At 42.9% G+C, this 54,463-nt stretch overlaps 2 protein-coding genes across 3 annotated transcripts; both read left to right on the forward strand.

The window, feature by feature from the left end:
* The first annotated feature begins 13,851 nt into the window (after positions 1–13,851).
* On the forward strand, positions 13,852–48,589 carry NSUN4 (NOP2/Sun RNA methyltransferase 4). 2 transcript variants are annotated; one of them, XM_064281909.1, is made up of 6 exons: positions 13,852–14,036; positions 18,269–18,618; positions 25,262–25,416; positions 28,659–28,819; positions 44,344–44,454; positions 45,081–45,280. In XM_064281909.1, the coding sequence occupies exons 1-6, from the start codon at positions 13,944–13,946 to the stop codon at positions 45,153–45,155; spliced, it is 945 nt and encodes a 314-aa protein (XP_064137979.1). In that variant the 5' UTR covers positions 13,852–13,943; the 3' UTR covers positions 45,156–45,280. The 2 variants fall into 2 exon arrangements, with proteins under 2 accessions (XP_064137979.1, XP_064137978.1); XM_064281908.1 differs by having other exon boundaries at positions 13,857–14,036; positions 44,344–44,468; positions 45,081–48,589.
* On the forward strand, positions 14,869–18,260 carry LOC104846377 (sperm head and tail associated protein-like). Its single transcript, XM_064281907.1, has one exon. The coding sequence runs from the start codon at positions 14,930–14,932 to the stop codon at positions 17,366–17,368; it is 2,439 nt and encodes an 812-aa protein (XP_064137977.1). The 5' UTR covers positions 14,869–14,929; the 3' UTR covers positions 17,369–18,260.
* Positions 48,590–54,463: the final 5,874 nt, after the last annotated feature.

Consider the following 54,463-nt stretch of genomic DNA (forward strand, 5'->3'; position numbering starts at 1 on the left):
CAAGACAGCTAGAAGCAGCAGGAAAGAAACAGTGGCAGCAGAACCAGGAGACCAGCATAAGATGGCATGGTGGGCTTCCTGGCCCAGGAAGCAAGGTGGTTACAATAGGCTTGCTGACTCACAGAGTGAAAGAGCTGAGTGCCTTTGGGCAGGAGGCTTCCTGGTGGAGTAGGGTGCCTCTGGGCACTTATCAGCAGAGCTGATGAGCTTTGTAACACTTGCCTGAGCAGGGCAGAGGCCAGCCTGATGAAGGGCCCAGGGGCTGAGGGAAAGGTCTGCCTGTGGGCACAGCTGAGAAGCTTTCTTGAGTCATTCCTGATCCTGAATTGTAACTTGTTACATCCCTAATAAACCCCATAGTCATGAGTATGGTCTGTGAGTTCTATGTGGCCATTGCAACGAATCATTGAACTCAGCAGAGAAGTAGAGAATGCTGTGAGAGGGACGGCTGGTGTCAGAATTGGTAAAAAGATTGAAGGTTGGAGGTATGTTTCACTTCCATCTTATAGGGATCAGCCTTGGGCTGATGTTGGTGATTCTTTCTCCTTCCCTGTCTTAGTTATCTAGTGCTGCCATAACAGAAATACCACAAATGGACGGCTTTAAAAAAGAGAAGTTTATTTTCTCACAGTAAAGTAGGCTAAAAGTCCAAATTCAGGGCATCAGCTCCAGGGGAAGGCTTTCCCCCTCTGTCGGCTCTGGAGGAAGATGTAGACTAGGAACTTCTCTGCACATGAACCTTGGATCTAAAGGACATGCTCTGCTCCAGGTGCTTTTTTCTTGGTGGCATGAGGTCCCCAACTCTCTGCTTGGTTCCCTTTACTTGTATCTCTTGAAAGATAAAAGGTGGTGAAGGCCACACCCCAGGGAAACTCCCTTTACTCTGGAACAGGGAGTTGACCTGAGTAAGGGTGGTGTTAAAATCCCACCCTCATCCTTTTAAAATAAAATTACAATCACAAAGTAGAGGACAACCACGCAATGCTGGAAATCATGGCCCAGCCAAATTGATACACACATTTTGGGGGGACATAATTCAATCCATGACATTCCCCTTGTGAAGTTAGACGAGGAGGTTGAAAGAAACTGCCATACCATTTTTACAATCCCATAGTGTTTCCTGTCCTTAAATTTCATATAAATAAAGTAATGTTTGTATTCCTTGGTGAGTGGCCTCTTTTGCTCATTATGTCATGGGATTTGTTGCTGTTGCATGTAGCAATTCATTTTCATCGCTATATAGCATTCCACTGTATGGTTATACCACAAAATATTTATTCATTCTACTACTGATGGATATTTGCACTGTTTCCAGTTTTTTGGCTAATTGAATATAGCTGCTATGAACTTTCTTGTGCATGTGTTTGTATGCACTTGTTTCTGTCAGATTTGAACATAGGAGTGGAATTGCTGGGTCACGGAATAGGCATATGTTTAAACTTTAGTAGATGTGGTAGGCTCAATAAAGGCTTTCGAAGACAGCCAGGGCCCTGGAAGCTGTGAATATTACCTAACATGGAAAAAAGGGTCTTTGCAGATGTGATTAAATTAAGCATCTTGAGATAAGAAAAGCAGCCTGGATTACCCAGGTGGGCCTTACTTAAATGTAACCTCAAGTAATCTTATAAAAAGGGGGAAGAAGAAGTTTTGACTACAAAGGGATGAGAAGGTGGTTATTTGAGTCAGAGATGTGATACCACCGATTCTGACGATGGAGAAAGGGTCCATAAGCCAAGGAATGTAAGGAGTGCAGCTCCAGAAGCTTCAAACAGCTTTTCCCCTAGAGCCTACAGAAAGAGAGCAGCCCTGATTTTAGAATTCTGACCTCCAGAACTGTAAGAGAGTAAATGTATACTTTAAGCCATCAAGTTTACAGCAGCCGTGTTGTTAGCTGCCATTGAGTCTGCCCCCAACTCAAGGTGACTCCATGTGTATAGGAAACTAATACAGTAGATAATGCTTAACAGTCTACACGGATAGTTTTTAGTGTAATATTTTGTTTCTAAATGACAAAATGAAAAAGCTTTCAGGTTATTTGTAAGCGTTCCCTGCAAATAATATGAGAATGAAATAATCTTTATTCCCAATGAATGAAAGTGAATATAACATAACGCTTTATCTTTTAAACAATAGTTTTTACTCAGATGAATACATCTAATGGATATGGTGATGATCTTGTGGTGAACCTGCAGTTATATTTGTCTTGAACCAGTGGTTCATTGTGGGTATACATTAAACAATACATTATTCAGGATGAAATCAATAAAAACTGTGTAATGGTCAAAACTGGGGCAGGGGGTGATAGAAAAATTGGGACTGGACTTGCCCTCTGTTATGGATTGAACTTGTCTCCCAAAATGTGTATCAATTTGGCAAGGCTATGGTTCCCAGGATTGTGTGATTGTCTACCACTTTGTCATCTGATATGATTTTCCTATGTATTGTAACTCTTACCTCTATGGTGTTTGTCAGTTTGGGAGCTTGCGTGTTGCTATGATGCTGGAAGCTGTGCCACCGGTATTCAGATACCAGCAGGGTCACCCATGGAGGACAGGTTTCAGCACAGTTTCCAGACTAAGACAGACTAGGAAGAAGCACCTGGCAGCCTACTTCTGAAACGAACTAGCCAGTGAAAACCTTACGAATAGCAGCGGAACATTGTCCGATATAGTGCCGGAAGATGAGCCCCTCAGGTTGGAAGGCACACTCAAAATACGACTTGGGAAGAGCTGCATCCTCAAATTAGAGTTGACCTTAATGATGTGGATGGAGTCAAGCTTCCAGACCTTCATCTGCTGATGTGGCATGACTGAAAATTAGAAGAAACAGTTGCAAACATCCATTAATAATTGGAACATGGCATGTACAAAATATGAATATAGGAAAATTGGAAATCATCAAAAATGAAATGCACTGCATAATATCCTAGGCATTAGTGAGGTGAAACAGACTGGTACTGGCCATTTTGAACTGGACAGTCATATGGTCTACTATGCCAGGAATGACAACTTGAAGATGAGTGGCGTTACATTCATCGTCAAAAAGGACATTTCGAGATCTATCCTGAAGTACAACACTGTCAGTGATAGGATAATATCCATATACCTGAAAGGAAGGCCAGTTAATCCAACTATTACTCAAATTTATGCACCAACCACTAAGACCAAAGATGAAGAAACTGAAGATTTTTATCAACTTCTGCAGTCTGAAATTGATGGAACATGCAATCAGGATGCATTGATAATTACTGGTGATTGGAATGCAAAAGTTGGAAACAAAGAAGAATCAGTAGTCAGAAAATATGGCCTTGGTGATGGAAACCATGCCAGAGATGGCATGATAGAATTCTGCAAGACCAACGACTTCTTCACCGCAAATACCTTTTTTCACCAACGTAAACGGCGACTATACATGTGGACCTTGCCAGATAGAATATATAGGAATCAAAACGACTACACCTGTGGAAAGAGGTGATGGAAAAGCTCAATATCATCAGTCAGAACAAGGCTAGGGGCCAGCTGTGAAACAGGCCATCAATTGCCCATATGTGAGTTCAAGTTAAACCCGAAGAAAATTACAACAAGCGTATGAGAGCCGAAGTACAAACTTGAGTAAATCCAAATTGAATTTAGAGACCATCTCAAGAGTAGATTTGACCTGTTGAACACTAATGACCGAAGACCAGATGAGTTGTGGGATGACATCAAAGACATCGTACATGGAGAAAGCAAGAGGTCATTAAAAAGACAGGAAAGAAAGGACCAAAATGGATGTCAGAAAAAACTCTGAAACTTGCTCCTGAATGTTGAGTAGCTAAAGCAAATGGAAGAAATGATGAAGTAAAAGAGCTGAACATAAGATTTCAAAGGACAGCTTGAGAACACAAAGTCTTATAATGACATATGTAAAGAAAACCAAAAGGGAAGAACATGCTCAGCATTTCTCAAGCTGAAAGAACTGTAGAAAAAATTCAGGCCTCGAGTTGCAATATTGACGGATTCTACATAGGAAGCATCAAAAACAGATGGAAGGATACACAGAGTGACTATACCAAGAATAATTGGCTGACGTTCAACCATTTCGAGAGGTAGTATACGATCAGGAACTGATGGTACTGAAGGAAGTGGTCTAAGCTGCACTGAAGGCATTAGCAAAAAATAAGGCTCCAGGAATTGACAGACTACCAGTTGAGATGTTTCAACAAACAGATGCAGTGCTAGAAGTGTTCACTCGTCTATGCCAAGAAATTTGGAAGACAGCTATCAGGACAACAGATTGGAAGAGATCTATATTTGTGCCCAATCCAACGAAAGGTGATTCAGACAATTGCAGAAATTGTCAAACAATATCATTAATGTTACATGCAAGTAAAATATTGCTGACGATCATTCAAAAGTGGCTGCAGCAGTATATTGACAGGGAACTGCCAGAAATTCAAGCTGGACTCAGAAGAGGACGTGGAACGAGGGTTATCATTGCTGGTGTCAGATGGATCCTGTCCGAAAACAGAGAATACCAGAAAAGTGTTTACCTGTGTTTTATTGACTATGCAAAGGATCATAACAAATTATAGGTAACTTTGTGAAGAATGGGAATTCCAGAACAATTAATTGTGCTCAAGAGGTAGTCATTCAAGGAGAACAAGGTGATACTGTGTGGTTTAAAGTCCGGAAAGGTGTGCATCAGAGTTATATATTTTCATTATACTTATTCAGTCTGTATGCTGAGCAAATAATTAAAAAGATGAACTATATGAAGAAGAACAGGACATCAGGATTGGTGGAAGACTCATTAACAACCTGCAATATACAGATGACACAACCTTGCTAGCTGAAAGTGAAGAGGACTTGAAGCACTTACTGATGAAGATCCAAGACTACAGCCTTCAGTATGGATTGGATTGCACCTCAACATAAAGAAAACAAAAATCCTCACAACTGGACCACTAAGGAACATCACGATAAATGGGGAAAAGATTGAAGTTGTCAAAGATTTCGTTTTACTTGGACCTACAATCAACAGCCATGGAAGCAGGAGTCAAGAAATTAAAAGATGCATTGCATTGGGTAAATCTGTTGCAAAAGACCTCTTTAAAGTGTTGAAGAGCAAAGATGTCACCTTGAAGTCTTATATGCGCCTGACCCAAGCCATGGTATTTTCAATCGCATCATATGCATGTGAAAGCTGGACAATGAATAAGGAAGACTGAAGAAGAACTGACGCCTTTGAATTGTGGTGTTGACGAAGAATATTGAATACACCATGGACTGCCGAAAGAACGAACAAATCTGTCTTGGAAGAAGTGTGGCCAGAATGCTCCTTAGAAGCGAGGCTGGCGAGACTGTGCCTTACATACTTTGGACATGTTGTCAGGAGGGATCAGTCCCTGGAGAAGGACATCATGCTTGGCAGAGTACAGGGTCAGGGGAAAAGAGGAAGACCCTCAACGAGGTGGATTGACACAGTGGGTGCAACAATGAGCTCAAGCATAACGATTGTAAGGATTGCTCAGGACTGGGTAGTGTTTCGTTCTGTTGTGCATAGGGTGGCTATGAGTCGGAACCGACTCGATGGCGCCTAACAACAACAACATCTTGTATCCTGATACTCTGTTGAACTCTTCTATTAGTTTCAGTAGTTTTCTTGAGGATTCTTTAGGGTTTTCTGTGTATAAGATCATGTCATCTGCAAATAGAGATACTTTTACTTCTTCCTTACCAATCTGGGTGCCTTTTATTTCTTTATTTAGCCTAATCGCTCTGGCTAGGACCTCCAGCACAATGTTGAATAAGAGTGGTGATAAAGGGCATCCTTGTGTGGTTCCCGATCTCAAAGGGAATGCCTTCAGACTCTCCATTTAGGATGATGTTGGCTGTTCACTTTGTATGTTGTTGTGATTCTGCTCTATTTTTAATTTTTTGCTTTCTTCTGGTGCCTGAGGATTTCTTTTGTTACTCTCTTTCTATTTGTTCAAGTTGTAGGGATAATTCTTTGATTTGGGCCCTTCCTTCTTTTTTTTTTTTATTATTATTATTAACTTTTATTGAGCTTCAAGTGAACGTTTAAAAATCAAGTCAGTCTGTCACATATAAGTTAATATACATCTTACTCCTTACTCTCACTTGCTCTCCCCCTAATGAGTCGGCCCTTCCAGTCTCTCCTTTCGTGAGAACTTTGCCAGCCTCCAACTCTCTATATCCTCCCATCCCCCCTCCAGCCAGGAGATGCCAACACAGTCTCAAGTGTCCACCTGATATAATTAGCTCACTCTTCATCAGCATCTCTCTCCCACCCACTGTCCAGTCCCTTTCATGTCTGATGAATTGTCTTCGGGGATGGTTCCCGTCCTGTGCCAACAGAAGGTTTGGGGACCATGACCGCCGGGATTCCTCTAGTCACAGTCAGACCATTAAGTATGGTCTTTTTATGAGAATTTGGGGTCTGCATCTCACTGATCTCCTGCTCCCTCAGGGGTTCTCTATTGTGCTCCCTGTGAGGGCAGTCATTGATTGTGGCCGGGCACCAACTAGTTCTTCTGGTCTCAGGATAATGTAGGTCTCTGGTTCATGTGGCCTTTTCTGTCTCTTGGGCTCTTAGTTGTCGTGTGACCTTGCTGTTCTTCATTTTCCTTTGCTCCAGGTGGGTTGAGACCAATTGATGCATCTTAGATGGCCGCTTGTTAGCATTTAAGACCCCAGATGCCACATTTCAAAGTGGGATGCAGAACGTTTTCATAATAGAATGATTTTGCCAATTGACTTAGAAGTCCCCTTGAACCATGGTTCCCAAACCCCCGCCCTTGCTCCACTGACCTTTGAAGTATTCAGTTTATCCTGGACCTTCCTTCTTTTTGGATGCATGCATTTATTGATATAAATTGACCTCTGAGCCCTCCTTTCGCTATGTCACAAAGGCTCTGAGAGGAAGTGCTTTCATTCTCATTGGATTCTAGGAGTTTCTTTATTCCATCCTCGATGTTTTCTATAACCCAGTGGTTTTTGAACAGGGTACTGTTCAGTTTCCAAGTGTTTGATTTCTTTTCCCTGCTTTTTCTGTTTGATTTCTACTTTTAGGCCTATGGTCAGAGAAGACACTTTGTAATATTTCGATGTTTTGGATTCTGTTAAGGCTTACTTTATGACCTAATACTTGGTCTATTCTAGAGAATGTTCCATGTGCACTAGAAAAGAAAGTATACTTGGTTGCTGTTGGGTGGAGTGTTCTGTATATGTCTATGAGGTCAAGTTCGTTGATTGTGGTATTTAGATCTTCCGTGTTTTCCTACTATAATTTTGGTGCTCTCTCTCACTTTTCAATGCTGTTAGAGTTTGTTTTATGTGTTTTCCAGCCCTGTCATTGGGTGCATAAACAATTAATATGGTTATATTCTCCTTGTATATTGTCCGTTTAATCCTTATATAGTGTCCTTCCTTATCCTTTGTGGTGGATTTAACATTAAAGTCTATTTTGTCAGAAATTAATATTGCCACTCCTGCTGTTTCTTGATTCTTGTTTGCTTGATATATTTTTTTCCATTCTTTGAATTTTAGTTTGTTTGTGCCTCGAAGTCTAAGGTGTGTCTCTTGTAGGCAGCATAGAGATGGATCATTTTTTTAATCCATTCTGCCTCTCTCTGTCTCTTTTTTGGTGCTTTAGTCCATTTACATTCAGCATAATTATGGATAGGTATGAGTTTGGTGCTGTCATTTTGATGTCTTTTTTTGTGTGTTGTTTACAGTTTCTTTTTCCCACTTAATTTTTTGTGCTGAGTAGATTATATATTGTCTTTTCCTCATATTTGTTGTCGATTTTGTTTCTGCTGAGTCCCTATTTTTTTCTTGTATTTTATTTTGATGAGTAGGATTGTTAGTCTCCTTTGTAGTTACCTTAATATTTACCACTATTTTTCTAAGTTTAAACCTTGCTTTTATTTCTTTATATCACCTTGTCTTCCTCTCCATACAAAAGATCTATGACTACATTTCTTAGTCCTTCTTTATTGTTTAAATATTGTCTTCTTTTACTTAGTGACATGGCTGTTTCCCTGCTTTGAGTGTTTTTTTATCTTGATTTATTTTTGTGATTTCCCTATCTGGGTTGATATCTGATTGCTCTGTCCAGTGTTTTAGTCTTGGGTTAATATCTGATATTATTTTATTTTCTAATCAGATAAATCCCTTTAGTATTTCTTGTAGTTTTGGTTTGGTTTTTACAAATTCCCTAAACTTCTGTTTATCTGGAAATGTCCTAATATCACCTTTGTATTTGAAAGACAGTTTTGCTGGATATGTGACTCTTGGGTGGCAATTTTTTTCCTTCAGTGCTTTATGTAAGTCATCCAATTGCCTTCTTGCCTGCATGGTTTCTGCCGAGTAGTCCAAGCTTACTTTTATTGACTTTGTAGATGACTTTTCATTTATCCCTAGCCCCTGTTGACTGCTCTGACAGGAATCACAACAGGGGGTTTCCAACAGAGTGGGAGAAAAATGTAGAACAAAATTCAAATTAACAAAAAAAGATCAGACTCACTGGTCTGACAAACACTGGAGGAACTCTTCAGAGTATGGCCCCAAGCACCCTGCTAACTCAGAACTGAAGCCACTCCTGAAGTCCACGTTCAGCCAAAGATTATACAGGCCTATAAAACAAACAATAACACAATGAAGAGCGTGCTTCTTAGTTCAATCCAGTATACGAGGCCAAGTGGGCAACACTTGCCCAGAAGCAAAGAGGAGAAGGCAGGAAGAGACAGGAAACCTGGAGAAATGGACACAGGGAAATGGGGTGTAAAAGGAAATGGGGAGAGTGCTCACACATTGCGGGGATTGCAACCAATGTCACAAAACAATTTGTGTATAAATTTTTGAATGAGAAACTAATTTGCACTGTAAACTTTCACCTAAAACACCATAAAATAAAATTAAGAAAATGAAAGTAGTTATTCAAACAGGCACATGTACAACATACTCATTACTGCATTATTCAGAATAGCCAAAAGGTGGAAACAACCCAAGTGCCCATCAAAATATGAATGGATAAACAAAATGTGGTATATATATACAACAGAGTATTATTCAACTACGGTATAAAGAGAAATGAAGTTCTGACACATGTCACCATAGAGATGAAACTTGAAACATTATGCTAAATGAAATAAGCCAGACACAAAAGAACAAATATTGTATGATCCCACTTATGTGAAATACCTAGAATAGGCGAATTCAATAAGACAAAAGAAGATTATTGGTTATGTGGGGCTGGGTGAAGCAGAATGGGAAGTTAAGGGAAAAAATAAACCATTAGGTAAAGTCATATGTTGGGATACTTAACAGATGCAAGAAGAAGTATAAGTAGAAATACTGACGTAACAATCATAAAGTAGAACTGCTGAATAAAAAAAAAAGATGCATATTATATTCCTTGAGTTCTGAATATTTATTTAGGTTTCATAAAATGTATATTTACTTGAATGTGTTAACATGGCAGAAAAACAACTGGCCAACCAAATTTAATAACCATAACAAGGTGAAATTTCTGTTTACTGTGTTATGGAGACCGTATTCTCTTGTGCACAAGGAAATGGGATAGGAGGAAGTAGGTTGTCCTAATGAGGAACATACACATGATTCAGGAGTAAAGAGATTTTATTCTGGCTCAATACAGCTGTCCTCTGGTGGAAAGAAAGAATGGTAAAGAGAGAAGGACAGAGAGACAGAGAGAGACATAAAAAGACAAGAGAGAAGAGAAAGTGAGAGACAAAAAGACAGAGAATGAGAGAGAAAGAAAGAAGGAAAGAAAGGGAGAAAAAGAAAGAAAGAAATTTTTAAACAAAGAGAATTCATCAGCAGATCTGGACTACAAATCTTTCCAATATTTAAAGACTTTTCTGATGAGATCAGTAGTGATATTAACAAATGTGATTTTTTTGATATTACATAAGGATGGTGAGTTCGAGATGCTGTAATACATCCAAATGCAGGTCTCAGGAGAGAGGTGTGGTCTGGAAAATAGAAATTTGTGATTATCAGCATATAGGTGGTGTTATGGATTGAATTGTGTCCTCCAAAAATGTGTGTCAATTTAGCTAGGCCATGATTCCCAGTATTGTGTGGTTGTTCACCATTTCGTAATCTGATATGATTATCCTATTTGTTCTAAATCCTAACCTCTATGATGTTATTGAGGCAGCACTCAATCTACAGGATTAGGTTGAGTCAATCTCTTTCGAGATATAAAAGAGAATGGAGCAGAGAGGAAAGGGGCCTCATTATCACCAAGCAAAAAGAGCCAGGAGCTGAGCGTGTCCTGTAGGCCTGAGGTCCCTGCACTGAGAAGCTTCTAGGCCAGAAGATGGATGACAAGGACCTGCCCCCAGAGCCAAAAGAAAGAGAAAGCCATCCCCTCAAGTTGGCACCCTGAACTCAGACTTCTAGCTTCCTAAACTGTGAGAGAATAAATTTGTTTGTTAAAGCCACCCACTTGTGGTAGTTCTGTTATAGCAGTACTAGATAACTAACATAGAAATTTGGGACCAGGAGAGTAGGGTGCTATTCTAACATACCTAAAATGTGGAAGTGGTTTCGAAACTGTGAATGGGCAGAGGCTGGAAGAGTTTTAAAGTGTCTAATAGTAAAAGCCTAAATTACCCGGAAGAGACTGTTGGTGGAATTATGGACATCAAAGACAATTCTTGTGAGGGTTCAGAAGGAAGTGAGGAGAGCTGTAACACCAGAGACAGTGTAGCTGGTGAGAAGCAGCAGCAGAGAATTGGCAGCAGCAGCACAAGACTGCACAGGAGACAGATGCATAGAGGAAGAGAGCTGAGTACCTTTGCACAGAAGACTTGCTGGCAGAGTGGGGTGCCTGTAGGCAATTACTGGTAGAGCTAAAGAGCTTTGGAACACTTGCTTGAGCAGGGCAGAAGCCGGGCTGGCCCAAGAGGGCCAGAGGGGCCAAGGAACCAGGAAGGAGAAGCTGAAGAAACAAGGAGCTAAGGAAACAGTGCTGCCTCAGTCTCAGTGGGTAGGACCACAGCCTCTGGGGTCTCAAAGCGTAGAACCACAACCTCTGAGGTTTCAAACAGTGGAACCATGGTCTGCTGGATCTCAAAGGGTGGGGCCACGGCCTCCTAGGTTTCAGAGTTCTTCACCAACTCAGTTCCAGAGTGTGGGGCTGCAGTTCAGCGGGATGGGGCCAGATCTGCTGCCCAAAGTTGAGAAGGCAGGGCTGCCATGCCCAAGGGGCAGAAGAACGAAGCTGGTCAGGGCTGAGGGGGTAGGGTTGCCACTCAGATGGGGCCACCAAATCTGAAAGAGCAGAACTGCCGTTCCAGCGGGCCTGAAAGGCAGAGCTGAAGCTCAGGGCCAAAAGGTCTCCATCCAGATTCTGGAGAGCGTGGCAAACACCCAGAGTCTGGAGGGCAGGGCTGTTGCCTAAATGGTTTCAGAGAACAGAGGGTTATTTTCAAGCCTTGAGAGCTAATGTAAATTGTACTGCCGGGTGTTTTGACTTGCTTAGTGCCTGTCATCCCTTCTTTCCCTCCAATTTCTGCCATTTGTAAAGGAAATGTCAATCTTGTGCCTGTTCCACCATCGTACTTAGGAAGCAACTTGTATTCTACATTTCACAGATGAAGAGGAATTTTGCAGAATATGAGATTTTGGACTACAAGTTGATTTAAAGGTTTTTGGGACGGCATGATGGGGTAAATGTGCTTTATATGTGGCAAGAACATGAATTTTGGGGAGCCAGAGGGTGGAATATTATAGTTTGAATTGTGTTCCCCAAATGTGTGTGTCAACTTGGCTAGGCCATGATTCCCAGTATTGTATGGTTGTTCACCATTTTGTGACCTGATGTGATTATTGTATGTGTTGTAAATCCTAACCTCTATGTCAGCTTCTAGATCAGAGGAAGACTGATGACAAGGGCCTTCCCTCAGAGCCAACAGAAAGCCTTCCCCTGCAGCTGGCACCCTGAACTCAGACTTCTAGCTTCCTAAACTGTGAAAGAATAAATTTGTTTGTTCAAGCCATCCACTTGTGGTAGTTATAGCAGCACTAGATAACTAAGAAAGATAGTAATTGAACTATAGGAGTAGAGGACAGAGGAGTGTGTAATCATTCATTCACTTGACAGTGAGTGCCTACTATGTGTCAGTCACTGTTCTGGATGCTGGGACTACAACAAAGAGTAAGACACAATCCATCTCCTCATAGAACTCACAGTATGAAGGCAGAGAAGACCCATAGAGAAAATTTGGAGGAACACCAACATTTAAGGGCAGACAAAGAAGAGCTTGTGGAGGAAATTGAGCATGAACACTGAGAAAGATAATTGGAAACTCATACTAAGGGGGTGGTCTATTTGTCAAATGCTATAAATGAAGTAAAAAAAAAAAAAAGACTAAAGAGTGGCCATTGGATTTGGTGATTAGTGACCTTGATGAGAGTAGTTGTGTAGAATGACCCATTCTTCCAGGTGCTCAGGCCAAATCTCGGGGTTATCATTGATTACTCTCTCATACTTTAGATTTCCAATCTGTCAACAAATTATCTTAACTCTACATCTCCAGCCTGACCCATCTAATTCAAACCACCATTATCTTTTGCTTTCACCTGGACCATTGTAACCTCCTAACAGGTCTCCCTGCATTCATTCTAGCTCCCAGTCTGTTCTCCACAAAGAGGCCAGAATAATACTTTTGAACATAAGTCAGATCATGCTTCTTTCCTCAGACCTCCTAATAGTTTCTCATTTCACTGAAAACTGAAAGTCCTTGACTTGGCCCGACAGGTCCTTCATGGTCTGCCCCCTCCTTTTTGTGGTCATTCTCCTTCCTACCTTTATTCCAGTTACACTATCTGCCTTGCTGTGCCTCAAAAATCAAAGCACAGTCCTGTCTCAGGGCCTTGATACTTGCTGTTTATTTTGCCATTGCTGCTCAATATCATCAGAGACTTTCCCTGACCCTGTGTAAAACAGTATCTGCTACATTACTAGTTAACAGCTGTCTTCTTACCATCTCCTCTCAACCTCAATCCTCCTCTTGTGTCACCCAGTTCAATAAATGGAATTCCTAATCCAGACAACTGGGAGTCATCAGGGACCTGCCCCTCAATTTAACCCTCAATCAGTCAAAAAATCCTGTAATTCTATCTCTTATTATGAATGGAATTCATCCTCTTCTCTCCATCACCACTTGCCACCATCTAATTCAGACCATCATCTTCTCTCATCTGACCTCCCTACCTCTACTTCTACTTACTCTATCATTGGCTGTCAGATGACAATTTTTTAAAACATATATCCATTCATGTCCCTGTTCTCCACTGACTGATTAATGGTGAGCCAAGTTTTGTGGGTCTTAAAGCTGATACAATTTAGGAGGCCTTCTTTAAGAAAAATAATACAAAATTAGGTACAGGGCCTTGAAAGGGACTCATGCAACCTACAGGTCCTGACGCTTAAGCTTCATTAGCTTTACTGTAAATCTGCCTTTGCCTACAAGGCTTTCCACAGTCTGGTCTCATTTTTCTCTACCTGAAGATTTTCCTCCGTACAACTTCCTGTACCTAGAAGACCCTTCCAGCCTCTTTTTGCCTAGCTAACTCAGTTCTCAAATGCTAGCTCTCAATTCTCCCTGGCCGCACCCCCGCCAGCTGGGTTAGAGGCCTCTGAGTCCTCCGCACAGCTCCAACATCCAGGAGGGGTCACTAGACCCTGCGCCTGCCTGCTCTTTTTCCAGCACCTTTTTCAAGGTATCCCGGTGGGGCGGGGTTTGCACCTGGGATATAGAGGTAGGCGGAGCCTCCGAGAGCATCATAATTAATTCCCTCCCCTTCCCCCATTCAAGTCCTACAGCGTGGCGCGCGCTACCTCTCCGGAACCTACGGGTCGGCCACTGCGGTGCCGGTCGGAATTACCCAGCGACGCACGCTAACATGGCTGCGCTGGTGCTGAGAGGTGTCCGGGAGCTGCTGAGGCGTGCGGACTTCGCTACAGCCCCGCGGAGACATCGACATAAGAAGAAATGGGTAAGGTCAGACCGGAGGCCGAGGGGCGTTCCCACGCATTTCGGCCCTACGGAAACTTCTCCAGCCTTTCCACTTAGTTATGTCTTACAGTCCTCTACTCGCGGACGCCTGGGGTCTCTTCCCCACCCCGCAATGAGCGTCTCTAGGCTCCTCCCTCTTAGATCTGTTACGTTGTGATCTCTGTCAGCGCTTTTTTCGTCACAAGTCTTCAGCTCTCCGATCAGTTCCGTAGCCTTTGGGCTCCGCCCCTCTAGGTTACGTCATCGCCCCGCCTTATTCTTTCAGTTACGTCACCGCCTCTTGTTCCCCAGCTCGAGGTTCCCTTCCCCTGGGCCCCCACTGCCGGTTCCACCTCCCTTCCTCTTCCCTTCCCTCCCTTTCTTTCCTACCCAGCCCTTCTCACTCCCTCCCCCATGAACTCTTCTCCTCCTTTCCTCCTCGAACTTCAAGCCCGGCCGCCCTCACCCCTGGCAAAATGTCCCAGCGACCCCCCTTTCCATCCTCCTGGGTCGCCGACACCCTCCGGGAAAAGATTCAGCCCCATCCTCACGCTCGAGCTGCCTCTGGAGCCCAGGAAAGGTTACAGTGACCACCCTGCCCATACTCCTGGGCTTTCCCCAAACCCAGGCAGAAGGTGCAGCGACTCCCCTCAGCCCCTGGGCTCTCCCCACTCCTCCAAGGACCCTTCCTCTGGACTCACCTGCCGCTCTGAAATTCCTTTCATAACCCGCCAGCCTCCCTCCCCGCCCCCACCGTGCTCCTCCCCACCCCCACCACCTCCCGTGCATCCGGAGAGATGTTCTTTTGAACCTAGCTCTCCCCTGCATTTTGGAAGGCCCTACTGCGTCACGGGTCCGCCGCCCCTGAGCCCTTATCTTGACCGATTTAGCCCAATGGGGTCGCCCCCTCAGCGTCTGCGGAGCCCTTATTGCAATTGGACCAGGCCCCAGATAACACCGCCTCCCTGTCCCCGAAGCGCCTACTTTGACCTGCACGCTTCCCTCTGTTACTGTGATGGATACTTGTCAACCCTGGGAACCAGCCCGGTGACCTCCCCTCACCTCACTCATAGGCCCCCAGAAGCTGGCCCATTGACCTCCCCTCCCCTTGCTCATAGGCCCCCAGAAACTGGCCCACTGACTTCCCATCCCGGCACTCATAGGCCCCCAGAAACGGGCCCATTGACCTCCCCTCCCCTCACTCACGGGACCCCAGAAACTGACCCCATGATTGCATCTCCACTCACTCATCGGCCCCCAGGAACTGGCCCCTTGACTTCCAGTCCTCTCACTCATGGGCGTCTGGAAACTGATGTCTTTATTTCACCTCCCCACACTCATGGGCCCCAGGGACCTTGCCCCACAGTTTCACCTCCTCTTCCTCATAGGCCTCAGGGAATTGGACTCATCATTTCACCTCCCCTTGCTCACCGGTCTGTGGAAACTAGACCTATGGTCTCCCCACCTCTTTCTCATAGGCATTTGGAAACTGGGCCCATGATTTTCTCTCACTGGTCTTCAGGGAGAAGTTACAATGACCCTCCTCTTTCTGCAGTACCTCCTCCACCCACTGTCAGCTTTTACCATGGCTGCCTTAAGCCTCCAGACTCTTGTGAACCCAAACCACAGCTTGACTTGCCTCTTGGGAAAAATTATTGTGGCTTCTCACCTCCTTTTCAGGCAGATGTCTCTCGCTCTCCCAACCCTCCCCAGAAGGGCTCTTATCACTGCTCACATCTTCCTCCAGAGGCCCATATTCCTGCCCCTGGGAGTCCTTACTGTGCCATCCGTATGCTTCCTGGGAGTACTAGTTCTCCCTGTCCACCCCAGTCTCAGACCCCCAGGAAGACTTGCTTTGAGTCCGTTCTTTCCTGGGAAGCTGGTGGGAGCTCTTACCTCTTCCTACCTCCCGGCACCACAATTTCTGGTCCCTCTTGTCCCCAGGAATCCCCTCTTTCCCTGTCCTCCCACTATCCTTATTCTGTCCTCCCCTTCCCGTCACCGCCAACCAACCAGTTTATATCTCCACTCCAGCCACTCCCTCGCAGAAGCTATAATGAACCCCCTCCCACTACCCCAATTTCCCCCCAGGTGAAGTCCCCCAAATCCTCAGAGTTAAAGCAGTCACGTGCTCCCCACAGGTGTCACTCTGTGGTCATCCCTTTCCAGTGTACCCCTCCTGGCGAACCTAGGCCTCCTAAGACCTGTACTTCTCCTCTACCTCTCTCTGACCCCTCCAGCCTTTCCAGTCCTTCTTGTAGAGAGCCATCCGTCACAACTCCATCAAATTCCTGTCCCAAAGAACTGCCCCTAGAGACTGCCTTACCCATTGTGGTTCCTAGAACCCTCAAAACTGTCATCCCCACTTCACTTCCCCTCCACTTTACTTGTGCTACTGCCTCACTCAATAGTTACGCTCAGAGCATCCCCCGTGGACCCCCCATAAAATCTCCCTGCGGCACCCATATGTGCTCTGTTGTTCCCTCCTCCCCCCATCCTTGCTCTCTGGGTTCCCTCAGTCACTCCACAGGCCCTTTTCAGTGTCATAACCAGCCAGTGGTATCCCACTGTGGCACTTACAGCACTCCCAGGGGCCCACCCCCACCCCCTCGCCAGTCTGTGGAGTCCCCTTGTGCTACCCACGTCTATTCTTTTATCCCTTTGAGGACACCCTTTGACCCCCAAAGTTTACCCATTGCCCCCCGTGCCCAAGGCCGCCCTGACATTCCCTGTGGTCTCCATATCTACTCTGTGGCCGCTCGAGACTCTCGCAAAGACCGCCCCCAGGTCCCCTACAGCTGCCCTTTGCCTTCATCCAAGAGTTCCAGCTGTAGCACTAATATCAGCTGCAGTTCGACTGTTGTTATTAGTGGAAGCCAGAGTAGTGACACCCAGAGCAAGAGTACCAACCGAAGCAGAAGCCGGAGTCAGAGTAAGAGTCCCCATCGTAGCAGAAGTCGAAGCCGGAGCAAGAGTCCCCACCAGAGCATAACTGAGGGCCAGATCGAGAGTTTCCACCTTAGCAGAAGTCTGGACCAGAGCAAGAGTCCCCATTATAGCAGAAATGAGGGCCAGAGCAAGGGTCTTCACCGTAGCAGAAGTCAGAGCCGGAGCAAGAGTCCCAACCAGAGCATAAATCTGGACCAGGGTGAGATTCCTCACCGTAACAGAAGTCGGAGCAGAAGCAAGAGTCCCAACGAGGGTGAAAGTCAGGGCCGGAGGAAGAGTCTCCCTGTTAACAGAAGCCAGAGCAAGAGTCCCCACCAGAGTGAAAGTCCCCACCATAGCAAAAGTCAAGGTCGGAGCAAGAGTCCCCGACAAAGAAAGAAATGAGGGCCAGAACAAGACTTCTGACCAGACCAAAAATACAGACCAGAGCAAAAGTCATATACAATGACAAGACTGCCAGCCATAACAAAACTGCTAGACATAGGTCCCAGCCACGGGCAACCAAGACCTAACTGTGGACTTCTTACCTGAAGTCTCCTCTCTTTTAATCTGTCTTTACACTCTTTAGGCCTGACCGATTTTCCTCTCTGCTACCCCACATAGCAATTTTCCTAGAAATCCTCATTTCAGCTCATACCTCAAGGTTCTATGAGCCCTCCTCATCCTACCTTCCTGGGGTCTGGGAGCTCTCCCAAAATGACCCTCAATTCTGTGGTTCTGAACATTATGGTTTCATTCACTGCATGGCTTTAGGTAAGTACCCTGATTTCTCCATTAAATGTGGAGGTTTGTGGGGTTTTTTTTTTTTTTAAATCCCACCAAGATATCTATTGTGATGTTCACATAAGGTAACAAATATGAAAAAGCTTTACAAAATAGGAGGACTGTTAAAAGTCCTTTGTTTTTAAGCCGGAAGCTTCTTCAGGGCTTCCATCATTTCTTTCAGCCTTCTGTAGCCTCTTCTTGAGAGTCCTCTCCTGAGCTCCCATTCTCTAAATTCTTCTTATTCCAAGGCCTCAAAGAATGCCTACTTTCTTAATGACCCCGAGATAATATTATGAGAGCTACAGCTTCCTTTCTTTCACAATCCTGAAATGGGAAGGCCAGTTCCCCACTACATTTCTCTCCCACACTTTTCTGGCAGGCAGAGGCAGTATGCAAAGGCGGGAGTGGGCACTAGCTGAATCTGTGTTTGCCCCAGGGCTCTGAGGTATTGGTAGGGTCAGGCAGTAGCGGGTAGAGGCAAGGGCGAGAAGACCAATAAGCTTGTTCTTTCCCCTTTAGGCTACCACAGAGCCCAAATTCCCTGCCACTCGACTGGCTCTGCAGAATTTTGACATGACCTATGGTGTGCAGTTTGGGGATCTTTGGCCATCAATCCGGGTCAGTCTCCTCTCAGAGCAGAAATACGGTGCACTGGTCAATAACTTTGGCACTTGGGATCATGTGATTGCTGAGCTGGAGCGCCTGAGTGCCAGGGACTTTGTAAATGAAGCCTTCTCCCACTGGAAACTGGAACCTGAAAAGGGCCAACCTGTAGCATCAGCCCCAGCTCCAGTCTCCTGGGCCTGCAGTCCGAACCTTCAGTGCTTCACTTTTGCCAAAGGGGATATCAGCTGCTTCCCTCGTGCCAGGTAGGATCTAGAGCCATGGATGGTGCTGTCCTGAGTGCCTACTGAAAGTAGACAGGAAGAGACCCAGACCCTTGGAAATAATGATCACAATATTGCTAATATTTACTGAGGGCTTATATGTGCTCTGTGTTTTCCTAAGTGCTGTACATACATTATCTCCTTTTGTTCTGTAAACAACCCTATTAAGCCAGGTAATACTGTTCCTCTTTTACATGTGAGGAAATGGAGGTGCACAGAACTTAAGGCACTTACTTGATTTGGTCCCTCAGATAGTAAGTGGTGAAGCTAGTATTTAGTCCCAGGTGGCCTGACCTGAAAACCTTCACTTTGAACCTGCTTTGCTCTTCTCCCTCCTTTAAAAAACTCACTGCACCCTCTCAAGTTAAAATATGTGTTATTCATGCCCGACTTCTCATTTTGCCCTCAGAGCTACCCCTCCAAGTGAGTAGGACAAGTAACCTCATGGTACTGAAAAGGAAGTGGGGCTGGCCTAGAGCACAAAGTTAGTACCAAAAACCAAAAACCAAACCTGTTGCTGTTGAGTTGATTTTGACTTACGGTGACACCCTGTGTTATAGAGTCAAACTGCTCCATAGGGTTTTCTTGGCTATAATCCTTTACGGAAGCAGATTGCCAGGCCTTTTTCTGCACCACTGCTGGGTGGGTTCGAATCACCAACCTTTAAGTTAGTAGTTGAGCACAAACTGTTTCTCCACCCAGGGATCTAGTTACTACTGGACTAGGATAAAGGAAAGAGAACCTCTGGAATTCTGGATCCAGTGCTTAGATGTGCATGAAGTTGATGAAAAAAGACTGTAGAATCAAATGCTAAATTGTGCTTTAGAAATTGAGAAAAGGAGAGCCCAGCGTTAGTCATAGGATGTGGGAATTACCTTTGAAGGATCGATTCATTCAATAAATATTTATTGTCTACAAAATGCCAGAGTTTAAGTGCCTGGGTCACTGGTGTATAAGCCCTCATGGAGTTTATAGTCCAGTGAGGAAGACAACTATTAAACTATTTATAATTGTGATAAGTGCTACAAAGAAGAAGTACAAGACTGTGAGGTCTTATGATTAGAAGATGTAACCCAGTCTTTTCTAAGGAAGTGAAATTTACACTAAGATCTGAAAACTAGGAATTAATAAAACTGGTAGCATGGGGTAGAGATGGGAAAGGAGGCTAACAATGAGGCCACAGAAAAAGGCAGGAGCCAGATTGTGAAGGTCTTATAGGCCATGTGGAATTTTGGACTTTTTCTCGAAGAGGAAGCCATGAAAGGTTTTAACCTGGGGAATGATAGGATCAGATTTGATTTTTTTTTCCTTTAATATATTTAAAAAAAAAACTTTATTGTGCTTAAAGTGAAAGTTTACAAATCAAGTCAGTCTCATAAAAAAATTTATATACACCTTACTATATACTCCTAGTTGCTCTCCCCCTAATGAGACAGCACACTCCTTCAATCCACCCTCTATTTTCATGTCCATTCAGCCAGCTTCGGACTCCCTCTGCCTTCTCATCTCCTGTCCAGACAGGAGCTGCCCACATAGTCTCATGTGTCTACTTGATCCAAGAAGCTCACTCCTCACCAGTATCATTTTCTATACCACAGTCCAGTCCAATCCATGCCTGAAGAGTTGGCTTTGGGAATGGTTCCTGTCTTGGGCTAACAGAAGGTCTGGGGACCATGACCTCCGGGGTCCTTCTAGTCTCAGTCAGACCATTAAGTCTGGTCTTTTTTATGAGAATTTGAGGTCTGCATCCCACTGCTCTCCTGCTCCCTTAGGGGTTCTCTGTTGTGTCCCCTATCAGGGCAATCATCGGTTGTAGCTGGGCACCATCTAGTTCTTCTGGCCTCAGGCTGATGTAGTCTCTGGTTTATGTGGCCCTTTCTATCTCTTGGGCTCATAATTACCTTGTGTCTTTGGTGTTCTTCATTCTCCTTTGAATTTTTAGAATATTGCTCTGGCTGCTGTATAGAAGACAGATTAGAGAGGAGCTAGGCTGAAAATGGGGAGATAAATTACGAGGCTTTGGCAGTAGTCCTAGCTGCTGGCTTGAGGGAAGGCTGTATGCTTAAGAGGAGTGAAAGATGAGGCTGGGAAGATATATGGGGGTTACTTGTGGGGACCTTGGATGCCAAGAACTTGCAGGTTGGGGTAAGGGATTTTTGTGGTGGCCCAGTGTTGCTTGCAGATGTCTGGAATTGCTGGGGCTGGATGTCTTCAGGCCTTGTGCATATTGCTATACATTGCCAGGATCTGTTCTAGAAAAACACCAAAAAGGGTTTCTGAGCAAGGGAAAGGCAGTAATGCACAGAGGCTATAAGCATGGGCTTTGGAGTCAGGCAAACCTAGTTTTGGATCTTGCCTTCATCACTTAATTAGACCTGTGACATTGTATAACTGAGCCTTGGTTTCCTTATCTGGAAAATAATAGTAGTAATAGTTAACACCATAGCTCACTATATGCTACCTACTGTTCTAAGCACTGGACTTATATTAATTCATTCAATCTTCACAATAGCCTTAACTGGTAGGCACTCTTATTTGGGAAGCTGAGGAACAGAGAAGTTGAATAATTTGCTGGAGGTCACACAGCTAATGAACAACTGAGCTGGGTTTGAGACCCAGGCAGTCTGCCTCTGGAATCCATGATTTCCTGCCTCATAGGGTTGTAAACTAACCAACCAGTTGCTGTTGAGTTGATTCCAACTCATGGCAACCCCATGTGTGCCAGAATAAAACTGTGCTCCATGGGGTTTTCAATGGCTGATTTTTCAGACGTAGATTGCCAGGCCTTTCTTCCAAGGCACCTCTGGCTGGACTCAAACCTCCAGCCTTTTCCGTAACTGAGTGCATTAACTGTTTGTATGACCCAGGGGCTTCCATAGGGTTGCAGCAAGGATTGAATGAAATGATGCACAGTAAACACCCAGTGTGTTAACCATTTGCACCACCCAGGGACTCCCATGGGATTGTCAGAAAACCCAAACCTGCTGCCATTGAGTTGATTCTGACTCATAGTGTTACCGCAATTTGGCGAGTTAGAGCTGCCTGCCACAAACAACCAATTTTTGAGACAGTGGTGAGGTGGGCAGCAAGAACTTTATTAGATATACCAGTATATGGAGACAGAGGGGAATGATCTCCTCCTGAAGTCGTCTGTCTCCCCAACTGCAGGTCAGCTCCGGTTTTTAAGGGGAAAGGGGCCATAAGCTTTAGGGACTTGTGGAATGTTCATTCTCTTTCTTTTGTTTGGTTTTGGTGGTCATATCTCACACATGTTGACCTTTTCCTGCCATTATCCCATTGGCTCAGGGGATGGCTGGCATTGTCCTTTGTCCAATTTGACAGGCTTAGATCAATATCACTTGTTTTCCACAGTCCTAGAGGAAACATTTGGGGAGCTAACATCAGGATCTTACTTGGAGGCAGGGATGGGCTAGGGGAGGGAAAGAAGAGAAAGAAGAAAAAAATTGGCTCAGGTACTGTTCAAGATACGGCTGAGCAGGCTGTTTCAGTAGCGACCCTATAGGACAGAGTAGAACTGCCCCGTAGGGTTTCCAAGGCTGTAATCTTTACAGAAGCAAACTGCCACATCTTTCTGGTGGGTTTGAACCACTGACCTTCTGGTTAGCAGCCTAGCACTTAACCACTGTACCACCAGGGCTCCTTCATGGGGTTGTAGTGAGGACGAAATGAAATGATGAATAGTAAACACCTATCATAGTTGCTGCAGCAGTACTTTTTACTATCAGAATTATTCTCACCAAAGTTATTGTTGTGGATTGAATTATGTCCTCCTAAAAATGTGTGTATTGACTTGGTTAGGCCACGATTCCCAGTATTGTGTGGTTGTCCTCCTTTTTGTGATTGTAATTTTATGTTAAAGATTAGGGTTTGGGTAGGATTGGGTTTTGGGTTGGGTAACACCTTTACCAGGTCACATCCCTCCCTGATCCAGTGTAAAGGAAGTTTCCCTGGAGTGTGGCCTGCACCACGTTTTATCTCTCAAGAGATAAAAGGAAAGGGAAGGAAGCAGAGAGTTGGGAAGCCCATACCACCAAGAATGCAGCACCAGGAATGGAGTGTGTCCTTTGAACCTAGGGTCCCTGCACCTGAGAAGCTTCTTGACCAGTGGAAAATTGAGGACAACAGAGAGAGAAAGCCTTCCCCTGGAGCCAATGCCCTGAATTGGATTTTTGGCCTGCTTTATGGAAACTGTGGTGGCATAGTTGTTAAGTGCTATGGCTGCTAACCAAGAGATTGGCAGTTCAAATCCCCCAGGTGCTCCTTGGAAACTCTATCGGGCAGTTCCGCTCTGTCCTGTAGGGTCTCTATGAGTCGCAATGGACTCAATGGCAGTGGGTTTGGTTTTTTGTTTGTTTGTTTTTTACTGTGAGGGGGAAACTGGTGGCTTAGTGGTTAAGTGCTACAGCTGCTAACCAAAAGGTCAGCAGTTTGAATCTACCAGGCACTCCTTGGAAACTGTGGAGCCGTTCTACTCTGTGCTATAGGGTCGCTATGAGTCGGAATGGACTCGACAGCAACGAGTTTGGTTTTGGTTTGGTTTACTGTGAGGAAATAAACTTCTCTTTGTTAAAGCCATCCACTTGTGGTATTTTTCTTATAGCAGCACTGGATAACTAAGACATTTATGCTTCAGGAAGATAAATTTAGTTGCTGTGTGTAGGGGATGCATTGGGGCAGGGTTAAAGACCCATTCAGACGCAATTGCTTTCAGCAGAACTGAGTCACTTGGCGCCTGTTTAGGGGGCCTCAGTCAGGATGGGAGGACACCTGAGAGTAGTGGGGCTTGAGAGTAGCAACCACACAGATTTCTGGAGGTTGTCTCTCCTTTCACCAAAACCCCTATATATATATTTTTTCCTTCTTGCCTTGATGGGCTCGCTATAAATCTAGGAGATCTTAACTTCTCTCAGGTGTTTAAAGGATGTATGCAGGGAGTCCAGAAATCCCCTGAAATTGTCTGCAAAATCGTGTGTGGTTTTTTTGGGAAGAGAGACTGCAGCTTTCAGCAGGTTCTCAAAACTGCCTATGAACCAGAGAAGTTTGAGTGATGATTCCAGAAGGAGGGGACCTAATTTGATGAGGATGGGTTTTGTGGGCTCGTGCTGCTGTGATAGCAATTCTCTGTCTTTCTCAGATTTCTCATTCTTGCCATTCTCCTTTGTGAGGCATGAGGCAAGCAATTTCCACAGACAATCCATTTATCATTTGACTTTGAAAATATCCCGTCGCTGCCTTAGCCTATTTGTGAATGCTGGAGGGTCACAGCCTCAGGACTGGGGATTGTAGCTCTTATAGCTGACCCCCAGTGGTGCTCTGTCCTAATATTTTGTCACATCCTTCTCCCAGCTACCTGTCAGGGTAGCCAGGAGCAGATTTTTGTCTCCTTGAGTCTGTCTCCAGTGGCTGTCCGTGCTGAGCTGTGTCTCAGACAGGGGAATGGCCGCTCACCCCCAGATGCCCTTTTGACAACTGGCCTGGGAGTGGAGAGTCCTTCTATGCCTGGTTAGGCTATTGTCAGTTGTCCCTCCCTTCTGCCCACACCGTTGTTACCTCTCTTCATGCCTTGTCAGCTCTTACTTGGGCTCTTACGACAGCCTTCTCACTGGTGTCTCAGTCTTTAATTTTGTTCTTTCTAGCCCACCTCACTTTCTAAAACTCAGATTTGATCATATTGTTTTCTTTGAAAACTTTGGTAACTGCCTGTAGGTTATAGTCTAAACTCCTTAGCATAGGGTTCAAGGCTTTTTACAGCCTGGCCCCAATCTGCTTTCCAGCATTAATCTCATGCACTTTGCATTTCTACCACACCAGATTACTCACTGTTCCTGAAATAAGCTATGAATTTGCATGCTTCTTTGCCTTTGCACATTCCTTTTTTTTCTGCTTAGAATCTTCCTCTTCCTTGTTTACCTGGTCAAGGCCTCCTCCTTTATTGGGTCCCAACTCAGGTAACTCTGACAAACACAACTGATGACACTCCTCACTGAACTGTGAAGCACTTTGTATCTCAGTATGTAACCCAACAAAACTGAGTTTCTACTCACTGTTACAGGTGTTGGGGATATTACAATGAGCAAAGCGGGTAAAATCCCTGCTCTCATGGAGCTAACGTTCTAACAGGGGGAGATAGAAGAAAAAAAAAATATGTATATATATATACACACATATATATAAAGTGAATAAGTGTTTTAAAGAAAAATAATGCAGGGTAGAGGGATAGAAGGTGACAGGCTTAGGGAGTAGATAATCAGGGAATGCCAGTGTCTCTTTAATGAGATAGCTTTTGAGGAGAGACCTGAAAGAAGTGAGGTGGAAGTCACAGATATTTAAGGGAAGAGTATTGTAATTGAGGCATAGTAAGGAGGCTAACTGGGCAGGATTGGGGTAAACTGATCAGTGTTTTTTTTTTTTTTAAATCAATGTTTTAAAACATTGGCTATTGTGTGGATGAATGAGTGAGTGAGTGAATAAGTGAGTGTGGATTGAGAAACAAGAGTTTTCGCTGAGTAGAGCTCAGTAGCCCTTGAGGGCATGGATTCAGTGGTTCTGATGCCCAGTGGGTGTCCTGACCTGGAATTTGACATTAAGGTGCTCTCTCTTCCAGGCTTGGCAGCCTGGGTGTCCTGGACTACTACCTGATGGACGCTGCCTCCTTGCTGCCCGTCCTGGCCCTTGGCCTGCAGCCTGGGGACACTGTGCTTGACCTGTGTGCAGCCCCCGGGGGAAAGACATTAGCGTTGCTTCAGACTGGCTGTTGCCGTAAGTCACGGTGCTTGTGTCTTGGGCAAAGAGGGCTCCCCATCTCACCTAGTCAGGGGCACACTGAATGGGTTCTCTAAGCTGGTGTATTTTTTTTCTCAACTTGTAATTACCCCTTCTTTTTCTCTGTCCATTGACCAAGAAGAATTGTTGGGCAAGGTCTTTGAAGGCAGTTGGAAGCAGGGCCCTGATTAATCTCATGATGCCTTCACCCCTCTACCTTTACTTACTTTGTATCCAAAAGTAAATTCTATTTCCTTAGTTTAGTGACAGCTGAAATGAAAAGATCTGGCTGCAGCCACCCTTTATAGCTTTGTTTGTCACCCTTTCCCAGGATTTGTTTGCTTTCACCACACCCTACTACTCTGTGATGCCTGAGTAAGCCTCCACCTTTGCTCATGTTGTGTTTACTCTCTAGACTGCCACCTCTAGAATGCCCCCACCTCACCCCAGCTCTGCCATCCAAATCCTTTTAGCTTTCAAGCCTCAGCTCAAGTGCGCCATCTTCTGGAAGTCTTTCCTCATGACCTCTGCTAGCTACTTCAGAAGTAATGCCTTCATCTCCTGTGCTCCCACATCATGGGCATCATTTTTGTAGCTGTTAACACGTTATCCTTGCATCAGAGCTTTACTAGGGATGCATCTCCTCCAGTTTTGAGATTGTGAATTCCTTGAGGACAGGCCCAAGTCTTATTCATCGCGTAGTGTAGCCCAGCATGGTCCACGTGTACTGTGAGCGCTCACTTCAGGTATCCACTGGCCAACATTCTGCCTTAAAATAGGCAGTATTCTTTTTTTTGACAACCTGAGAAATATCCACAAGGGGGCTGTGGTTTTCACACCCACCTAGGAATTCTGCCAGACTTCTCTTGCCATGTGTCTGAGCTTTTCTGTTGTTGGCCTTTCTTCTCCAGTTTACACAGTTTGAGTTAGCCTCCAGCCTCATAGTAGGCCCTACAGGTGGTTCAGAGAGGGGCACACTTGGTTTCAGCCTTCTGGAATTCTAGAGGGAGAGGAGAAAAGATGTTAAGATGGCTTAACGAGTCTAATGCAAGAGAGTTCAGCCTGTATGCTGGGCTGTGCCGACCTGACGTTGCAGTGGGAATCCATCAGAAGGGGTATGAACGAGGGTAGGGTTACTTGGAAGGGGAGAAACATGAACTAAGAGGAAGGAGAAGGGCAAAGAAGTGACAGAGAGTTGCTCTTCTAAGGAGTGTTGAATTACCAGCACCCTGCCCTCATCCCAGCTTCTCACCCAAGTGACTTCTTGATCCCAGAAAGACAGAATCACAGAATATCAGGGCAGAAAGGAAACTTGGAGTTTTCCTAGCTTAACCCTCATGTTTTATGGAGAGGGGAAACTGAGCTTTGGAGAGATTAAGTAACATAAATCTTACATGAGCTGGAAGTAGAACTGTAACGCACCCCAGGTTCTCTGTTTTTAGTCCATATCCTGCTAAAAATCTCTCTAGTGCAAAGTTTTTACTTTGAGTGTCCTCAAAATTTGACCTGTATTTCTTTGTGGCAACCCTAAGCTGGATCTTAGTAGTGACCACTCCTATGAAATTAGGTATGTGCTCCTCAGTTCTTCACCACAGTTCACATCCCTCCCCATCACTCCTTGACTCTGAGGCCAAGGTGTCAATCGCCATTTATCATCAAGCTTGCAATAATATTTTTCTTGTTATAGAGCTAAGAACAAAGTGAGGCATTTCTTGAACTCGTGTCTGTCAGAAAAGGGAAAAGGAAAGATAGATGGTGAATGTTAGTATTAGGTTTAGTTGCATACAACAGAAAAACCAAATAACAGTGGCTTAAATTTTTTTTTTAATAACTTTTATTGTGCTTTAAGTGAAAGTTTACAAATCGTCAGTCTTTCACACAAAAACCCATATACACCTTGCTGCATACTCCCAGTTACTCTCCCCCTACTGAGACAGCCCGCTCTCTCCCTCCAGTCTCTCTTTTCGTGTCCTTTTTGCCAGCTTCTAACCCCCTCCACGCTCTCATCTCCCCTCCAGGCAGGAGATGCCAACATAGTCTCAAGTGTCCACCTGATCCAAGAAGCTCACTCCTCACCAGCATCCCTCTCCAATCCATTGTCCAGTCCAATCCATGTCTGAAGAGTTGGCTTCGGGAATGGTTCCTGTCCTGGGGCAACAGAAGGTCTGGGGGCCATGACCACCAGGGTCCTTCCAGTCTCAGTCAGACCATGAAGTCTGGTCTTATGAGAATTTGGGGTCTGCATCCCACTGCTGTCCTGCTCCCTCAGGGGTTCTCAGTTGTGTTCCATGTCAGGGCAGTCATCGGTTGTAGCTGGGCACCATCTAGTTCTTCTGGTCTCAGGATGATGTAGTCACTGGTTCATGTGGCCCTTTCTGTCTCTTGGGCTCGTAATCACCTTGTGTCTTTGGTGTTCTTCATTCTCCTTTGATCCAGGTGGGTTGAGACCAGTTGATGCATCTTAGATGGCCGCTTGCTAGCGTTTAAGACCCCAGATGAACAGTGGCTTAAATTTTTAAAAAAGTTTATTTCTCTCTTACATAAGAGAAGCTTGGTTATAGGGAGTCTTGGGCTGGTATAGAGGCTCAGGGACTTGTCTTTTTGAAGCTAATTTTGTTGCCGGCTTCCATCCTCAGAATTACCTCCTAGTCCAAAATGGCTTCTGGAACTCCAGGCATCACATTCAAATTCTAGGCTGGAGGAAAGGACTGCACAAAAGAGGCACATCTCCCAATTGTGTTAGCTCTTTTTAAACATCTTCCCAGAAATTCCACAGAATATAACTCATTGATCAGAACTTAGCTGTATAGTCATACCCCGCTGTAAAAGGAGGGTGGGAAATAATAGTTTATTGGGGGCACGTTGGCCCCTCCCAATAAAATCAGGAGTAAGAGGAGAATAAATTATGGGTAAATAACCAAAGATGTCTACCAAAGATGAAGAGAGTCACATGTTTCAAGAAAAGTGGGAGAGAGTATATTTCTTTAGAAATATTCTCACCTGGTCTGCTTTATTTATTTACATAATCTTTCTGGCACCTATAGGTGTTTGCCTTTGCAACCCCTGCTCTAGAGTGTCTGGTACTGTGCCATGCACATAATAAATGTCTCCTCTTTAACGTGCCCCTGGGATTGGCATTGATTGGCTATGCCTGGGGATTGGTCTAACTCTCCATCAGTGCTATTGTTGGTAGACTGTTTTGTTGGGCCATGGTCACTGAAATTTCTTTATTCCCACAGGCAATCTCGCTGCCAATGATCTCTCCACTTCCCGAACAGGCAGACTACAGAAGGTCCTTCATAGCTATGTGCCTGAAGATATCAGGGATGAGAGTCGAGTTCGAGTTACCTCATGCGATGGCAGGAAGTGGGGAGAACTGGAGGGAGACACCTATGATCGGGTGAGTGATTCCTGACCTAGGACACCCAGCCCGCTAAATGTGGCCTCTGCATTCTGGCCCAAGGCCCGAGGGGTAGGGCCCAGCCTCTGTGTTTGAGAATGTAGAGCTGTTTCTGGACCTGGTCAGCTCTCCATGGGTGACAGGGAGAAAACAGCCATCTGCAGGTTTGTCAGTTCAGCTTAGATGAATGATTGCTGCCTTCCTTCGAGACAGTTAGCAACAAAAAGAGTTTGAACCTGACCCAGTGGAAAAGAAAAAGTTATTAGGTTTATTTTACTTTCCAAGTCACTTGGTCGCTCAGAGACCCTCATGAAGATAAGTAGTATTAAGTTTGGTTTACTTACTTTTGAATATTAATACAGCACATGGTGTAAAAGTCAGAAGGCACAAAAGGGTACCCAGTGAAAAGTAAGTTTCCCCTCTTACTCCTGCCACCCAACCATCTACTTCCCCTCTTTACAGATAACACTTTTGTATCCTTTGAGATAATATGCTTTGTATATACAAATATAAATGTGTGTATTTTTTTTTTAAATAGAAATGATAGTATATTGTACATACTCTTCAGAACTTTGTATTTTTGTAAATTTCTTAACGTATCCTGGGGTTCAATTCTTTTAATACCTATAGAACTGCTTCATTCTCTTTAATAGCTCCAGAGTATTCCATTATATGGCTGGGCCATGTAATGATGTATTGGTTATCTTGGAACTCACGTAATTTCCAACAAGTGCAGGTATGTTTTCAGAACAAAGTCTTTGAAGTATAATTGTTGGATAACAGTTTAAGTGCATTTAAGATTTCGATAGAGATTGCTGAATAATTTTCTGTGAAAGCTAAGCTAGTTTCATTCCTACTGGCAATTAATCAGAGTATCATTTTCCTACATCCTGACAGCACAGGTGTCAAACTTTTTGGTTTTTGCCAATCTCATAGTATTTAATTTACATTTTCTTATAATGAATGATGCCAGAAGTCTTTTCATATGTTTAAGTCATTTGTATTTTCTTTTAATTGGCATATTCTAAAAATATTTATTCAAAATATATACTTCTGCTGTCTCTGTCTTGTTATCTGCCATCTTGTTCTCACCGTCCTGTCTCAGCCACTTTAAGAAATTGAAAGAAAGACCAAGGTTCATAGTGTCTTGGACAGGCCTGAGAGACATGTGTCCTTTCTGTGTAGGAATCCTCTCTTCAGGTTTCTTAATGTGGAAGCAGCAGAACAGAGTGGAGAGAGCATGACCTCTGCTGTCAGCCTAACCTGTTTCTGTGTCAAAGAGCTGCCACTTACTGCCTGTCTTAGTTATATCTAGTGCTGCTATAACAGAAATGCTACATTTCAATTCGTAATATTCTACCCTTTGCCCCCCCATTCATGTCCTCCCTGCATAGAAGACACATTTACCCTATCACACCATTCCAAAAGTCTTAAATCAACCCCAAGTCCAACATCTCATCTTCTGAATCATCTAAATCAAATATGGGTGAGACTTTAGGCGTATTCCATCTTGGAAATGGAATCTAGAATACAAGTTATCTGCTTCCAAAGTACAGTGGCGTAACAGGCATAAGATGGTTGTTGTTGTTAGGTGTGGTCAAATTGCTTCTGACTCATAGTGACTCTGTGCACAACAGAATGAAACACTGCTCAGTCCTGCGCCATCCTCACAATCATTACTATGTTTGAGCCCGTTGTTGCAGCCACAGTGTGAATTAATCCATCTAGTCCAGGGTCTTCTGCTTTTTTGATGGCCCTATACCATACCAAGCATGATGTCCTTCTTCAGGGACTGGTCCCTCTTGATGACATGTCCAAAGTATGTGAGATGAAGTCTCGCCATCCTCACTTCCAAGGAGCACTCTGGCTGTACTTCTTCCAAGACAGACTTGTTCATTCTTCTGGCAGTCCATGATATATTCAATATTCTTTGCCAACACTATAATTCAAAGGCATCAGTTCTTCTTCGGTTTTCCTTATTCATTGTCCAGCTCGTGCAGGTGTACGAGCCGATTGAAAATACCATAGCTTGGGTCAGGCACACCTTAGTCTTCTAAGTGACATCTGTGCTTTTCAACACTTAAACGAAGTCTTTTTGAAGCAGATTAGCCCAGTGCAATACATCATTTGATTTCTTGGCTGCTGCTTCCATGAGTGTTGATTGTGGATCCAAGTAAAATGAAATCCTTGACAGTTTCAATCTTTTCTCCTTTTATCATGATGTTGCTTATTGGTCCAGTTTTGAGGATTTTTTAAGTTTTCTATTTTTTTAGTAAAGCAAAAAGGAAGGTTTTATTTGGCATATATTCAAAAAGGCAAAAGTGGGAAACGAACAAGCATGCTGCCAGAACCATGTCTGCCCGAGTCTGAGGAATGTTACAAAGTCATCAGTATATGTTAACGTTACAAATGGACAAAACCACTGAAAGCTTCCCCTTTACACAGATTGACTAGAAACTGCCAAATCAATGTGATTCTACATTTTTACTTGTCTTTCTTTCAGTAATGACAGTCAGGAGGGTCCTCACTGGTCCAAGAAATTTTACTATTCACTAAATGTTAACAGAAAAAGATAAGAGTGGAGAGTATGTGGGTCTTTTAGTCCTGTGTTTTTTAATGATTTGTTTATGTGAAAAGTTCCCTAAAAGATGTTTTCCAAGATTGTCCTAGCTATTGTCTTTGTACCTCAGGGCCCAGTTGATATGTCAGTGTGAGTCCTTGTGGTTCCTTGTGAGTCCAGGTCCATCTGGGTCACATTCTAGGACAGGGAATAATGGCTCCAATATTATCTCCTAAATCATTCCCTCGTTTTGATCAGAAATTGGAGATAATACATCGATGATCAATACCTGGACTTAGTCGAGCTCCTAGATGGTAGCCATGGCAGGCTCTTTAAACTCAAGAGTTTTCTACCAGAAACCATCTGGTTCTTCATGAGGATCTCCAGTAAGAGTTGTGTTCTTATCAATCCCATTGTCGAAATGAGCAGACTGTGTGTACATCAGCATTTTAGCTCGAGGCCTTCTTTTGCCTTTTAAGTATGTAAGACAATAGAAGATAAGTTTTATTATGCCTAATACTACCAGGACAGTTGTAAGGATTTTAGTTTTCTTTATGTTGAGGTGTAATCCATACTGAAGGCTGTAGTCTTAGATCTTCATCAGTAAGTGCTTCAAGTCCTCTTTACTTTCAACAATCAAGGTTGTGTCATCTGCATATCGATGGTTAATAATTCTTCCACCAATTTTGATGCCACCTTCTTCTTCAGATAGTCTGGCTTCTCAGTTTATTTGTTGAGCATACAGATTGAATAAGTATCTGATAATAAGTATCTGATGCACACCTTTCCTGATTTTGAACCATGCAGTATTCCCTTGGTCAATGTACAGGTTCCTCTTGAGTACAATTAAGCATTCTGGAATTCCTGTTCTTCACAGTGTTATCCATAATTTGTTATAATCCACAGAGTTGAATGCCTTCGCATAATCAATAAAACACACGTAAACATCTTTCTAGTATTTTCTGCTTTCAGCCAAGATCCATCAAACATCAGCAAAGATACCCCTCTTGTCTTCTGAATCTGGCTTGAATTTTTGGCAGTTCCCTGTTGATGTACCGCTGCAAGCATTTTTGAATTATGTTAAGTAAAATTTTACTTGTGTGCGATACTGATGATATTGTTTGACAATTTCCACATGCTGTTGGATCACCTTTCTTTGAAATGGGCACAAGCATGGATATCTTCCAGTTGGTTTGCCAGGCAGCTGTCTTCTAAATTTCTTGGCATAGAGGAGTGAACACCTCCAGTACTGCATCCATTTATTGAAACATCTCAATTGGTATTCTGTCAATTCCTGGAGCCTTGTTTTTCGCCAACTGCCCTTTGTTTTTGGGCCTTCAGTGCAGTTTGGACTTCTTCCTTCAATACCATTAGTTCTTGATCATATGCTGCCTCCTGAAATGGTTGAACATCAACCAGTTCTTTTTGGTATAGTGACCCTGTGTACTCCTTCCATCTTCTTTTGATGCTTCCTGTGTTATTCAATATTTTGCCCATAGAATCCTTTAATATTGCAACCCGAGGCTTGAATTTTTTCTTTAGTTCTTTCAGCTTGAGAAATGCTGAGCGTGTTCTTCCCTTTTGGTGTTCTAACTCCAGATCTTTGCACATTTCATTATAATACTTTACTTTGTCTTCTCAAGCCACCCTTTAAAATCTTATGTTCAGCTCTTTTACTTCATCATTTCTTCCATTCACTTTATTTTTATTGTGCTTTAAGTGAAAATTTACAGGTCAAGTTAGCTTCTCATACAAAATTTATACACACATTGTTATGTGATCCTAGTTACTATTCCTATAATATGTCAGAACACTCCTCCTTTACACCCCAGATTTCCCTTGTTCTTTCAACCAGCACCTGTCCCTTTCTGCCTCCTCATCTCACCTCCAGACAGGAGCTGCCCATTTAATCACATTTTTTTTTTTACCTACTTGATACTCTTCACAAGTATCATTTTATGTTTTATAGTCCAGTCTAATCTTTGTATGAAGAGTTGGCTTTGGGAATGGTTTTAGTTCTGGGTTAAGAGAAAGTCCAGGGGCCTCTTCCGTTCACTTTAACTACTCTACATTCAAGAGCAAGTTTCAGAGCCTCTTCTGATGTCCATTTTGGTCTTTTCTTTCTTTCCTGTCTTTTTAATGACTACTATGAATTGAATTGTGGCCCCCAAAAATGTGTGTCAACTTGACTAGGCCATGATTCCCAGTGTTGTGTGGTTTTCCACCATTTTGTGATCTGATATGATTATCCTGTGTGTTGTAAATCCTAACCTCTATGGTGTTAATGAGACAGGATTACAGGCAGTTATGTTAATGAGGCAGGACTCAATCTAAAGGATTAGGTTGTATCTTGAGTCAATCTCTTTTAAGATACAAAAGAGAGAATTGAGCAGAGAGGAGAGTGACCTCAATATTACCAAGAAAGTAGAACCAGGAACAGAGCGTGTTCTTTGGACTTCGGATTTCAGAGCTGAGAAACTACTAGACCCAGGGGAAGATTGATGCCAAGATACATGGAAATCTCTAAGGAATGCCCACACACAGATGTTGAGAGGAGAAAAGGACCTTCCTCCAGAGCCGATAGAGAGAGGAAGCTTTCCCCTAGAGCTGGCACCCTGAATTTGGACTTCTAGCCTCCTAAACGGTGAGATCATCATCATCACGAGTAAGTTTATGTTTGTTAAAGCCATACACTTGTGGTATTTCTGTTATAGCAGCACTAGGTGACTAAGACAGTGACCTTTTGCTTTCTTCATGTATCATGAACTTGATGTCATCCTACAACTCGTCTGGTCTTTAGTCATTAGTGTTCAATGCTTCAAATCTATTCTTGAGATTGTCTCCAAATTGAAGTGGGACATACCCAAGGTTGTATTTTGGTTCTTATGGACTTGTTTCAATTTTCTTTAGCTTCATCTTGAACTTGCGTAGGAGCAATTGATGGTCTGTTCTGCAGTTTTCCCCTGGCATTGTTCTGACTGATGATGTTGAGCTTTTCCACGGTCTCTTTCCGCAGATGTGGTGAATTTAATTTCTGTGTTTTCCATCTGGTGAAGTCCACGTGTATAGTTGCCGTTTCTGTTGTTGAAAAAAGGTATTTGCAATGAATAAGTTGTTGGTCTTGCAAAATTTTATCACGCAATCTCTGGTTCTCTGGTGTTGTTTCCATCACCAAGGCCGTATTTTCCAAGTATAGATCCTTCTTTGTTTCCAACTTTCACATTATGAATGGGAGAAATTGGAGGGAAAAAATGAGAACGGGCACCAAGCAAGTCCAGCACCTAGCAGAACAAATTACCCTAGTTTTCAAGGCTTGAAAATCATCTTCTGTTCTCTAGAACCATCTAGGCAATGACCCTGCCCTCAAGGCTGTGGGTGTTGGCCATGGTCTCTGGATTCTGAATGGAGACCCTTTGGCCCTGGGCTTCAGCCCCACCTTCTAGGCACACTGGGACGGCAACTTCGCTCCCTAGGCTTTGGGAGACCCCATTGTCCTAATCCGTCTGAGTGGCAACTCCACCCTCTCTGCTCTGGCAGGCTTCATTCTCCTGTCCCTTACACATGGCAATTACACTGCCTCAGCTTTGGGTGGTGCCCCATCCTGTTGGTCAACTTGAATGGCAGCCCCATACTCCAGAATCAAGTTGGTGGAGTTGGTTGAAACTTAGGAGGCTATGGCTCTGCTTGATCTCAAGCTGGTCTATGGATGGTCCTTTTGTTTTCTTGGAGGACAACGGATATAACTCCTTTGGTCTGTTTCCTGCCTGTAGAATTCCAAAAGGCAGACAGCTTTCCTTCCTTTCATCCTGTCTCTGTCCCCTTCAGTCTAAGCTGATGGGTTTTCTGCTATGGTAGTTGGTTAGATTCATCAGTCACAGGCTTAATTTCTTTAAGAAAAACTGTGTAGCCATATCTTTGGTAAAAATTCTAGAACATGTGTCCTGAGTTTGTACAACAGAATTTTCCAAGTCTTTAAGTTTTGTTTTCATTTTGTACAATTCTATTTTAAGTCCATCTCTTTCCTCTCACATTTTACTGTAAGTGGCAAAGAGAAACAATGCAGCCCCTTTAAGATCTTGCTTAGAATCTCCTCAGCCAGATATCCAAGTTTATCTCTTACAAGTTCTACCTTCCACCAAACATTTGAACATAATTCAGACAAGTTCTTTGCCACTGCATAAAAAGCATTATCCTTCCTCCATTGTCCAATCACACGTTCATCATTTTCTTTTAAAGCCTCACCAGAAGCACATTTAATGTCCACATGTATGGCAACATTCTGTTGCTGGCACCATATGTATTCTTAAGATGATAGAGACTTTCTCTGTAGCTCTCCTCACTTCCGAGTCCTCACCAGAATTGCCTTTGACGTCCATAATTCCACCAACAGTCTGTTCGAGGCAGTATAGGCTTTTACTGTTGGGTACCTTGAAGCTCTTCCGGCCTTTACTCATTACCCATTTCCAAAATCATTCCATATTTTACATATTTGTTAGAGCAGCACCCATTCCTGGTACCAAATTCTGTCCAGTTATCTAATGTTGCTATAACGGAAATACCACGAGTGAGTAGCTTTAACAAACAAATTTATTTTCTCATGGTTTGGTGGCTATAAGTCTGAATTCAGAATGCTGGCACTAGAGGAAGGCTTTCTCTATTGGCTCTGGAGAAAGGCTCTTGTCTCTTTCTAGCTACTGTTCCCCAGGGGTGGCATCTGTCTTCCCCTATCTCTGCTTGCTAGCTTAATCTGCTTTTATATCTCAAGAGACATTGATTTAGGACACATCCTATACTAATATTACCTCATTTACATAAGAAAAAAGCCAGTATAGGGGTTAGGATTTACAATACATATTTTGGGGGGACACAATTCAACCCATAACACTGACCTCAGCAAAGCTACTTGATCTCGCTGAACTTCAGTCTCTTCATTTGTGAAACAGAGAATATTATTGGGATGACTCAATAAGAAAAGCCAGGAGGAAGAGTGCTTGACACACTACCTAGTGGTGAAGATTAGGCCAGTGATAGCCATTATAATTTCTCAGCTTGTGCTTGCACACTTCCATCGACAGGGGGCCCACTGAGGTTCTGTTTTTGAATACCTCTGATGTTAGAAAGTTCTTCCTCTTATTGAACTAAAATCTGTAGATCGTGTGATGTGTGGTTGAGTGCAGGGATTTTAGAGTCACACTGCTTGGATTAGAGTCCTGACTTCATCACTTATACTCCAGAAAAGTTTGGGAAGTTACTTAACCTTTTGGTTAAGCTTCAGATACTTTATCCATAAATTAAGGATAATAGTAGTATCTATCCCATAGATGAAGATAAAGTAAGAATGCGTGTAAATTGTGTATGGCATATAGAAAGCGTTCAATATTACCATCGTCATCACAATCCTTATCATTATTATTTTTCTTTATTGCCTTCATCGATCATAGGAATGACCTCTGGAACAATATGGGATGAGCTGTCTTCAGACACATGAAAATAGTTTTGATGTCCTGAAGATTTTTTCCTTAATTCGTTTAATAAATAGTTGTATACAGCCTGCTATGTTTTAAGCAAGTATTAAACATTTTAGATGCAGAGCAGAATGCTACCTCAGGGCTCCATACACTCTTGGTGACTCCATCCCTTCCTGAGCTCCACCTGGCCATCAGCTGAAAAAAGTAAGGACAGGTCCCCAGAGCGCTTTGTGTTTATGGCAAGAAGACTTTCACTTTTTCTCCCCCGCCCCACACTCACCTTTTTTTTTTTTTTTTTAATACAGTGCATTTATGCCTTTGCCTATCCCTTTACATTTAGCCTTGTTGAATCACTTCATTTTAGATGTTTTGCTAGTATACTGCATAGAGTTGGTTTTTGCTTTGTGAGCCAATCTGTAAATTTTATTCTTTTAATTGCTTTCGTAAGCACTTGTTGCCACTGATGCATTTGGTCTCAGTCTCAGCCCTGTCAAGCTATTTTACTGTATGTATTTTATTTACTGTGTTTCCTTCACTGCGTGGTCTCTTCTTTGTTCTTTTGTTCTTCTTTTAATTTTTTCTTGTTGTTGCTTGAAGAAATAAATGATTTTTTCATGTTGAATTAATTCCAACTCATGGTGAATCAGCTCCGACTCATGGTGACCCCATGTGTGTCGGAGTAGAACTATGCTCCATAGAGTTTTCAATGGCTGATTTTTTTAAAGTAGTTCACCAGGGCCTCCTTTCAAGATACCTCTGGGTAGACTCGAACTTTCACCATTTCAGTTACCAGCCAAGTGTGTTAACTTTTGCACCACCCAGGGATTTCTTTTGTATTTAGGAAGGTTTACATTTTAATTTTTACTGAATAATTTTAATATCTAAACTGTTTGGGGGTTTAATTCTACTGTTTGTTGTTTCTGATGACTCTTGTTCAAGGAGGCTTGTTATTAAGTTTTGTGGTTATTTTTGTTACCTGTTATAATTTTCTAATAAGTCTTCTATTGGAGTATAAAACAGAAGTGATCAAATTATTAGTGTACTACTTAAAGAATTCTCACAAAGTGAAATACTTGTGTATTATTACCACCCTTTCAAGAAATATAACATTACCAGCATCTCTGAAACCCCCATCTTCCTTGAGTAATCACTGTTCTGACTTCTAAAACCATGGATTAGTTTTCCAGTCTTACAATGTGTACTCTTTTGAGACTGACTTTTTTCTCTCAACATTGTATTTGTGAGATTGATCCATGCAGTTCCCTGTAGCAGTGGATTGTTCACTGTTGTTGCTTTATTGTATCCCATTGTATACATATATAGCAATTTATCTGTTCTGGGTGGGTTGGGTACTTGGGATAGACAACTGGATTGTCTCTAATTTGGGGCTATTACAACAACACAGCTATAAACATTCTTGGTGCTTTTATGTACATCTGTTCATTTGCTGAGTCATAGGGTGTATGTATATTTTCAGCTTTAGTCAGCATAAAAATGACTTGGCAAGGGTGTTGTCTGACCTCTTCCAACTTCACAAAGAGGAGGGAAAATCAAGATCAACAGCCCAAGGCTGATTCCTTTGAAGTGGAGGTCAGACGTGCCTCCTGTCTCTGCTGCCTTTACCAGTTCTGACACCAACCGTCCCTCCCATGGCACTCTCTGCTTCTCTGCTGAAGTTCAATAACTTTTTGCAACGGCCACACAGAACTCACAGACCATACTTATAATTATAGGGTTTATTAGGGAAGTAACAGGTTACAATTCAGGTTCAGGACCCCTCAGGATACAGTTCTTCTATCAGGACAGCCTCTTCTCAGCCATGCCAGGCATGCCTCTCTCTGGCCACTAGGCTGTGCACCATCAGGCAAGTGTTAAAAAGCTCTTTTATCTCTGCCAAAAAGTCCCCAGAGGCACCCCACTCTGCCAGTAAGTGCTGTAGCTCAATGGGTTGTCAAAACTAGCTCCACCAAGTGCCCGGAGGCACCCTCCTCCTCCAGCAAGACTGTTGCCTGAAGGCACTCAGCTTTCTCCTTTCTCGCTCTGTGGGTCAGGAACCCCACCGTGCCGTCTCCTGGTTCTGCTGCCTCTGCTGCTGCTGTTTCTCTGCCGCTGCTTTTTGCCGTCTTGCTATCTTCGGTGTTACAGCTCTCTGTTTCCTAGGTCTGGGAGGGTCTCAGAAACCCTAGTGGTGTAGTGGTGAAGTGCTATGGCTGCTAACCAAAAGGTCAGCAGTTCTAATCCACTAGATGCTCCTTGGAAACTCTATACGGCAGTCCTACTCTGTCCTATAGGTTCACTATGAGTCGGAATTGACTCGATGGCAGTGGTGGAGGAGGGTCTTAGTGCAGGGATCCCCTGTCCGAAGGGCGCACTTCGCTCATGGCTTTTCTTCCTTGACGGTGGTGGGATCCTCTCCTTCTGCCTCTGGGCTGGCTCATTTTAAGCCTAGCAGAATGGCCAAACTCACCAGTCCCTTCGTTAGGGTTCCATAGACCTTGTTTGCCTGATCCCACCCCCACACAGGTGCCGTGAACTTTATTTGCATTAGCAGTCTATCTGATCCCTTTAGTGGATGTCTTAGTTATCTAGTGCTGCTATACAGAAATACCACGAATGGATGGCTTCAACAAAGAGAGGTTTATTCTCTCACAGTCAAGTAGGCTACAAGTCCAGATTCAGGTTATCAGCTCCAGGGGAAGGCCCTCTCTCTCCATCGGCTCTGGAGGAAGGTCCCCATGAGGCATCAGTCTTCCCCTGGTCTGGGAGCATCCTGGTACAGGAGCCCCAGGTCCAAAGGATGCGCTCTGCACTGCTCTCCTGGTAGCGTGAGGTCCCCCCTCACTGCTAGCTTCCCTTTCCTTTTATCTCTTGAGAGATAAAAGGTGGTGCAGGCCACACCCCAGGGAAACTCCCTTTACATTAGATCAGGGATGTGACCTGGTAAAGGTGTTACAATCCTACCCTAATCCTCTTTAACATAAAATTATAATCGCAAAATGGAGGACAACCATAGAATACTGGGAATTATGGCCTAACCAAGTCGATACACACATTTTTGGGGGGCATAATTCAATCCATGACAGTGGGCCACAATTACCTTATTTGTATAGTCCCACCCAATCATTTGGGTGGGGTTTATAAGACCATGTTGAGAAAGGCCATATGAAAGTGATCCATTGCACTGCAGTCAGTACTGCCAAAGTTTTCCAAAGTGATTGTGCCAGTTTACATTCTCATCCACAGTGTATGAGAATTCCAGTTGTTCTACAACCTCACCAACATATTTTGGTGTTTTTGTTTTGCTTTGTTTTTTTCATTTTAGCCATTCTGGTGGGTGTGTAACAAACAATATTGTATTGTGGTTTTAATTTTCTTTTCACTGATGACCAATGAGCTTGGACACTTTTTCATATGTTTATTGGCCATTCTTTTGTGAAGTGGGAGTTCAGCTCTTTTGCCCACTTTTTCTATTGAGTTGTTTATCATTTTCTAAATGATGTGTAAGAATTCTTCATGAATTCTGGATATAAATTCTTTATTGAATACAGTGTATATGTATTACATGTATCTTCTTCCACTAGTTGACCCAGTACCATTTATTGAAAGGATTATTCATTTCCCACTGCTCTTCAGTGTCACCTTTGAATAAATCAAGTATCCATATGTGTGTGGGTCTGTTTCTAAACTATTCTGTGCTATTGGTCTATTTGTCTTCCTATGGATACTAAAACCAAAAAACCAAACCCAGTGCCGTCGAGTCGATTCCGACTCATAGCGACCCTATAGGACAGAGTAGAACTGCCCCATAGAGTTTCCAAGGAGCGCCTGGCGGATTTAAACTGCTGACCCTTTGGTTAGCAGCCATAGCACTTAACCACTACACCACCAGGGTTTCCTCTATGGATACTACACTGTCTTAATTATTGTACCTTTATAAAGTCTTGATGTCTGGTATAATAAATCCTCTAACTTTGTTTTTCTTCAGGTTTCTTTTTTGACTATTTTTGGTTATTTGCATTTTCATAAATTTCAGAATCAGCTTGTTAATTTATTTTTTAAAAATCTTTAGGTCTTTTTGCCAGGGATTACATTGAATCTAAAGAAAAATTTTAAACATATTTTTTCACTGGACATAAAATTCTATGTTGTCAGTTGTTTTCTTTCAGCATTATGAAAACCTCATTTCATTTCTTCTGCTATCTGTTGTTGCTGTTGAGAAGTCATCTGTAAGTCTTATTAAAGCTCGTTAAAGCTAATGTATATATCCTGCTGGAAACCCTGGTGGCATAGTGGTTAAGAGCTATAGCTGCTAACCAAAAGGTCAGCAGTTTGAATCCACCAGGCCCTCGTTGGAAGCTCTATGGGGCAGTTCCACTCTGTCCTATAGAGTTGCTATGAGTCGGAATTGACTCAACAGCAACAGTTTGGCTTATTGGTTTATATATCCTGCTTGGTGTTCATAAAATGCTTATTAAATTTCTGGCCTGATTATTTTCATCAGTTTTGAAAAATTTTCAGCCATTATCTGTTTGAATATTTTTTCTGCCTCATTTTTTCTCTTATAATTCTGGGTGTCTAATTACATGTGTAAAGAAAACAGAAATTCTCAGAGCTGGACCAGTGAGCAACATCATGATAAATGGAGAAGAGATTAAAGTTGTAAAGGATTTCATTTTACTTGAATCCATAGTTAACATCGATGGAAGCAACAGTCGAGAAATCAAATGACACATTTCATTGGGCACATCTGCTGCAAAAGACCTCTTTTAGATGTTAAAAAGCAAAGATGTCACTTTGAAGACTAAGGTGGGCCTGACCCAAGCCATGGTATTTTCAATCACTTCATATGCATGCGAAAGCTAGACAAAGAATAAAAAAGACCAAAGAACTGGTACATTTGAATTATGGTGTTGGCAAAGAATATTGAATATACCATGATTGCCAGAAGAATGAACAAATCTGTCTTGGAAGAATTACAGCCAGAATGTTCTTTAGAATCGAGGATGGTGAGACATCATCTCACATACTTTGGACGTGTTATTAGGAGGGACCAGTCCTTGGAGAAGGACATCATGCTTGATAAAGTAGAGGGTCAGCAAAAGAGAAGACTCTCAGTGAGATGAATTGACACAGTGGCTGCAATGATGGGCTCAAACACAGCAACGATTGTGAGGATGGTGCAGGACTGGGCAGTGTTTCATACTGTTGTATGTAGGGGTTGCTATGAGTAGGAACCGACTAGACGGCACTAACAACAATAATTACATGTATGTTAGTTTTTTTTCACTATGTTACGTATATATTTTATACCCTGTTCTGCATTTTCCACTCCTTTTTCTCTCACTTTCAATCCGAATACTTTCTTTGGACCTGATTCACCAGTCCTCTTCAGCTATGTCTGATACGCTGTTAAATACATCTCTTGAGTTGTTAGTTTCAGTTATTTTCCAGTTTCAGGATTTCATCTGATTTTTAATAATCATTTTTTTTTATTTCTTGAATATATTAACCATGATTGTTTCAAAGACTATGTTTGATAATTCCAATATCTGAATCTCCTACGGATCTGTTTCTATTGTCTATTTTTTCTTCTTAGTTTTTGGTCATTTGGTTTTGTCTCAGGAGACAAGATTAATAATATTTTTGTTGAATACTAGACATTGTATATGAAAATTGTAAAGATAATCTAAGGCTCTGAATGGTCTTATCTTCCTCTAGAGGGGATTTTATTTTGCTTCTGGCAGATAGTTAACATCATCAGGACATGTCATCTTAATTCAGTCAGAAATTAGGCTGATTCAAATTTGGATTTTGTGAAAGCTGTTCTATTTCTAGCTTACCTTTACATCTAGGGTATCAAATTTCTGAGGTCCAACTCAAGGCGTAAGGTGTTTGTTTACTAGGACTCCCTGCTCCTTGGTGTGGACTCTGAACTCCGGTTTTTGTCCCCTAACCCCTTAAGACAAGTGGAAATCCTATTCAATTTCTCGGCCTCCCAGCTATCACCTGTTGCTATCAAGTCAATTCTGACTCATAGTGACCCGACAGGACAGAGTAGAACTGCCCCATAGCAGCCAAGCTCTTAACTACTGTGCCACCAGGGCTTCTCAGCTATCACGGTAGAGCTGAATTTCTCTTGCTCACCTCCCTGTACTTTTTCCTCTCTGGGATCTTAATCTTAGCCCCTCAGGTTCTTGCTGTCTTGGGAGATTGCTGATGATTTCAAATAGATTAAAAAGAAGTTTTTTTTGTCAAGTATTTCTAGCGCTGAGCAGGAGGGCTGTCTGCAACAAGCTATTCTGCCTTTATTAGAAGTAGAAAAACCCGATTGTGTTTATTGTCAGCTTTTGATCATGCCTAGTTAGTTAGTTATAAGATCCCTGGTTTGAGGCTTGATGTGCATCTGCTTCCGACGGTGCTTGGAGGACCTCTCAGTCCAGGACCATTTGTTACTCAATATGAGGTTTTCTGGATCATGCAAGTGGTGTGATTTTGAACCCCATACGTAAGTGGCTACAAATTCTCAGGGGAGACTTCTTTCTTTTTTTGTTTTTGCCCAGAGTTAAAGCTAAAACAACCAAGTTCTCTTGTCATCTTCCTTTGTGGGTTGAATTTTTTTTTTCTAGTTCAGTCTTTGATTGAGCATGTAGCCCTTTGAGGATTTTGGCTTTGTTTTGAGTTTCCATTCCAGTTCTTAACATTGAGTGGGCTCATGGCCCTGTTTCCTGTTCCCTAAGGCTTTGAATAACTAGGGATAGGCCTCAGCTCCTGCATCCTTCTCTGGATTTGTGCTCTTGCCTTTTCTTTGATTTCTGATTTTCTATGAGCTATGCATTTTAAGTATTTAAAAAAATATATTTTATCCAGCCTATTACCAGGGTTTTTAGGATATCTAGTTTACTACATTGCTGGAAACAGAAGATACCCATTTCTTCTACTGTGTGGTTTCTAGAACATCCCAGTGGCTCTTCCTTTGGCATCTCCATTTAGTTAATATCTCTTTTCCCTGTGAAGACCAGCCCCAGTACAGTTCTTGAGATATGACCTGACCAGCCCAGAGTACAAGGCGATCATTATTTCCCTTATTCTGTATGCACTCTGTAAACTCATGTAGCCTAGGAATACATCAGAGTATTGAACACTGGGACACTCTTAATTTACTTGGAGTTTGTGCTTAACTAAACATATCTTTTCTGTAGATGTTTTTACTTTTTTGAAATGTAAATATAGGACTTTTTTTTTTTTTTTAATATTTTGTCTGTTTTTTGTCTTTTGATCAGCCATGAATATACCCAAATATACTATTTCCCCACTCATTATTTCTCAATTGCTTACCAGGTTAAAATTAGAAGCCTTGTCAGGTACTCTGCAATGGAGGAACAGGCAAAGGCAGCACTCCACAAAACCTCCAAGGCCAGTGGCCTAAAACAGCCTGGGCCTAAGGAGGAGGAGCTTGTAGGGAGCTCTAACACTTCCCCTTTAACACCCTTTGGCAGGTTCTGGTAGATGTGCCCTGTACCACAGACCGCCACTCCCTTCACGAGGAAGAGAACAACATCTTTCAACGGTCGAGGAAGAAGGAGCGTCAGATTTTGCCTCTGCTGCAGGTGCAGCTTCTTGCGTGAGTGGTAGATTTACAAAAACTCAGAATGTTGTGCCAGAGTGCTCTAGGGGTCTGGTCACTGGGGGGCTGAGAAACTGGAAGTTCTTGCCGAGACCATGACCCATAGGGGAGTCTTCTGGGTAGGGATCTGTCTGAAGGAGACAAGACATTGTGGGATGGTTCTTTTCTGGAATTTAAAAGTCCAGTCTGGTAGGATATAAATACCAAGGCAGGCTATATGAGTTCACTTGTACTGTCTTACCCTATGCTACTCCCAGTATGGTGAGCAGCACATTTTTGAAAAATAGCTGCTGAGGTCAAGGCTCTGTAGGGCTGCGGTAAGTGCTCAGTCCATAGCAAGCATTGGGGTTTGGTCCATAACTGGAGCCAGAGGCCAGGGAATTGTTTCAAGAAGGCTTCCTGGAGGAGAGCCCATGGAGTAATGTTGGGTTGTTCTCTGCCTTGAGAATGACTTTTGAGGGAGTGTCATTGTGAAAAGGACTTCAGATGCCATCTGACCTAGCTACCCACCCACGGTAGACTCCCCTCTCTGTGCTTCCAGCTCCCTCTGTTGCCTTTCCACTTCTGGGAAGCTCGCTAGTCACTGCCTGTCTCTTTCTTTGATTTCAGGGCAGGACTCCTTGCCACCAAACCAGGAGGCTACGCTGTCTATTCCACCTGTTCACTCTCACACTTACAGAATGAATATGTGGTGCAAGGTACCATCGAGCTCCTGGCCAATCAATACAGCATTGAAGTTCAGGTTGAAGACCTGACTCACTTCCGAAAGCTTTTCATGGACACATTCTTTTTCTTCCCATCCTGCCAGGTGGGAGAGCTGGTAATTCCAAACCTCATGGCCAATTTTGGGCCTATGTACTTTTGCAAATTGCGTAGACTGACATAGTATCACCCTGTCCCTAAGGCCCTGGTGTAGGAAGAGAAAGAGTGTACTCTGTTGGAGGGTACCAGAAAGTGAAACCAGTGGTGGAGATGCACTCCGGGTCCTGTCTGCATCCTATCCAAGTCTTTCTGCAGATAGTTTTCAGCAGAGAAAGTGGGAGTTTTTCTGTCCTGCTTTCTAGTTATGGACCATCAGCGGGTTTCTAACCTATTCGTGCCCTACCCTCTACGTGTCTCCAAGCCTATGCTAAAGGTTCCTGCCCCATTGGGGGCTTGAGAGGAGGAATCAGTGAGCCTGGCTACATATGAAGCTGCAAACCTGGGAAGAAGCCTTTAGTCAGTAAAAATTTTTGAAGCTCCACAGAGCTGATACTATAGTTGGAGGCCTCATGTCAGTCCAAGTACTGTTGGTTCCATTGGTACCAGCAGCTCCTGAGCACTGACTGCTAGGATTAGTTGCCCAAATCCCAGAACCTCAGCCTCCTTACAGGCTTCTGGTTACAGAGCCACCTGACCAGTCTGGAGCAGCCTATAGGCCCAAACAAGCTTACCTCATTTCTTCATATGGCCTATGATCTGATTAAGGAAAAAGTAACTAAAAATGTTAAGCCAGTGTACAATCTGCTTACTTACTCACATTGAAAAAGCTCTTCTGAGCTAAATAATTCTAGCAAGTCTTCCTGCTGTCACCAGTACTGCTGCCCAAATGTGACTAGGAAAGCTGCTCCTGCCACAGGGCTACCATACTCTTTTGTATGTTTCTTCCTTTGTTCATTCATCTAGCAAGTATTCCTTGAGATCCTGCTGTATGACAAGTAGCTAGGATGCTGCTGGAGATGTAGCAATTGAGACTGTGGGAGATAATCAGCTCTCTTCATTCTTTGGAATGGCAGATGTCATCCTCCTGCTTTCTGAACACCTTGGAATCTCCTAATGTCTTTGGTTTTGTTTTGTTACACATATATATACATATACATATACATATGTATATATATATATATATTTTTTTTTTTTTTCGGTTCCTGGTCTGTGGCTGAATTCTGGTGCCAGTTCTTTGACCACCCTGAAATCCCTCAGATTTGCCTCAACGTTACAGGGCCTCACCTCACACAGTGTGTGTTCAGGGACAACATTACATCATTTACCAACTGTATGCTAGTTATGTTGTTTTTGTAATTTTAGCCAAAAAAAGGTAATCCTTTAATTGCAGAGACATTAAAAAATACTGTGGTCACTCGCAGATACTGCTGTCTTTCTTTTTTAAAGATTTTCTTTTTAAACAGGTTCTCGTACATAATTTTAGAATACTTGAAGGTTTCCTGGCTCTTTCTAATTCTCTTATCCTCTTCTTCATTTCTGCCACTCCCTTTGTCCTTTATGCCTTTCCTGCTAATCCTCATTTGGAGGTGTCAGCTGAGAAGTACTTTAGATGAGGTTAAGCTTTCTCCTTTCTTGGGATTTGCATTTTAAGTACCCCGGAAGACCTTCCAGATTTGAAGTCAAGTGAAGCTAGGAGCCCCAGGAAGCTTGGCTGGTGCTCTGACTAGGACCCTACCAAAAAAAAAATCAAACAAACCCAAAATCGACAAAAGTCGATTCCAACTCATAGTGACCCTATAGAACAGAGTAGAACTGCCCCATAGAGTTTCCAAGGAGCACTTGGCGGATTTGAACTGCTGAACTCTTGGTTAGCAGCTGTAGCACTTAACCACTACACCACCAAGGTTTCCAAGATAGGACCCTAACTAGCCTCCATATATGACAGGTGATCCCCGTTAGCTGTTTACTTTGTGCTTGTATTTGCTGAGGCTGGGAGGCCTCAGATGCATGTGTTTTTGCCCTTGGCTGCCTGGGTGTCCAGCCTTTGCTAGTAGAATGCTAAGCAGTGGTAATTCAAGAGGAGACAGTCTCTTGCCCCTGGGCTTTCAGTCTAACTGGAGATAGACAAACCCAGATTAGAAAAGCAGAGAACTGCTTTGGAAAACTGTTTGATCCACCCCTGTAATTGGACATTCATGTACCCTACAACCCAGTCATTCTAACACTAGGAATAAATCCAGGGGAAACTCATACATGTACAAGAATGTTTGTAGCAGCCCTATTCACAAGAGTAAAAACCTGGGAACAACCCAGGTGCCCATCAGCAAGAGAACAGATGAATAAACTGGAATGTCCCCGCAGTGAAATATTATGCAGCTATCAAAACAAATGAACTATACTGATATATAACAGTATGGATGAATCTTAGCAATAAAATATTCAGTAAAAAAAGTTAGTCCAAAAAGATTAAATGTAGCATGATGCCTGTTATGGATTGAACTGTCCCCTAAAAGTATGTTGTGTAAATCCTAACCCCTACACCTATGGATGTGATCCAGTTTGGGAATAGAGTTTTCTTTGTTACGTTAATAAGGCCATATCAGTGTAGGGTGTGTCTTAAACCAATCACTTTAGAGATAAAAAAAAAGAGCAGATTAGGCAAAGAAGCACCAAGGGGGAAGGTAGATGCCATGACCAACACATGAAGATCACCAGGGCACAGATGCTAAAAAGAGACAAGGATCTTCCCCCAGAGCCTACAGAAAGATAAAGCCTTCCCCTATAACCAGTGCCCTCAATTTGGACTTCTAGTCTCTAACTGTGAGAAAATAAATTTGTTTGTTAAAGCCACCTACTTGTGGTGTTTTTGTTATAGCAGTACTAAGAAACTAAGACAATGTCCTTTCTTAAAATTTTTTTTCCTTTGTTTTATTTGTTATTATTTACATATACACCCTCTCCTCACTTATCAACATGGTTAGGTTCCAAAGACCAGGCCATTATGTGAAAATTGGCAGCATGCAAAAATGGAGGATGAGTACATCATTATACAACTGCCAAACGACATCATTATATAACTGCCAAGCCATTGAGAATCACGGCCCAGCCAAGATGACACATAACTTTAACCATCAGCCAGCATTACTCTCTCCTCACACCTCAGTGTTCATTACTGCCAGACATATGATGTTAAGGTGCAAATAGTCACATAGTAGATTTTTTTATTACTGTTGCAAATGTAAAATGTCAGATAACAGGACAGTTAATAAGTGAGGAGAAGGTGTAATAAAATTCACCAATTTTGAATGTACAGTTTGATGAATTTTGATAATTATAATAGTATAACCACAATCACCATCAACATATAGAATAATTCTCTAATTCTACTTTTCTACTGCTATGTGAAGAAACCCAGGTTAGCCTGTTGGAGACATGTGAAGGATGCCATCTTAGATCTTCTAACCTCAGTCAAACAGTCAAATGACCCAAGCTGCATGAGTAACCCCAGGCAAGACCAGCCCAAATTGCTGACCCAGAATCATGGGCAAATAAATTGGTTATTGTTCTAAGCCACTGTGTTTTGTTACACAGCAGTAAATAACTGACATATGTTAAAAACCCAAATATGACACATTCACCTACTTACAGTCCTTAGTTCTCTGCATTGCCTGCAGGACCAAGTCCAAATTCTTCCCTGGCTCCTGACTATTGGTCCTCTTTCATCTTCTGCCATCCAGCACTGGTCCCTTTTCTCAGATTCTTTATCCATCCTGAGTATAGCCTGAGTATAGTACAGGCTATACGGATGCATTTGTTGTCTTTTCTGTCTAAATGCCATTTTCCCTTTGCTCCTCTTCCTAGCTCAAATTTCTAGGAAGCCTTCTCTGATCCTTCTAAAGAAGATTGAGTTGTTCCCTCTTCTCTGCTCTCAACAGCCCTCTGTTTATACTGTGAACATAGCTCTTTCCATGCTTGCTTTCTCTCCCACTTCCACCCCCAGACTGGAAATTATTCAGGGCTTCCCTAACCCTGAGCACTTCGCTTGGTACATATTAGGCAGTCAACACATATTTGAGTACTTTTTATGTGCCAGACCCAATCCTAGATACTAGTGAAAGTGATAAGCAGGACAGACAAGGCCCTTGTTCTCATGGGACATAAAATCTAGTGGGAAAGAGACAAATACTTATAAGTAAACGTGAGCAGAGTACTGCAAAGGAGAAGTGTAAAGGGCATATACCTGGGAAGGGAGGGGGGTGGCTAACATAGCCTGGAGGGAGAGTTATTTAAACAGACCTGAGGAGGAGTTAGGTTAGTGAAGCTGAGAGGTGTGGTGGGGTGGCGGGGGGCGGGGGGGGGGGGGGGCTGTGCTCTAACAGAGGGAACACGTCATGCAAAGCCCCTGAGGCATGCAAGAGCACAGTGTATTCCAGGACCTGGTAGAGATGAATGAAGGCAATGGTTGTGAGAAGCAGGTAGGGCTCAAGTGCAGAGGGCCTTGCGCTTGAAGGAGTGGGTATTTTATCCCAAGAGTAATGGGAAGCCATTGCAGGAGTTTAAGTGTGAAAATGATCTAATCAGATTTCTATGGGCCTCCCACTGGGAATATAATAATCAGTTTTTGCTGAATGAGGAAATGAAATAATCGGCTCAACAGAAAATGCATCTGACGGCTGGTGCTCTCCTTAGACTTAGCCCTTATCTCTCTGAGTGAATGGAAATTGCTGAACTCCAAGCTGCTTAGACCACATTTTGAGGTGACGTATTTATTAGGAGTTATGTTGGCAAATGGCCTGTAGCCTGAGGAGAGTGACCAGGATGGAGAAGGAACTGAAAGTCTCATCCTAGGAAGAATTGGGGAGATTGGGAGTATTATGCCAGAGAGGGGAAAACATGGGGAACAGAGAGGCTGTCTCCAAATATTTAAAGGACTGTCCTGATGTGTGTGTGCCGGGGAATAGATGTATTTTGAGTCTCTCCAGGAGCAGAGCTGGGACCAGTAGAAGGAAGTTGGGAGTCAGATTGCAGATCAACATAAGAAACCTTTAAATTAGTGTTTTCAGAACTACAGATCACAACTGTGATTCATCAATGGTCGTGAAATCAACCTTGTGGGTATAGTAAGCATTAGGATTTTCGCAAATACCTAGTTACTTCTCCTCTGCAGTGGGCATGACCATGTGACTTGCTTTAGCCAATGAAACGCTAGTGGGAGCCATGCCTGTCATTTCACCATGAAAGCTTTAAAAGTTACTGTCAGATTTGCCATGTCATTCCTGCCACAGTGATCATGGGAACATGTTGAGACAGAGCCTATTTCACTGTGAGTGTCTAAGTGGCTATGATGAACAGAGCGCCCTAGGGATCTGCATTAGATGTGTTGTGACCGTGAAAAATAACCTTAAAAAATTGTGATGAAAATATACACAACAAAACATACACCAATTCAATTTCTACATGTATAATTCACTGAGTAAAAAATAACTTGTGTTAAGCCACTAAGAGTTTGTGTTGTTTGTTATTGAATGTAACTTAGCCTATCTTGACTGATACAGCAGGTCTAAACCAGCTCCTTATTTTTAATGAAAGAGGATTGAAAATACCAAAGTGTATCATGCATAGTAAGGGTAAATGTTTTTCTGTGAAGCATTTTGCTTTAGTGTGTATATACACGCATATACATATGTATGTACTTGGTCTTAATTTATATTCTTGCTTGTCATGGTCAAAACACTACTCTGTGTGGCCGGCAGCTACTGACATGGCTTCCAGAGACCCCTGCCTCCTTGTTTATGCCCTCCTCTTAAATGTGGGCTGGACCTAGTGACTTGCTTCTAATGAACAGAATAACAGAATATGGCAAAAGTGTTGGGATGTCATTTCATTATTGGGTTGTAAAAGACTGTGACTTCTATCTTACTGGTCTTTTCTTTCTGGCTCTGCTCTTTGCTTGCCGTATGGAAAGGGCCATCAGGCAAAGGACTGAGGGCTGCCTCCAGCCAACAGCCATTGAGGAACTGAGGCCCTCAGTCCAACAACCCTCAAGGAACTGAATCCTGCCAACAGCCACATAAGTGAGCTTGGAAGAGGCTCCTTCCCCGGTTGAGCCTTAAGATGATGGCAGCCCCAGTCAACACCTTGATTGCAGCCTTGTGAGAGACTGTAAAGTGGACAGCCCAGCTAAACCATGTACAAATTCCTGATCCACAGAAACTGTGAGATAAGAAATGATGTCCTTTTTTTTTAGCAATTATTAATTATAAAATTTTATTTATTTTGTTGTTATTGGGAGTATACACAGCAAAACATATACCAATTCAACAGTTTCTACATATACAATTCAGTGACATTGATTACATTCTTTGAGTTGTGCAACTATTCTCACCCTCCTTTTCTGAGTTGTTTCTCCACTATTAACATAAACCCACTGCCCCTAAAGTTCTTATCTAATCTTTCTAGTTGGTGTTGTCAATTTGAACCCATATAGATAATTCTTAAACGAGCATAACTCAAGGCAGACATTTTTTACTAGTTAATCTAAACTATTGTTTGGTTTTAAGATTTAGGGGATTTTTTTTTTTTTTAATGCATTAGGTGAAAGTTTACAGCTCAAGTTAACTTCTCATACAAAAATTTATATACATATTGTTATGTGAGAGTAGTTGCAATCCCTATAATGTGACGGCACATTTGCCCTTTCTACCCTGGCTTTCCTGTGTCCATCCAACCAGCTCCTGTCCCTTCCTGCCTTTTCATCCTGCCTCCAGACAAGAGCTACTCATTTGGTCTCGTGTATCTGCTTGAACTAACAAGTACACTCTTAACAAGTAGTATTTTATGTTTTATGGTCCAGTCTAATCTTTGTCTGAACAGTGGGCTTCGGGAATGGTTTTAATTCTAGGTTAACAGATTCCGGGGTCCATGGCGTCAGGGGTTCCTCCAGTCTGTCAGACCATTAAGTCTGGACTTTTTACTAGAATTTGAGTTCTGCTTCACACTTTTCTCCCATTCCACCAGGGACTCTCTGTCGTGTTCCCTGTCAGGGCCATCATTGGTGGTAGCTGGGCATCATCTGGCTCTTCTGGTCTCAGGCTAATGGAGTCTCTGATTTCTGTGGCCCTTTTGTCTCTTTGGCTAATATTTTCCTTGTGTCTTTGGTGTTCTTCATTCTCCTTTGCTCCAAGTGGGTTGGGAAGCAGAGGATATTTTTGGTTAAGGTTTAAAGATTATCTCAGGGCAATAGTTATGGGCATTCATCTAGCCTCCATGGCTCCAGAAAGTCTGGAATCCATGAGAATTTGAAATTTTGACCTGCATTTCCCCCTTTTTGATCAGGATTTTACTCTAGAATCTTTGATCAAAATGTTCAGTAATGGTAGCCAGGCACCATCCAGTTCTGATCTCATGGCAAAGGAGGCAGCTGTTCACAGAGGCAATTAGCCACAAATTCCTTTTCCTCCTCCTATTCCTGACTCTCTTTCTTCCTGTGTTGCTCCAGGTGAATAGAGACTGATTGTTGTGCCTAGGATGGCTGCCTACAAGCCTTTAAGACTCCAGGAAGTATGCAGCAAACTGGGAGGTAGACCAGAAGACTAAACACATTTTTAGGCCAGTTAACTGGGATGTCCCATGAAACTGTGACCCTAAACCTCCAAATCAAGGAACCAAATCCCACGAGATGTTTAGTTTTACATAAGCAGCCTCAGCAGCTACTCTTTTTTTTTTTTTTGTCATTGTAAATATGTCTGTCACACAACTCTTGCCAATTCTACTTTTTACAGGTGTACATCTTACAGCACTTGCAATAAGTGGCTGTGCAAACTTATCCTTAATCAATGGGATTTTTCCATCACTGTAAACTGAAACTTAGTACTCTGTAAACAATAGCCCCCTGTTTTCCCCTTTGTCCTGCCCCTGGTAATCCCTGGTAAACTTTGTTCTCTATACATTTCCCTGTTCTTTTTTATATAAATGAGGTCATACAATATTTGCCCTTTTGTGATTGACTTATTTCACTTCAGCAATGTCTTCAAGCTCTATCCATATTGTAGCATGTATCAACACTTTATTTTTCCTACTGGCAGAGTAGTATTCCATTGTATGTATGTATCACATTTTGCTTATCCATTTATCTATTTAAAGGATGTGTCTTCTTTTAAGCTGCGGCATTTTAGGGTAATTTGTTATGCAACAATAAATAACCAGTACGGAGATGTAGTGAGCTCCCAGTCTTTAGAAGTTATAGTGGACGTTGTGACTGCCTCCCCATCGTCCATATTCCCATAATGTTGAACAGTCATGTGGTTTGAGTGGAAGTGACTCTATTGCTGACCCAGGGTTAGGCTTTGACTGGTCTAACCATATTAAGGTAAACCCATCCTTCTTGCCACAATGATTGATTCAGTGCAGGTTCAATCAGAGTAAAATTCAGGACTTTTGTTCAAGGGCGAGGGGAAATAACACTCTCTTCTGGCTGAGAATGAGGAGGCATGCATGAAGAAATCCCAGCCTGAAGCTGAAGCTGACACACATGGAGGATAGCAAAACCATCCTATTGCAGAGAATCAGTGCCAGAGCCTGTTCAAATTGAAACTCAGGTTCGTGTTGGTCTTTTCCATTCTTTCAGCCAATCTGTTATTTTTTCAGCTGAGTTTTGAGTTTTCTGTTACTTGCGACTGAAAGCAACCTAATTGTTAGGGAAGTATTGATACAAGACCCAGAATTCAATGTTCTTCAGAGTGCAGAGAACAGAATCATCTGGGATGATTGCTGTAAATATGGATCTGGGCTCCATATCTCCTGAATTGGGTTTTCTACAGAAATATGCATTTTTTAAAATCTCTGCAGATGATTTGAGAGTACATTAAGAAACTGAAAATCAGTAACCTAGATGATCCTCAGGCAAGGATGTCACTGAGGGGATTTGTGCATTGTTGGGAGACTGGACCAAATGACACCTCAGGTCTCTTTTGAGAGCTGACACAAGCCCAAGTTCATTGACATCTCTCCCATTTGTTCTGTCCTCACTGCCAGCCCTCATCCTACCCATATTCCAGGGCCTAGTGGAAGCTTAGTTTTGTCTTGGAGCATTTCTCAATTACGGCACACTACTTGAGCTGCGCCTCCAGCAGCACTTAGCTACTCTTCCCCCATGGGTCAGTGTTTACTTTCTTCCAAGCACCTGTGACATGTGAACAAGGGATGCTGATGTTTGGGCTCAGAACCTCAAGGTGGTCATTCTCTCAGAGCTCTAAGTAAGCACAGGTGCCCTTCACTAGTTTCCCTAGAGC

The sequence above is a fragment of the Loxodonta africana genome, chromosome 3 (genome assembly GCF_030014295.1).
Source record: "Loxodonta africana isolate mLoxAfr1 chromosome 3, mLoxAfr1.hap2, whole genome shotgun sequence".
Classification (NCBI taxonomy): domain Eukaryota; kingdom Metazoa; phylum Chordata; class Mammalia; order Proboscidea; family Elephantidae; genus Loxodonta; species Loxodonta africana.

Bases quoted from the DNA above. Each gene is read 5' to 3' on its own strand.
- NSUN4 (XM_064281908.1), top strand. From the start codon at position 13,944: ATGGCTGCGCTGGTGCTGAGAGGTGTCCGGGAGCTGCTGAGGCGTGCG. The intron at 18,619-25,261 runs GTAGGATCTAGA...TCTCTCTTCCAG, and splicing joins AGCTGCTTCCCTCGTGCCAG to GCTTGGCAGCCTGGGTGTCC. The intron at 28,820-44,343 runs GTGAGTGATTCC...ACCCTTTGGCAG, and splicing joins AGGGAGACACCTATGATCGG to GTTCTGGTAGATGTGCCCTG.
- LOC104846377 (XM_064281907.1), top strand. From the start codon at position 14,930: ATGGGGTCGCCCCCTCAGCGTCTGCGGAGCCCTTATTGCAATTGGACC.